This window comes from Macrobrachium rosenbergii, chromosome 47, assembly GCF_040412425.1.
Source record: "Macrobrachium rosenbergii isolate ZJJX-2024 chromosome 47, ASM4041242v1, whole genome shotgun sequence".
Classification (NCBI taxonomy): Eukaryota; Metazoa; Arthropoda; class Malacostraca; order Decapoda; family Palaemonidae; genus Macrobrachium; species Macrobrachium rosenbergii.
Genome location: NC_089787.1, coordinates 12779720 through 12851808, shown reverse-complemented (window position 1 = coordinate 12851808; position 72089 = coordinate 12779720). Strand labels below are relative to the sequence as shown.

General features: G+C 40.3%; 2 protein-coding genes and 2 long non-coding RNA genes across 4 annotated transcripts; 2 read left to right on the top strand and 2 right to left on the bottom strand.

Annotated features, from left to right (window-relative positions):
* The first annotated feature begins 11854 nt into the window (after positions 1 to 11854).
* LOC136830548 (uncharacterized) lies at positions 11855 to 24209 on the top strand. Its single transcript, XR_010850654.1, has 3 exons — positions 11855 to 11934; positions 18551 to 21098; positions 22657 to 24209. It is a non-coding gene; the product is annotated as an uncharacterized lncRNA (long non-coding RNA).
* Positions 24210 to 26313: 2104 nt separating this feature from the next.
* LOC136830934 (uncharacterized) lies at positions 26314 to 27833 on the bottom strand. Its single transcript, XR_010850765.1, has 3 exons — positions 27312 to 27833; positions 26918 to 27208; positions 26314 to 26782 (listed from the first exon to the last, which is right to left on the bottom strand). It is a non-coding gene; the product is annotated as an uncharacterized lncRNA (long non-coding RNA).
* An 89-nt stretch (positions 27834 to 27922) lies between these two features.
* Positions 27923 to 55945, bottom strand: LOC136830547 (uncharacterized). Its single transcript, XM_067090058.1, has 4 exons — positions 55662 to 55945; positions 28807 to 28932; positions 28466 to 28608; positions 27923 to 28303 (listed from the first exon to the last, which is right to left on the bottom strand). The coding sequence occupies exons 2-4, from the start codon at positions 28869 to 28871 to the stop codon at positions 28161 to 28163; spliced, it is 351 nt and encodes a 116-aa protein (XP_066946159.1). The 5' UTR covers positions 28872 to 28932; positions 55662 to 55945; the 3' UTR covers positions 27923 to 28160.
* On the top strand, positions 47793 to 48488 carry LOC136830855 (uncharacterized). The gene has a single exon (XM_067090832.1). It carries the CDS (start codon positions 47793 to 47795, stop codon positions 48486 to 48488), a length of 696 nt encoding a protein of 231 aa, XP_066946933.1.
* Positions 55946 to 72089: the final 16144 nt, after the last annotated feature.

Sequence of the window (72089 nt, the reverse complement as noted above, 5' to 3'; positions counted from 1 at the left end):
AAACTGCGGTTCATATGTTTTAATGTATGTTTTGAATGTTCTGACATTCATATCAGTAGAAAGTAAGTATGAGCAACCATAAAGGAGTACCCTAGATTTTGGGTGGGGAAAATACAAAATGAATAAAATTCAGGGGTGTATTTTAATTTAACCTAACATAATGCCCGGGACCTTCCCTTGCTGGGATCATCCATTACCCACCCACCCCCACCACCTAACCTCACCTATGGCACTGTAAATTAAACTGAATAATAGGGTTGCAGATTTGGTTCAGGTAGTATGTGGAGAAGGTGTAACAGTTGTATATGTTAATACAATCCCCAACTGACAAATGATATAGAATGGAAGTTGCTCAGTGTTTTGAAGCCTCTAAAAATAACAGTAATTGGCCAGTAATTTTTTTTTTTTTTTTGCTTGGCCAAAGATGTAGTCTTCAGTAGTAATTTACAGTTTGCCTGTAGTTACTGACAATTTTTATATTTTTTCTTTGAACATGTACAATGATTGGTGTAGTTTTATTCATTTTTAATACATTGATCCTCAGTTAAAAAGATATTTTTGAAATGAATCATACTTGTCAATTATGATAGCTGAAATTCCTGCACCAGGCATAAGGACAATAGTGTATTAAAATTAAAAATTTACTAAAATCGTTTAGTTTGAACCGTCTGTTGACCCATCCCTTTCAGGTGATTCAAGCGTATATTGTTTACCATTCAGTTTTATCTCTGTCGTCAGCCTGTGACAGCATATTGAGTATTATTTATTTTGATTGCTAATTGAATTATTTTCTGGATTTTGGGTTTGGCTTTTCATGGTGCTTGTCACTATTTAGGATGTCATCCAAAGAGAATAAAGACAACTTGTTTCGAGGCTGTAAGGAAAGGGGTGTAATACCCAGCTTTACTCCTCAGTTTACAATAGTCACAACAGATGTATTGAAAGTAGGATCAGGGATTATTCTTTTAGTAATCACTGTGATCAGTGTATTGATTGGCCAGATGAGAGTGTTTATTGAAAGTATAAACAGATAAGAGAAGCAGATAATAAAAAAGATGAACACAAAAATTCTTCAAACACTAGGACAGGAAGTGAAGGTAGGAGTAAGAGTTTCTCACCTTTTCACTGAATGTCAGACAATAATTCTTCCTGCTCTCCCTGTTTTCCTAGTAATGTTTTTCCTTCAAAATTAGTTCTCCTTTCAAAGCTCCCCGTATAGCCTAATTCTAGATATGAGGTTTGACAAAATTATAAGCTGTAGTAGCTAGTTTTAGAGTTACCTTTGAAAATTTATGGAGATAACCTCCTTAACAATTGCTGCATTACTGGCCTAGTTTAACTGTCCTTTTTCAGGTTACCCCTCTCCGGCAGTGAAAGTGCCAGTGCCCTCCCTCCCTGTTAGCCATACCTTAGCCACACCCGATGATGCTCCTCCTCCTGTTGGAGGTACAAGGAAGCAGGGTATGTCTGGGAGTGTAAGCTGTTTGTGCTTGTTATTGTCTTCCTGTGGCCGACCTGGTGCATGCTCAGTATCTAATTCTATTTCCCCTAGGCCTTCCTGGAGGCCGAGTACTTGTAGCGATCCTTTTCCAGGATTTCCCCATGGTCCTGCAAGAGGATTAGGCGTTCTCTCCAAGGTGCTTGCCTAACACCGGGAGCTCTCCTCGCACCAGGTGCTCACATGCAGCTGGCTGCTCACCTGAATCAGGGTCTCGCCTGACTTTGGGAGCTCACCTGGCACAGGATGCTCCTCATGACTTATGCATGGGAGCTTTGCCTTATCTCTGGATGTTTGCCAGGCGTTTGTAAGAGATCATATGTTCTCCTTGTTCTGGCTCAGAATGATAGCTGTTTTTTGATATGTAGGGCAAAGGAGCCACATTGTAATTTCCCTGTCTCATCGGGTGTCGTGTTTCCAGTGTCTTTCTTCTTCTTTGGCACCTCAGGTTCTCCTGAGCATTCTAGGCATTTTCTTGTACCAAATTTGACATCGTGACCACTGCGAACTGCTTCCCAATCACCGAGGTAGCTTTCGAGGTACAAATTCTCGGGCCTCTTTTAGTCAATTTTGGTTGCCTCTTCAGCGCTGATGATGGGAGTACAGTATTCGCCTGTTAGACAAGCAGAGTCTTTATCTTTGATTGCCACTGTCTCAGTAGTATAACAGACTGGATTATCTTGCCTTTTTCCAGGTTTTTTTTTTATGTTGGCTCATTTGTCAGTTTTAGTTTTACCTTCCACTGAACTCGGTGTCAGTGCAGGATAGTATTGAGTACAGGAAGCTTCTGTTTCCTGCACAGATGATTCTTTTTCTCCAAGGCACAAGACAGTGCCAGCTGTGGTATGGAGCAGTTTTGTTTCTAGTTAATTAATTTTTAGAGTTGAAATTCCCTTCATCTGTCGGAGCAGGGGTTCTGATGTTGCCATACCTTTCTTCCCAGGATATCCTTCTGATGAGTGTGAGGCTTCTGAATGGACTGTGATGCTGAAGAAGAGAAGGTAGAGTTATTAGCTTTTCAGAGATTGATTAAGGTCTGTGCTAGCAATTTCCAAGGTGCTTTGTTGGCTTCTCGGGAGAACTTTTCTGGGCCCAAACATTTGGGTCTGCCACTCTATTGCCATGTTAATAGTCCAATGTGCCGGAGGTTTATTCACACATCAGGGATCAAGAGTTTGTGCCTAATCTGTCTGCTCATTGTAGATTGCTCTCATTGTCCTTTGGTGCCACACAGTGCTGGGTGTCACATTTGAGTTCTCATTCTTTCTGGTGGCACCACTCCTTACTAGATCCCCCTATTTTGCACCTTGAACTCCTCACAGGTGTTGTAAGAGTTTCCGAGATGGCATTCTCCATAGACGCCATGGGTTCCTTCCCTGTCTCCTCATTTATTTGCTAGTTCTTTTCAGGTACCTAGGTCTCTATGGTATCATTGCTTGCTACCTTTCCTGAACAGACTTTGAACCTGCACATTTCGAGGTTTGGCTCCTTGTCAGCCATGTTCTTTCGTCATCGGTGCTTCAAGCAATTTCAGCATTAGTGCCAGCCACCACAGCAGGTGCTACCTCTTTGGGTGCCAGTGCCTCAGATTTTGCCAGGCTTTAACTGTCACATTGTTGGTGTTTCAGATGCTTTCATCGTTAGCGCCAAGTGCCACTCAGCCACCAACTTCTCCTAGATCATTACCAGCTACACCATTGGTGCTTCAGATGCTTTCGGTGTTAGCAGCAGCCACCACAATCTCAGTACTCCTGAAACTTTGGCATTGGTGCTGGTCACCTCATTGTGCACTGGCCGCCACATTGCCAGTGCTTAAGTCTCCCTCAGTATTGGCATCATCCTCCACGTCATCGATGTGGGAGACTGCTAACGTAGTTCTCTGCTTGAATAGGACATGTTCTGACTCCCTGGACAAGTCTTTGCACTTCCTTCCAGTGCTAAGGTTGAGCGGTGAGAACTTTGTTTTGTCTCTCTTCTTGAGTCTCTGTGCCTGAGACCATTGTAATTGTGTGACACCTGCTCATTCTTTGCTGACAGATTTGGTTTTATGCACTACATGAATTTACCCTTCCTACCTACACTATAAGGGGAAGCTCCACATCCTGAAGCGAGGTGTAGATTTTCTTTTGCAAGGAACAGTGGAAGTTGTTACAAAGTCACCTCATGGCTTCTACAGTTGCCTTGTTTCTAGTATCCATGTATATGAATTTACCCTTCCTACCAACATTATAAGGAGAAGCTCCATATCCTGAAGCGAGATGTAGATTTTCTTTTGCAAGGAACAGTGGAAGTTGTTACAAAGTCACCTTTTTTGTTTGCCTGACTCTGATTCCATTTACTCTGGAGGTGACAAGTTTGGTTTTAGCTGTGATCCAGAGGAAGATTGATTGCAGTCAGGAGACATGCTGGATTTCCACTTTTTGCTTTTCCCCAAGTTTTTACAGGAATCCTGTCCTAGTTGGGCAAGTGGACTCTCCTGTTGCTCCTCTTTCCAGACAACTTTCTGAATCTAGTGGACAACCAAGGAGAATCCTGAGGCAAGAGTTAATCCTCTAAATTAGCAGTTATGAGGAGAATACAGTCAAACCTCTTAAAACTGGCATTCTGTGGTCTGGGAACTCGACTTTGAATCAGCCGCCATTAGTTCGTTGAGTGGCCATGAGCATCTGCACCACATATTGTTTACAACTTCCTGACAACAAAAATTATGCCATATCTATTGTTTTTATGAAAATAATTGTTAGTAATGAAAAAGTGTGAACTCAAATATGTTTTCGGTATTAAATTTAAATGTATAAAAATATATTTTTTAAAGATTCCAGTTGAGAAGGCCCTGCTAAGTCAAAACTTATAATCAAAACAGCGAGAGATTTGGCAAAGTACGAATTCCTTACTCAGAGTGCTTGAAAGACCTCATTTCTTTTATGTAGCTATATATTTACCCATTTGATATGCCACCCAAGAGATCTGATGATGCTAGAAGTAAGAAGCACAAGCATAAATGTTTGTCTATGCTAAAAAATTTTTCTATCCTTCCCTTTTAGTTAGCGAATGTTTAGTGTTCATTTCCCTCAATAGATGGCGGTATGCTTTATTTACTTTCTGACGGCGAATGCACTGAGTGCTCGCCAAAATTCATTCTTTATTTTTTGTCATCTCATTACCTTCTACAGTCAAAATAAATGACAAAGAAACTAGAAGCAATAATTATGAAGACAGTAAACTTAGGAGATGAAAGTCACTTATGATAACCTGCAGATTTTGAGAAAAGTTAAGTAGCTGATTTACAGTTTTAGGCCAACTTGGGAATGTAAGCTGAGTGTGTTGAATAAAGTACACTATTTTAAAGAAAATGATACAGTATGAAGTTATAAAATGATAAAGTGAAAATATATGAGTAATAAAATGGCTAAGTTCTGATCAAGTAGTATGCTAAGTCAGCATCTAGGCTATTTGTATGTGGAATTAGCTGGCAAGACTGTTGACATTTTTTAGAGGTGTATTCTATATTTGGAATTTTTTGTGGTCGAGTAGCATTTTCCCGAGATGTAACAGAGCCCTGGGACCTTTCCCTGAAAAAAGCGGGATGCCATATCTTAAGAAGTAACCATGTCCAAATTCCTTTAGAGGTACTAATGTAACCTACCTAACCCAACCTAACCTAACCTAAACCTAACCTAGGGGCATGGCAAAAAAACTGGGGCTGGTGTTACTAGCACACATCTCAGGAATTTGTAGTCCTGTCGTGGCCTGATCCTTGTTCCCTGATTTAAGAGGTTGGACAGTATATAAATATTCCTATTTTGACAAATGGCTTCCAGTAGAGAAAGTGGAACCAGAATAAGGAGGAGGCCAATCAATTTTTTTGAAGAATCATTGGAATAAGAAATCAACCAGTTTTCAAGAACTTTAGTCTCCAGGGATTTAGAAGCCCTTGAGATGGTAGAGTCATTGACCTTCTTTTTATGAGGTGCCTCCTCCAGTTGAAGAGCTCAGACCTCATATGGTATTCAGGCATGTTGACTGAAAGTTGGAATATGGTTGCAGCCAGCAGACATATGTCAGGGGTTTGGTCTGCATGGGAGTGGAAGGTATGTATAAATTCACTGGAGATGTTTACAGTGTAAATCCTTTTTGCATTGGAAGAGCTAGTGCAGGGTAAGAACTGGCTTACCTAAGCAATTAGTATTGTGGCTGACGTCCTTTCAAACGAGTAATTTATAGTTATTCCAAATTCAGAGGAAAGTTGTATGAACACCTCTTGTTCAGAGCAGATCCTTCTGGCCAACAAAATCAGTCATAATAATTATAATTATTATTTATCACCTAATGATCTTGGCTCTCTGGTAGTGTTGTTGCCTTTATTCTCTTGACAGTTCTATCTTTATCCTTTGCTTCCTCCTTACTTTATTCTCCTTTTTTTATAGCTGTGTATGCATTCCATTCTTTTTGTTGTTATACATGCTTAGTGCGCTACTATCGTGCAGCACTTTACCATGGATTTGTCTGTGGTCTGTTTAGATATTACAATCAGAAGAATTGACGTTTTTGACAGTGGAGGATCAACATAATGCCCAGGAGCGCTCACCAGCTCCCGATTTTTAGCTTAACGAGCTATTTAGCTTGCCTGATGCCCAGTTGCCTGGCACCATCTACACCTGGGAGGTAAAGGTCACCAGCTCCTGATCGCCTGGCGCCCACTCTCCCACATAGAATCTATTCTTGCTACTCCATTAATTTTTCTTCTTGCTCTGGCGCCTGGCCCTCGCTTCCTTCCCATGCCATTGCCAGAAATTGTGTCTAGGTTAACAAAAGTTAACCTTGTAATAGTGAAGTGTTGTGCAGTGGAGGAGGTGTCTAGACAGAAAGTCCCTGTCAGACTCCTCTAAACCTGGGAGAAGGGTGCTGAAAGTCCAAGGGAGGTTGTGGATTTACACACGGGTAGTCACCCCTCAGTCGAGCCTGTTGCTGGTCTAAGGTATCAACAGACGGCCACTAGAAAGGTGTTTTACTGGATGTGTATTGAGGATGTGGGTATCCAGCCTTATTGATCTCCTAAACCCAGTCCCTGTCAGACTCCCCTAAACCTGGGAGTATGAAGGGTATTTTTGCCCACAGGTTAGTTGCTCCTCAGCCAAACCTGTCACTATTTCCCAGGTATCGATGGATAATCGCAAGGTGTACATTTGGACCCTACAACTTTTCTTCCGATGGATCAGACTCTGAGTCTAAAGGGCGCAGCTGGCATTTCCAGGATTCTTCCAGGCCATTAAAAAGGCTTGCAATGAAGGATCAGGCTCCATTGATCCCTCATAAACTCCATTGTGACCAGGAGCCCTCTTGTAGTTTTGGGACGATGCAGAGCTCCCAGTGGCTCCAGTGGTGGCACCCATTGGCCTCTAAATGCCAGGTGGATCCCAGACATCCAAAGGGGAGCAGATCGTCCCTTGGATTAAAGTGCCCAGTGGGATCCAAGCATCCAGAGGATCTGATGGATTCAAGCGTCCAGTGGGATCTGATGGATCCAAATGTCCTAGTGGGATCTGATGGATCCAAGTGTCCAGTGGGATATGGGGATCCAAGTGTACAGTGGGATCTGATGGATTCAAGCATGTAGTGGGATCCGAGGGATCCGAGCGCCAACCTTTGTGTCTGGCGCCAGTTTCTCTTTGGTTCGGCACCTGAATTTTAAGAGTGCACTGTTGTCCTGTCTCATGCGCCAGTTCCCATTGAACAGGGACCAAGTCTACCTGTGGACAAGACTTCTAGGTCAGAGTTGTTGAGTTGCTGAAGGAAGCTCCCTCCTTTGGGCTATTTCCCAGTCATCCAAGCATCTGTCAAGGTTGAAAACTTGGCTTTCATTTAAAAGGAGCAAGATAAGTGTCTTTTGTCTTCCTCACTTTTGTGCCTTGCCGGATCTAGACTTTCTTGTCAAGATTGTTGAAAGTCCAAATTTTCTGACTGACATAAGGAGAACTGGGCATGGTCATCCTGTCACCTTTCAGTTGCATCTCATGGATTTTCGAGTTTTTCCGTCTGCCAAGAATCTATGCTTTCAGACAATCCAAGAGTTTTGCCTTCTTTCCCCCTTCGTGGCTGGGACATTAGTAGTGAGCCTACTCTAGTGCCCACGAGTCGTTGGCCAGATTGGACAGACCTAATAGAACTTTTGCAATGTGTCCTCCAATTTTCCTTCAGTTCCAAGGTTTCAGGTGAAGACTGAATGCCGTAACCTTCTTGGCTCTTCACTCCTGCCAAAGATTTACATGTTGGCAGTTGCTGTTCTCTACTTCCTGTTAATGGTAAAGCTACCCTCTTCTCATGGTCTTCTTGCAGTTTCATTCTTTGTTGAATGACCTTTCCTGTAAGGTGCCAATACCTGTTCACCTGGACCCTTTCCTGAGCTCCTGGTGCCTGGTCACATTCATCCAAGCGCCTGGCACCTGCTCTAGAGCACTCATCATTATATGTCTAGTGCTCGGCAGCCACCTTTGTATGCATGGCACAAGTTCAGGGCCCAGGTTCTTATAGTTATGGAATTTTTAAGTCATTATAACTTTTAAAGAATTTTTCTGTTTACAGTTCTGCATGACTTTGTTCTGTACAGGGTATTGTCAAGTCCACGCTAAGCATTATCAAGTTCAGTTTTGTTGAATCAAGATTTCGATGTTTTTTGGCTGTCATAAAGTCTGCAGAGTTGGCAGCTAGTTCACATGGTTGTTTGTGATTCTGCATGTCCTTCTACTAGTTTGCTCTTTTGACTGCGAGTCTACATGATCATCAATGTGAGGCATCCCCACAGTGGATAGAGTACAAACCAGACAGCCTCTTCCTTCAATCTTCATGGTTATTGAATGGATTTTAGAGATATAGGAAGCACGTTTCCATTTTCTTGCCAGATGTTCGGACTCCTGACAGCACAAGTTTTCTCTGGAGTTCTTGTTCCTCTTGTATTAAAATACTTATAGTTGTCCAAACATAGTATTTTGGAAGGAAGTTCCTTCACTCTTGAACCTAGCCCTGGTTTTTTTTTCAGTGCTTCGGTTACAGGTTGGGTAGTCTTCTTAGGGAACTGGGGTTTTTCTGGGGCATGGTCCCCAGAAAGACGGGTCCTTCACTTCCTTCTCATAGAGCTGGAAGTTTCTTCACATAACTGCAATGCTTTTTGACCTTAGTGTACTCCTAGATTGTGGTAACCATTCAGACTAGACCATAGTTCTAATGTTTTATGTAAGCAAGGCTCTACCCCATGTCTCCCCACCTCTAAAGAAAGAGCCTTGTTTCTGTGGACAGATCAATCAGGTCTTCTAGTCACTTGATCGGTTCATAGAACTAAAGCCCTATCAGACGTACTGAGACGTCAGAAGGGGACTGTTGATCCCCCGGCTGCTGGGATCTGTGGAATCTGTGGGACAGATCTGTCTTGGAGCAGTTTGCCTCTTCAAGGAATCTTTGTTTTCCTCCTTTTATGGTCCATACCATCCCTATAGCATGTGGAACAGCCCCCATTCTATAGACGGATCTGTCAGACCACCTCTCTGTGCCCTTCATCATGGTCAAGGAGCAGTGACATTCAGGCTAACTCCAAGTTACATTGTCCGCTTAACCCATGGTCCTTGAACCTGCTCAGTTGTGAGCAGACTCTACAGGATCCTCCCCCACTGTCTCTTCTCAGACAACCTCACTTCAGGAGATCTACCAAGGTAGTCAGATCTTTTCCTGACAGACTCCAGACTGTCCAGAGGATTATCACTTGAAGATCTTTTTTAGATGTATTGCAGAGACCATTGCAAGATGTGGAAGTCAATCTTCTCTCCTCATCTTCCAGACCTGGGGATCGACTTCCAAAGCTAGTATCTCAGGCCCTATGTCTCCTCTGCAAGACGTCTGTGTTCTTTTTGCAATTACCCCGCTAAAGGATATCAAACTATGCATAACTCATGTGTAAGCATGGAGACCTAGTTTGTTGGCATCCCTGTCTTAGTTTCCTTTGAAATTCTTGACATGCCCAAGCAAGGAAGGAGGAGACATGGTTTGCTCGTTTCTCCTTGGATTTTAGTCTAAGGTCAGGACCCATCCAAGACCTTGTCTGTTTTCTTTCTTCCTTAGGAATTTTATGGACATCTGTGTCTTCCAGGAGTGCCAGACAACACCTGAGCTCACAGCTCATCTGGTGCCCTGCTCTCCTGGCATCAACAATAGCCCAGTACCAGCTTTGGCTATGACATCAGCTTTTGCTCTGAGCATCCAGTAGCGCTCACTAGCTCTGAGGAAGACTAAAGTTTTCTATCCAGTTTGAATGTTCAGGTTCGAAGGCCATCCAGAACCTATGGTGTAATGGCAAGAACTACTTTCCCCCTCTGTTTAGAATTCCTGGGGGCAACTGCAACCTGGCATCAGCACCTTGTCTGAGAGCCAGAAGCGCTCACTGTCTCTGAGGAGGAATAGAGAGCTCTCTTTTCCAGCTGGATGGTATGTGTATTGCTTAAAAAGCCTGAAGTCCCAGGCCATCCGTAACCCAGGGAGTTAGGGCAAGAGTTCGTCTCGTCCTCTGATTAGAACATCTTGCCCTTTATCCTAATGGACTTTATCTTATGAGACACTCAGATTTAGGATAAGAATGTTCCTCCTTATAGTGAAAGCTTAAACTGTCAGAACAGCCTCTACCTCGTCAGCTTTCAAACGCTATATGTCCCTTACGTCCATTCAACAATCAGCCTACTGGTAGTATGATCGTTCTCCGTTTCTCATAATTTTGAGGGAGTTTAAATAGTGTTTAAAATTTTCACAGTACCTTGCAATTTTTAGTTACTGGCATGGTGTCACGGAAGGAAGCATAGGATTTTCTCCTACTGCCTGTTCACCTTGTAGTGAACTGTCGAATTTTGGGGAACCGGGGCGGGGGTTATAATGTACCCAGAGCACCCAGCACGCTTAGTTGATGGGTTGTGGTTTTACTTAAGTGTAGGTGACAACATAATCTGGTTGTTTTTATAAAGGTACTGCGCCCAGGACAAGGGCACCTTTAAATTTCTGCTAGCCATTGGATAATTCCTTGACTGCATAACTTCCACTGATGCTTTGGTAGCAATCAGAGTACTCCTCCGCTACAAAGCTCCCTCTTTAGTAGAGGTGACCCTCAGCTTTACTGCTGCGCTACTACAGGTTAAGTTGAGCACCAACCAGAGGCAGTTTATACTGCAGGCTCTCTTAACTAAAAAGGAACGACAAGCATTGTTTTCAGTGCTAGCAACTTTTCTATTTCTAATTCATTACGTGACTTAATGTTTTAGAGTAGAATATGTCCATGTAACCCACCTCCCGTCAGTGTGGGATTCAGCTATGTGATTACTTGTTAATTATATAAAAATTACATATATATTTATAATAAAATAAAGTTTTATTTATACTTACCAAGTAATTACATGATCAGAGCCCTCCCTCCTCCCCTCTGATGGACATAAGTATATACAGACTGAGGATTATCTGCTAAGTTATTCCTGACTCTCATGTTAATGGGTGAGACTAGTCACCTATTCAGAACATCTGTATCGCTACCACAAAATTCAAATTTAAGCTGCAGCGAATAAATGAAACTAATAGCTATGTAATTACTTGCTAAGTATATATAAAACTTTATTTTATTATAAAAATGTCATATTTTTTGTATTGCACAATAGATCTGCAGAAATCTTTTCTGCCTGTGGGGCTTAAAGTACCATAATTATAATAATGGTTTTTATTTAGTTTTATCAGCATTGTTTTTAGGGTAGAAGAGAGACTAGCCTTGGCAGGCAACTCTTCTAGGAGAAGGACACTCCAAAATCAAACCAGTGGGTAGAAGGGACTCTTCAGCTTTGATAGGCAACCCCTCTAAGAGGTTACTCGGAATTCAAACCTTGTTCTCCAACCTTGGACTGTGCCATACCCATTGTACCTTGGCCTTCCATGGTCTTGGGTTTGAGTTCCCTTGCCTGAGGTTACAATCAGGCATTTATCATATTTTTCGTTCACTTTTTTTTTTTTTTTTCGAAAAGTGTAGGACAGGCTGATGAGAAAGCAAAAGTTGCTTGGTGGATTATCAGGGAAGTGCCATCATCTTTACCTGATCTTTTCCTATTGAGCATTTTATTTCTAAATCCATCCTGACTGTCCTCCCCCATTTGTTGTGGCAAACCTGGTGGATTTCATTTGCCCTTTTTTTTCGAGGACATAAGACACATTTATTTATACTTTCAACAGAATTTTTGGACATGGAAATTCTGTTGTTGTTGATGGTATTGTTTTTTGTTCTGTTGAATTTTACAATGTTACTGTTGTTATAAGTCTATTTATTAGTTTCAATACAGATTTTATGATGTTAATTTTAATTCTTTCAGGAGACGTTGATCTTTCGGGAGATGTGGAGCTGAACCCTGGGCCTATTACTCATTACAGTAAGATAAATTGCAAAGTATTTTACTCAAATATTTGAGGCTTAAGGTCAAATTTTCTTGATATCCAGAGTCATGCCCATAACTACATTTTGATGTTTTTATCTGAGACTCTTGTAAGTAGTAACAAGTCAAAGGTTGAGTTTTTAATCCCAGGGTTTTGATGGCCTTGGCTTTATTTATCATTGTAACATCCCACATGTGCAAGGTGTGGCTGAATACACCAAGTCTGGACAACCTATTTATTGTCAGAAAAATTTGGAGTGTAATTGCCATGAAGTTCTTTATTTATTTAGTTTAAAATTTTCAGTAAGTTCTACAATGTTTACGTAGTTCTGTTCTCTGCAATCCAGATATCATCAATTCATATATGACTGTCTATGGGAAAGGATCAGTTTGGCTCAGTCACAGGATTCAAAATTTTTATTTGTGGAGACTGTAATGCAAAGCACAGTGAGTTGCTAAATTCAAGTTCCACAGATCAACATGGCCAGTCTGCTCTTGAGTTCTGTGTATCCTCCAATTTTGTCCAGCTAATTGAGGAACCCATGCATGTTTCTGGTAATAGATTAGACCTCATATTCACAGATGTTCCAGCTATTGTGAAGTCCAAGGTCTGTGAATATACAGGCACTTCTGATCATTGCACCATTGAGATATATCTCAATCAGTATATTCCTAATGCCACTATTGGAAAAACTGTCTGGCTAAAATCCAGAGCCAATTGGGATTGCATTATTGAATCTTTTCAGGCACTTAATATTTCAGATGCTATATTAGATCCTGATCCCAAGAAGAAGTTAAATGAAATGCTGATGGCTATTTTAACAAGGTATATCCCTAGAAAGGTCATCAAATTTAGGACAGATGACCAGCCATGGTTTGATGATACATGTAGACAAGCCTACCATGACAAACGGACCAAATTCAATGCATGGAGACAAAATCGTACGAAAATTAACCATTTTTGTTGAGTCTCACCATGCTGCGAATAGAACCTACCATACAGCCGAGAGCAATTACAATAATTCCTTAAAAAGGAAACTTGAAGGAATTTACCATGACAAGATTCTATAAATTTTATGTCATGTAGTACAAAATGAGCCCAAAATTAACCAGTTTTTGTTCCAAAGAGCTGCCATATCTGCAGACTGCAGTAACCATACAGGACAAGAAATTCCTGTGCTCTCCAAAGTTGCTGAAAACTTATTTTTAAGCACTATATAAGTATGTGTAATCTAAAGGAATTAGCCAAGAGTCAATATGACAGTTAGGTATCTGACTTGACAGGCCATTTGCAAGGGAACCTTGATAAGGGTTTTGAGTGCAGAGTAATTCAGATAGACTTTAGTGCTGCTTTCGATTTAGTAAATCACAAGGCACTTATTTTTAAAGTAAAGAATCTTGGAGTGGGTGGATATGTTTTAGGTTGACTCAGGATTTCCTTACAGGTAGGCAGCAGCAAGTTGCTGTGGATGGGATCTTTAGTGAACCAAGACCTATTTTGTCTGGAGTTCCACAAGGTAATCTTCTTGGTTCATTGTTATTTTTAGTGTATACAAGTGATATGGTTGTTGGCCTGGAAAACAAGATTGTTCAGTATGCCAATGATGCACAGCCAGGTCTCCACTTATGAGAAATGAAGCTGCCCTCAGCTTCAACTGGGACTTGGACCGGATCAGGGAATGGAGTAATCAGTGGGGTATGAGGCTGAACTCCAGTAAAACAAAAACACTATTGATTAGCAGATCTTGTTCAGATTTCTCACCCCATCCTCCCCTTCAGGTGGATGGAACTTTGCTGAATGAGTCTGAAGCTTTTAACTATTCTAGGTGTATATTTGACTGACATCTAACTTTTGAGAAACATCTAATGAAAGTTTCAGCAAATGCTGCACTAAAGTTAGGTATTGTTCGTAAGGTCTCACATATTTATGACAGTGATAAAATCAGGGCAACCTGTTTTAAGCTCATTTGTGCTTTTTATTGTACACAATTGGGGCAGTATGATGGGAACAGATTTGGAGGTTATTAAATGAAACTCGACTTTCCTTAACCTAATTTATTACCGTAATACTACAGTGACCATCAAAAAGAATGTTAACCTAATTTATCAATCTTAAAACTACAATGACCATCAAAAAAACTTTAACCTAATTAATTACCTTAAATATAAGTTTAGTAAACATGACCAACATACAATCTCAAACACTTCTGGTTCAAAATAAAAGTCACATACTCTTATCCCCAATGTCTTTCACATAAATAAGTTCTGATAATCTCCAGTCGTGTTGAAAATTGGCCTGGAAAAAACAATTAATTGCCACGAGTTTAGCAGACTGCTTATGACCAAAGTCAACAGCAATGTTTGAGGGACCAATTAACTTATATCTGTCTAACTTTTCCACTGTTCAGAGTTCTCCCACACTGTAAACACTGGTCACCCCAGCACCTACTCCTTATGCTCACAGGGCCTCCGGCTCCCTAACAACTGAAATGACACTTTGCCCCTAGTTCACACAAGTAGTGCCTCCAGCCAATTAAAACGAAATTACTACCCTTACACTTGAAGGTTTCTGGATCTCAAAACTGAAGGATCATCTTATCCAGCACATCCTCCCAGTTCAGGTGGATGGAATCATGTTAGGAATCCAAGCTGGGTTAAGACTTCCTATTAAAGGTGAATTGCTCTCACAGTTCAGGTGAAGGGGAGCTGCTCCTATTTTTACACACTTGCACAAGCAAACTGCAAATAAAAAAGTAAAAATAACGATTAATTAAACAATCATACACCAATAACACATTCATAAACAACATATACACACAATAAACTTAATAGGGAAACAAAAAATTCAGTCAAATAAAAAAAACATCACAACAGCAAAAACATAACAATTAATTCATACAAACCCAAACTTAGCCTACCACAACTAGAATACTGTTCTCTGGTGTGGATATCTGCTTCTGCCAGAGATTTATCTCTTAGAATGGTTTGTGGTGGTAGGTTTCTGTTTCCTATAGTAGCAGTCATGACTTGGACCATCAACGGATGGTCTCTTGTTTGTTACTTCTCCATAAGCTGTATTTCAACAGAGATCTTCCACCCACATTTGATCCCTGTTCCCCTTTACTTGCCAAGAGCAACCTGATTTGCTGATCAGCACCACTAATATGCAGTAAATGTGCCTCGCTGTCGAACTTCTCAGTTCCAGAGGTCCTTTATTCCTCACACCATTGGACTGTGGAACAACCTCCCAGAGGATGCCGTGTAATTGGAACTTAAGAAGTTTAAGCAAAGATGCCATACATTACTACCCTAATATATTCTCCTTGCATTTTAATAGATTTTTTCTCTTTAAGTAAGTAGGATCTCTTCTTTCTGTATTTCCCTCTACCTTGTCTTACTTCTTCCTAATGAACACCATATTCTTTGGAAGCTTGAATTTCAAGCCTATTGCCCCTGTGGGTTTGTTCCATAGGAATAAGTTTCATCTTCTGAATAATAATAATTAAGAGGCACAAATTCAGTTTTGTTCCTGATCAAGTTGCATTTTCACCTGGGTGGAAGGAAGGAATATTTCTGTTTTCCTCACTTGTGCCACGAAATGTAGCAGATCAGCTGAAGCGGGAGGATCAAGTTATGTCTTTGGAATGGATTTTGCATCCACAAGTCGGCAAGGGTCGATGGGAGTTCTAGATCTCTTTGCCACAAGATTCTACTTTTGTCTGCCAGTTCAGGCTCCAAAAGCTCGGGCAGTAGATACATGCTGTTGGACTGGTTTTATCTGGACCTCTAAACTTTCCCCTTTGGCTATGATTCAAAGGTTTCATACAAATTCTGGCTAACAGCGAATTCGCACATAACCTTGGTGACTCATGCATAGGTGCCATGCAGGAAATGGTTCCAAATTTTCTGTCTCAGCTGATAGAATTCCTGTGACCATAACCACTAAGGATAGATCTTCTCATGCTCCCTGGATGCATGAGGTTTCACCAGAACCTTCCTTGCTTCAGCTGACCATGTGGATACTCGTGATTGTCTACAGTATTGTGAATAAGAGGTTTTCCCAAGGAGTGGAGAAGAGCAATCATTAATTTTAGAAGCAATCAACTAATGCACTGTATGAGAGACTGTGGTCAGTCTTTAGAGCTTGGTGCTTTTCCAAGAGGATGTCTGGGACAGATACCTCTATAATAACCGAATGAAGTTCTTTACTAATTTGCACTACATTAAAGGTTTGTCTGTTCATGCTATTAAAGGGTGTTGCTTCACATTAGCATCCGTATTAAGACATTCTGGTTTGGATCTCTCTGTTAACCTGGACATTAAGGAAGCCTTTATTTTCTTAAATCTAGATTTCTTAATGTCCGATTAAACATAATGTAATGCTAATGTATTTAAGTATGCCTCTATTTAAACCCTTAAACTCAGCTTTCGTTAAAAAACTTAATGATTAAGACTGGTTTTTACTGTCAGTGAACTCCAGGATTTCTCCTTCAGTGTGGCCTTTACTTCCTAAGGGACAGTCCTTCCTTCTTGCCCTACTTCAAGGCAAAGAATGAATATTAGGTCTTGGGCTCTTTCTCGTTTTCTAAAGGCAAAGGACTAGGGACCTCAGACAGCTTTCTAAATTGGATTGACCTATGGCAAAAATTGCCATGACCTCTCTGTTTGAGAACCTGGCCAAGGAGGCACACACTAATCTAGACCCCTCTTTCTTACCACTCCTGAAGGTAAGCTTCGCTAGGTGAGAGCAGTGACAGCTATCTTCAATTTCGAACCGTGAGTGTTGTCAGTGTAGCCCAGTGAAGATGTAACTCCATATTTGCCTCTCACTATTTTCAAGATGTTGAGATTCAGTACAAATCATGCAGAGCACTTTTGCCCCTTGTATGATGGGAGTTCGACTCCTGAATGATTATGGTAGATATACTCTAGCCTTTCCTATTTACACAGGAAATTTTTTTCGGCAGTAAGGTGCCATTTTGAGATAGGTAAGAGTCTTCATTCATTTACTGTCTTTGCTCTGCTGGCCTAGGCACAAGGCCTTTTGTTCCACTTTGAGAGTGGTATCCCTTGCAAGGAGCCTCCAGCATCTTTCAGAGGTCCTTGCAGCCTAATGAATTATTCCTCTCTTGGCAACATTATTAGCGGATGGATCCTAATCATTAGGTAAGAAGTGCCTTATTCCTGGTGGAATTTTGTTGTATCCTCGGGGGTTTTAATTATTAGTCCTCACACCTTTTTCCCTCCTCCTCTTCAGTGTGCAAACCAGCTATCATAATACAGAGGTGAGATTCATTTCAGAAACAAATTTTTATAATAAAATTTATTTTTTAAATACCTGTGTTATGTATCATCCCCAACCTCCCCACTCGTGGATGGAGAAGAAACAATGATAAAAAAAGAGGCTTGAATCACCCAAAGGGATGGGTTACAAGACAGTTCAAACTAAATGATCCTATCAATTTTTTTAGTTTTCACACTCCATCATCCTCCCGCTTGATGCGGAAATTACAACTATCATAACAGAGAGGTATGTATTTGAAAAATTAATTTTATTATAAAGATTTCTGTATCTGATTATCATAATAATAGCTTTACCTAAGTTTTTAATTGGGGAGACTGATTTGCAAATGTTAAATTGAATCAAATGTATAAAAAGTAACAGAAATTTTGTTTAAATGTACTATTCGAAGCCAGGTTATTTGATGACTAGATAGGGAAGCCATGGTTCTAAGGCAGACAACCTTTATTCATTCAAAAGTGTTGGCTATGTGGTCGCCAAGTGGCAAAATTATAGCCATCTTGAGGTAACCCAGGATATACAGTCATTTAATTAACCTTTGTGCATTGATTTAATCAAAATGTCTTCAGTACATTCTTATTTGAATTTGCTGTTAAACATCAAGCTCCACTAATGTACATAAAAAGCAATTGGCTCATTGCATAATTAAACATTTCCATGCCTCTAATTAACCACTGGTGCAGATTGCTGTTATTTTCAGTTTCCTATTCTGTTTGTTGCTTTTTTACAGAATTATGGCCAATAAGAAATTACTCTATTTTCCCATGACAAATTCTTGTTGGTATTTTGAGAGGAACAACCTCAGGTGTTGAAAACTGTTGAGGTACTACAAACACTGGAATGAGTGAATTGTTTTGGAATAGTTTAATAACTGGATTTCTGCTTCTGCCTTCCAATTTGTTTATTTACTTGCTTTGCCAAGCAAGAGTGTCTTATTCCTTGTGAGGTGTTGATATGATGCACTGGCCAACACTGTGTTTCTCTTATTCAGGTTTCCGAAAAGGGCTGAATGGTCTTGATGCTGTTTATGTTAAAAGTTGTGGGCACAGTACCCATCATTTTATGTATTTATCATTGCCCATTGTGTATATAATCATCTGTTCTTTGATTTGGCTTTAATCAAAATTGTTCTCTTGCTTTATGTCTAGACAAGGACATTTATTCTTTGCAAATTTATGATAAATTTAATGGCCTTGTCTTTTTTTTTTTCATGTGAATGGTTTCCTGTTGTGAATACAGTAATGATATTAAAATGTTCACTTGAATGCACAAATTATGTGACAGTTTTTAAATCCTTTTTTTTTATTACAGTTTGTTTGAGGAAGGCAGTCACCATCTGTGAAGATCCACGAGGACAAACATGTTCAAGATGAAGGTTTTTCTTTTTAGAGAGAGATATCCAGTCAGAAATTAACGGAAACTTAGTTCATTTTTGCACTCTTGAAAAAGTTTCAAATCTGCAAGTTGTGTTTTGTCCCTCATTCAAGCTTGGAATCTGATGTATCTTTACTGATTCTTCAACTCCCAACCAACATTTGTGAAAGAAATTGGGCCAAATCTTTATTTTCCGTTAATCCTGTAATTAAATTTTGAATGAGTTGCAACATGTTAAGTGAGATCTTGTATGAAAATGAAAACCAACATTTTGTGTGAGCTGTATGAGTTAATGTCACCTCAGTGGGTTGGTTAAACTGTTGATTAATAATGCTAAACATTGAAGCCATTGGTTTAGTTCTGTTGGTGTAGAAGTTGAAGATAGTCTGCATAAGTTTTATATTGAATTTTGCTGAAATTAGTTCAATTAATATGTCAGTTTTTTTTTATTGATTTACATACTAATAATATTGAATGAATCTATATGCTGTATATGCTAGGCATTGACATATATGCTGAACTTTTATTCAGTAATTGTGTGTATTTTATCAGGTGCAAAAGTGTCATTATGTTGATATTTTGATCATTTTTTTTAACAAATTATATTTGTGGTTTCTTCAACCTCACTGTTTGTAAAAAGGTAGTGTGCATCTTGGCTAAATGTTCAAGTGATTAGTTCAGTCCTTTATAAGAAATTTGATGGTTTTAAACATTTAAATTTTTTTATAAGTTTTGGTTTACCATCATATCTGTATTTTACTAACATTCTGGCCTTCTTCATTTCCTTTTGGCAGACCACCAAGTAGTCATTTGCTAAGTATAAACTTAGTATTTACCTAGTATATACTTGTCTTTCCACTGTTACCAAGCTGTCTTGAGGATAACTGACTTTAAGTTGTGGGTTTTCTTTGTTCCACAGAGTTGTGTTTTGAAGTAGAATAATTGTTGTTCTTATGCAATTACTTGAGTAAGGAAGTTTGTTCATGTGGATGATAAATTAAGAGCCTTCAACTTTACCATGCTTTTGTGTGTGTTGGTTGGTAAGTTTCTTTTCCACTAATTTCACTCTGGGTTACCAGTAGGAGGCTGATACTGTAATTGCAATTGCTTGATCCTGTTTTTTCAAGTTGGAGATCTGGTCAGAGTTATCAGGGTTTCGTTTTTGAGGCTCAATTCAGGCCATCCAACAGGCCTCTTATTTGATGGTTAAGTTTTTTTTTTTTCAAGTAGCTCTGTTATGTCATCACTTGCTCTGATGCCTTTAGTTTCTTGAGTGTTGGTGCTTTTGCATCTTTAATCTCTGAAACAACTCGATAGCTTGAATGCTGTGTCTTCAAAAGTTTTGGCCTACTAGCCAAATACAATTTTCTCTCTTGCTTGCAGAGATGTTGCATATGTAGGCCTAGTTCACATCAATACCAAGGCTGTGGGTGGTAGGTTAGGTCTGGCCTAGTTTACTGGGTCCTGCAGATTGCTTGTTGAAACCAGTGTTCGAGGGAAAGCCTGAACTATTATATTAACTTTGATGGCCGATTCCACACTGTAAATTCCAAGGCGGCCTAGGATGCATTTGAGGTGATACCTGCATGCAAGTTAATCTTCTGGATTCCATTGAGTGTGTGATGACTAAAACTAGTCCTGAACATCCACAACAAAGCCCAAGGCAGACTTTTCAGTGGGTATTATCCTTCAGTCAAGTTAACAAATATTTAGTACATCAGGCAGTGACTGGTTGTACCTGGCTAAAGTAAGGGAACCTACTTATACGCAGTCCCATTTGGAAAAATGTGATTCCTGTAGCAATAGATGAAGACCCTTTTTACCATTTTTACTACTTGTTGTCATGCAAGTAAACTACCACAAGACATTTGCCCTCTTGTGCAGTTTCATATGGAATGTAAGCCCCCTTTTGCTCACTATCTTATTCGTGTGAACAGCCCTTGTATGTGCCTTTTAATGTTTTGTAATTTCATTGTTATTCTAAACTTGCTTCTCTTTCACTACTTTGTCAAAAGATTTGTGCCTTTAGGTTATATATGTGATTTCAGTTTCCTTGGCTAATTTTAATTCTGCTCGTTTTTCTCATTTGCTTCAATGGTCTGGTTAAACTCTGTTTATATTGAAAATAACAATTCACAAAGTTCCTTTAGTTGTGGTTTTCAAATCCCTTTTTTGAGGGTTGTTCATTCTTTAGTTACTTTGTTTTCTGCAATGGTAACTTTTTTTAGCATTCATTTTCATTTAGACATCACATCCAATGAATGCTTTATAGCATTCATTTGTCCGTGTTTGTCTGTCCACAAATGACTATTGTTTCCTGGGATTTTACTCATGGTATTGTGTTTGCTGTTTGTTGCTTTGCTTGTAAGATGGATGCATTTTGACGTTGGCACTAGGTCATTATGCCAGTTTTTAGGTATCGTGTTTTTAGATTTTTGTTCTTCATACATATATTTTTTTTAGATGCCATATATATATATATAAGGTAATATAAAACTGTATTTTACCTCTTGACATTTCATCACAGTTGGAACTTAAAGCTGCAGTAAAAATACAGCACTTGCCATGTCACCAGTTTTTTTCAGAGAAATTTTGGTTTGTTGAAACTTACTTTCCCCTATTGTCAGGTTTATTATTTCTTGTCCTGTTACGTAGTTTTACTTTGGCGTTGAATGTCCTTCAAAAACTTTTTACTGTTAAGTGGATACCGTATGCAGTATGCCTTATGCAGTCTATAAAAGTTAGGGCTAAAGGCTCTTTGAGGCAGTTCCTTTGGTCCTTAGCTGTGTTGCTTTCTGCTTTTTTGCTCTACATCCAAGTCATTTGGTCTCTTCCTAACTAGCCATCTTAGTTTCTTCAACTGTTTTAACTCGCTTAAGAACAAAACTAGAGTTCTTACCTCATTGAAGAAGTAAAATCTACGGATATATGCTCCATTAAAGAAGAAAATGTGGGAGTTTTTGCTGAGAAGCAAAAATTTAAGTTTTGTTATTTAATGAGGTACAGTAACACTTCAACATAATGGTCCCTAACTTACCGGTCTCCTGTACGTATCAGCTACATTGTTATGATTATTTTTTGCTATGCTCCCATTTTAGGTACAATACATTTTGAGATCAGTCTCTTGAATTGAATGTTCAGTGTGAAGTACAGGTTAGTTTAGGTTAGGAAAGATATGGGATTGCTGTTAACTGTAAGATACCTAGAAAGTGTTCAAGTGTGGGCTATATAATATAGGATCTTTTAGCAGACGTTATTACTTATTAGAAAGACCCCAAAATCTGGAATGTTTGTAGATTTTACTCCTGCAATTAAACAGAATTCAAGTTTTGTTCTTCAGTAATGTAAAAACAGGGGGAGGGGATTTTTATGCTACAGTGAAGTAAATATCAAGTTTTGTTTTTCCAGTGAGGTAAAATAAGTGAAGAAACTAAGACAGCTTCTCAAGAAATATTCGGTTGGTAGGAGTTTTCAGAAGTGCAACACATCCGGTTCTCATGTGATGTTCTGTTCCACCTTTTGTTTCTGAGTTCCCCTTCAGTTTGGCTAGGTCAGGCCCATGGGTGTCATATCCCAGTACCCTTTTAAAATCTGCAAACCTTTAGGACTTCACACTGAACTTGTGGTAGAAAAAAGCAAAAATCATGCTATGTGTATGCAATCCTTCTAATACTGATGAAAGTCACACATGATTTATGTGGTTTCAAAAGTTTGATAATTGGTAAACTCTTAAGTGAAATTTCCTTGTTTTGAGAAGAATCCATTCAAAAGCTAAAACATGCACAAATACCCTTTACGTTCATTATAAATGATGAGAAGAAATTGCTCAAAAGGCACCCGTATTATATGAAGTCTCACTTAACTGCAATAACACATTCTTTCTCTTTCTCTCTCCATTGAAATCAGCTTGATTGGCATAAATATTAAACATCCTTGAACCTAATGTAATATGATATAGTACCATAATTTGTTGTTACACCCCATCTGTGCAAAACATAACTTTTCTTCAATTCAGTTGCCATGTAGCTGATGGTGCTATTAAGTAATACACTCAATTTTCTCGAGGTCATAGTTAACTGCAAAAAATTAATTGCACTTTGTCTAAGAAAATTTTATAGCCACCCACTTGAATGTTCTTTGTTAGAATTACAGTACAGTACTTTAATTGCCATAACTACTTTCAGTGCATTGCTGTCAGTTATTTAATGTGAAAAGTCAACATTATCTTCGCAGTAATTTGCTTCCTTTAAGTTTTACTTTGTACAACAATTTGTATTTGTTCTAAGTCTCATGATTTTTCTAATCTGAAAACGTTTAAACAAGACTCCAAAGGCATTGTGGTTCACAAAATGTTCAGTGTTTTATCTTGAAGTTTGTGGCATTCTGAATCTGCAAGAAATTGCCTTAGTCATAAGAATAGCATATGAAAAATATACCAGACCAACAACATTCTTGCACACTTTGAAAGATTTTTAGTTGAGCTCTTAACTGCATAGCATTTTGGCACAAAGATTAACAGATGCTTAAGTGGGAAGTTGTGTATTATATGTAGAAGTAGACTAGAGAATTGAGGCATTGAAGTACCACAGAGAACAATTTCCCGGTCAGATCTCATGGAGAAGCTGGTGGAGACAATGCTTGCTTAAAACTAACTACTTTAAATTAGCACCATATTGTAAAAACGAAATAGCATTTTCCTCTCGAAACATTAGCAATTTCAGTAAAGCCTCAGCCAGTGAGGAATACACATACAGTACTGTTACTGTAGAGGCGGACAAAAAAGCCTCGTTTTAACCAACACTTTGACTAGAATGGTATATTTATCTAGACAAGAGTAATTTTGCTGGAATTTTTATTTTATTTAGACAAGCAGTTTTGCTAAGATACTTGAGAGTTTGAATTTTTATTTTAAGAAAGTTTTAGAGTTGGTTGGTTGTTGTTCTCTCAGAGAGAGAGCAGTTGTGACAAGTTTTCTGAACAAAATTTTCTTGTATGCCTTGTTGGATTAAAGTTATGTAAAATTTGTTCAATTTCAGGTAATTTTGAAATTTTGCCATATGGATAAAAGAACTGGTTGTTGCTGTTTGAGTTATTATATAGATATTTTAAATGCCCAGGTTCGGAAGACGCTAGTATTTCTGTAATTCAGCTTTTGGTGTTGTCACAAGGTTGTCCTTTGTAACTGAAAAAAGTCAATTTGGGGATTATAGCTTAAATCACACTTTCAGAGACATGAAGTACTATTTACTCTGAAGGGAAAAATGTTTTGGAACTGTCATTGTTACAATCCCCAAATTTGGTTTTAATGTCCAAATTATACAGCAGTTTTATACATTACAGCATCATATTTTACAATGTACACATGCAGGATGTGCATATTATGTAGACTATATACCAGAGAGAACCATAGAGAGGTCCGACTTCCTATGTGCAGCGTAATTTGGCCGCCATTTTGATTGTGTGTAACTGGAGCTGCAGTGACAGCAATGTTTTGTAAACACATGCTCTGAGTGCACTGCAACCCACTGTAGGGCCAGCAGTTTGTCTTTATACTGGAACACAACAAACTGCCAATGTTTATTTATTTGACAGCTTTTATGATTGTTCATTTTATGGACGTATATCAGAAAATAAGGGGGTACAAATAGGCCTATATAAGTATGTAACAGTAAGAGGACCACTCAGATACATCACAGCTAAATGTGACTAGATCAGCAGAACAGACTTTGCTCCAAATAATACCTATTTAGTTAATTACTTAGTGGGATAAAAATTTTATTATTCTCAGATATTCTTACAGACATGTATGTGGTATATTTAGTGTATAAACAAAAATAACCCATAAATGTTTAAACAATTTTATTAAAAGTTCTGTAAAATAAAATGCATATTTTCAAACATTTAGGCTATGTAAAATTACCTGTGAAAGGACTGCATCTGGAAAAGTAATTATTGTACTTCAGTGTCATTAAATGATGGCAGATATAATAGGCCCCAGGAGAAGAACATGCTAGCAAAATGTCAAGCCTTCACAAATACCATGCCTTAGCAAGATATGTACAAAATGCTATGTCTCTGCACACAACCTATTGGAAATAGGTAGTATTTAATTACTAATCACGTACCACTACCAAAGGCATCAACACATACACATAGCACACACTGTTTAGCATTAAAATCACCACCAGTCCACCACCAAAAAGCATTAACACACACCAAGCTTAATCGAGTTAAACAGGGCTATACTTATCTGTCAGTGTGAAGACCTGTTAAAATACTTCATTTATGGGAAATTTTCAATAGTTTTCTGTTTTTACGTAATTTCTTTTCTTTGGATGCTTTATCTTGATTTTCAGTTGATATTTTAGTCTCATTGTAACATACAATTGCTTCATAAACTCTACACTTTGAGAACATGAAGGTGTACCTGTACACAAAAGATCACAGTTGACATTGGAAGCTGCTGCGGTTAGCTTTTGCAAAACATTGGGATACATTTCTCTGAATACACACTCCATCGACTCTGTGAAGATAAGCAGCTTGGTGGAAACAGTAGGTCTCTATCAATGGTGTAATTCTTGCACCTGAAGAATGTGTACTTCTCTGCCAGTTGAATTCTCTCTTCGTCGGTGGCTGCCCACATAGCACAGCAAGTATCACATGGGTATTTCTTGACAGCTCTGCAACAGAGGTAGCCTGCTAGGTATACTGCTATATTTTGCCTCTGTAACATCCAACTGTGGCTCATGCAACATCGCTGCACGTTTCTTTTGGGGTTGGTAAGCACTGGCTTGATGGGCCTAGGCTTTCATCTGCCTGAAAGTCCAGAAATTTACAAAATCAGACTACTATAATATTGAAAAGTTTGTCACTTAATACTGGCTTAGGTATTACAGTACGTAATATCTGACTTGTGCATACCTGAACTGCAGAGGTGTCCATGGGAGTTTCTGATTCTCCTGGGCTCTGATCACTACTACTAAATGAGCTAGCTGTTGAAGACTTCTGCAAAATAGAGTAAAGCATACAGGTCTATATGGTACCATTTAACTAAACCTTCGCAAAATTTAGTCTGTGGCTAATGTCCTCTAGATTTTCAAGGCAGTCTGTTTTAAAAAAAAAAAAAAAAATAACAGTACTTATACTGCTAGAAATTTTACCTTCTTCCGTCTGGATTTGAATGCTGGCTTAGCAGTGTATTCGCAGCTAACAGGCTGGGCTATGTAATGATGATCACACAAACCAGCAATGACTGGCACCTGGCTGGCTCCACCTATGACAGGCACCTGGCTGACTTGCGGAGCTGACACCTGGCTGGCTCCACCTATGACAGGCACCTGGCTGACTTGCAGAGCTGACACCTGGCTGGCTCCACCTGGCTGATGACAGGCACCTGGCTGGCTCCACTGACAGGCACCTGGCTGGCAGAGTTGACACCTGGCTGGCTATGACAGGCACCTGGCTGACTTGCAGAGCTGACACCTGGCTGGCTCCACCTATGACAGGCACCTGGCTGACTTGCGGAGCTGACACCTGGCTGGCTCCACCTATGACAGGCACCTGGCTGACTTGCAGAGCTGACACCTGGCTGGACCTGACTGGAGCTGACACCTGGCTGGCTCCACTGGCTATGACTTGCAGAGGCACCTGGCTGACAGGCACTTGGCAGAGCTGACACCTGGTTGGCAGGACAGGCACCTGGTTGACTTGCAGAGCTGACACCTGGCTGGCTCCACCTAGGACTGGCACCTGGTTGACTTGCAGAGCTGACACCTGGCTGGCTCCACCTATGACAGGCACCTGGTTGACTTGCAGAGCTGACAGCTGGCTGGCTCCACCTAGGACTGGCACCTGGCTGATTTGTGGAGCTGACACCTGGCTGACCTGTGGATCTGACACCTGGCTGGCTTCATCTATGGCTGGGCACCTGGCAGTAGTCTGGGGCTCCTGACTGGAAGAGATTGCCCAACTGAAGCAGGATGTGGGTTTCTGTTCGTTTGGTGTTAGTGTTGGCCCCTGCTGCCATAACACAATCAAGCACTCCCTGCCTGTAATCACAGCGAAAGTTACAGGCATTTGGGTTGTCATGATGCCCCCTTTACTATGGATCACAGCGAAGAAATGCTCTAAGATAACGTGTAGACAGGCTTTCTGCTCCCATGCCTAGAACTTACAATTAAAGTTCTTAATACAACAGAATTGCAAAGGTAACACTGGGTCACTATTAATTATTTACCTGTTAATATTCAGGGATGTACAGATTAATTATGATATACAATATTGTGCAAATAAAGAGTAACCTACTCTTCAGATCTTCCCAAAGTGGCTGGATGGCTGTCAGATTGTGTTTCCAACCACTAAGACTGGGGAGACCTCCACTTTTGTTGGCACAAACTATGGTGCCAAGCCATTCTCGACACTCCTGTAGCAACGGCATGTGGGAATCTTGTAGAGGTCTGTATTAACCACTGTTAAAGCAGTCAAACATCATGTTGAAAGTTTCAACATGATGTTTATGTTGAAAGTTTCAACAAACTGTGAAGTGACTCGGGCTCCCTCACCGAGTCTGCTGAGGTCCACCAGGGTCATCAAAACCTGCAAAGATCAAACATAATATACATTCATGGTAAAGCGTGAGGATATGTAATGTTATAAAGTGATTTTGTAATTATAACCTTATGTAATTTTTAATAATTACCTGTGTTGCAAGCGATACTTTCATGGTGGAGAAAGGCGTGAGAAATATGTGGTCTCTAGTGAGCCGTGGGCACATCCTTATTGGCCTACTGGAGTCGTGCTTGTACAGCTCAGCTATATGTGACCAGTCAGCCAGTTTGTCTCCAATAAGAAACCCATGGTTCCGTAAATTGTTTCTCACACTTTTGATCAGGTGAGGTGTGTCATACAGATAGTACACTTTGTTGTTGTTTACTTCAAAGTATGGGTGTGTGGGAGTAACACCAAGTTGTTTCACTGCTGCGGAATTGTTTGTGCCTTGGTCTGTGACAAAAAGCAAACTGGGATCAGTCCTGTGTTCATGACATGTTTCACACACAGCTTCAAGTACTCTTGTCTTCAGTACTTAAGGTTTCACAGATCCTGCACTAAGGAAATATCCAATGGGTTGCTTCCATTTGCCAGTTATGCTCCTCAGCATGAAGACCCCTGCATGATTGGCTGTCAAACCATCACAGTCTAGGCCTTCTACTGAATCTGATGACACATTTTCTTGAAGAGCCATTTCATCAAAGGATAGACACAGTTTGTCAGTAGGATTTTTCAATCCTCCATTTGTGCTGCAACATGTACAGAACAGAATCATGCCAGCCTTCTTCAATGCTGATCTTATTAAGTAAATCAACCAGCGTGCTTTTGGATGGTAGCGTGAACACTTTACTAAGGATTCTGTAAGCCTTTGGGCTGGCATTCTTCAATTGCAGGGCAACACTCTTTCGCGCAGTCACTCCATCGGATGCCATTCTTGTGTCTTCCACTGACCTGCAGTTGTTCAATGACAAATTTGGCAGCCAGTGGTGGCAGACATTGTCTAATTATGGCATACACTTGTGTCATGGCTGTCTTTGGGACCACCTTCTTTTTGCAGTCTTGACAACCTTGTTCTCAGTGCCTGCACTTTCCTCTTTAAACCACACTGCTGTGTCGACACCTCTGCTTCAGCTTGAGCAGTTTCTGTAATTAAATTAGAAAAATTTGAGTTTATGCTTCATAGCACACATCTCAACACACACCATGAGCACTATCTTTGATCCTTAATCATCACACTGAGGCTATACTGATTTTAGGTGCAAGGATTCCATATGCTAGATAACTATCACAGTTAAAATTTATTACCATTCATGGAACTGCTGTCATGGTCTTCTACTGCAGCAGACCATCCCCGATCGTGTGGCTGCTTTCTCCTCACATCACCACTCTTTTGGGGGTTAGGGCAGTCAATCAACCACAGTATGCTATTTGGCAGCAACCCAGATTTCCTGTAATTTAAAATATATCGTCTTCTATACATTCTTCCAGGTTCCACTCTGCAGAAAAGACTAGAATAACACAGTGTGACAAAAGTGATCATGTACAATCCATGGTTTGTTATTAATAAGTTGGTGAGCCATGGTGGCAAAATACAGTATTGGCCTGTAGTCAACAACAATAAAATGTGGGTATTCCCCTGTAATTACCTGTCATTGGGGTTTTTGAATTGGGATGTGGCAAAATGATCACTGCAAACTCTGCGCCACTTCATCTGATCTGGACTTTTGCCTAGCAGGTCCTCTCTCCGAAGGTTTCTAATCCATTCTGCACACCTGAAATAAATTCAGTAGTTCCAGGTTATGGTAGATCTAAGCCGGCTGTCTGCGGTGAGCTAGGCTATGGCAGTTGACGTTTTTCTATAGAGCTTTATCTGCTGAACAAGAATTTAAAGTAATATTTTGTTGCTTGGCTGTAATTAAGCAGTAAATTATCTTAGAACTGGTGTGGTAAAACCCTGAGAATAGCTAACAGTAAGGGGGACCCACTGGGAATTCAGAGTTTTTGGTGGGGTAAATAACTTGGGAAAAGGTTTGGGTATCTTATTGTTGTATTTCCTGTTATATATGTCATTTGGAACACGAAAAACAAGCATAAAAAGAAGGGTGAATAAATGGATAGTGGGAGCCGTTCCAAAGGCACTTTTCATTCATTACTAGTACTACTGATTCTAAGCCTTAACACGCATGCGCTAGCTTTCGGTTCACCAATCAGCAGCTGCCGGTTTTCTGCGCTTAACGAGAGCTGCGAGAGACTGGCAATTGACGTTTTCCTGTGTTATTTTACTTGAACAAGAATTTAAAGTAATTACCTCTTGCCAGAACATACGAGCTTGCAGGAATCTTTAAAAATGCAGATAAGGCGCGCAGCGCCGTTCTTCCATGGCGACCTATAGAGGCCACCAAAGTTGAAAGTAGAAATGGTAATGTTTTGTTTCCCGTTTACGAAAGCTTCGAATAGTGTGCAGTGGAGCTAGACTATTGCAATTGACGTTTTTCTGTTATTTTACTTGCTTTACAAGAGTTTAAGGTAATATTTTGCCGGTCAGCTACTGCTAAACTGTAATTTACCCTTGAGCTGTGTGCGACCCACTGGTACAGACGTGCAGTTTTCAAGGGTCAATTACATTCTAGTTACAGCCTACTGGCAAAATATTATTTGAAATTCTTGTTCAGCAGGTAAAATAACATAAGAAAACGTCAGTTGCCATAGGCTAGCTCTCCGCGGACAGCCGGTTTAGAATTACCCAGGTTATTTTTCATACATGATGATATAAAGAGACTGATCTATGATATTACATTGTATATACTGTAGGTACAGCAGCAAGCTTACAAACAACTACAGTGTATAGGAGCTGCATGATGGGACTGACTGTGATTTTAGAATTTTGCATCAGCTTTTATAATTGCTTTGGGGTAGTTTTATGAATAAACATTCTATCCCACACATCCTACATGGCCTATCTGTCTGTTTACAAGAGTAATCATTATGAAAGTGAGGTGTAATGAACAATAATGAATAGTATATAGCAGTAAACAAGCTGCTTACAAGCAGATGGGCTGACAAACTAATGTGCTCACCTCGTGTTGTCCTTTGGAAAAGAGTAGAAGGCCACTTTGTTTGTTTTTGTATACTTTGTACAGTTAATGGCAGAACACACTCTTCCTTTTGATCCAGAAGTTTTCTTGGTGTGGCCTGTGTAGTAGTGTAAATGATCCATGGAGAGATAATTTGGTGTAGACTCAGCTGCAGTGACAGAATGATGTGTCTTTAGCAACCTCCAGTTACACACAATCAAAATGGTGATGCTCAGCCAATTACAATGCAGCACATAGGAAGTCGGCCCTCTCTATGGTTCTCTCTGCTATATACTATGCTATCCAGCTTGTATTATGCTAAAGATAAAAAGGCCCATAAAAACACACTATAGTCACGTTGCAACCAAGTATTTCGGACACCAGTACTTCTGTAATCCTGATCACGGGTGAAATTCACCAGTTATCAGGAATACAAAAGTATTGGTATTTGAAATGGTGTTTTTATGAGTTTTTAGCTTCATAGTGCACGTTAGATTACAGTAAGACATTCATGTATCATGATATATATGTACTGTAATTATGCATTTTGACATGTGATGTAATCATGAATTGTGACGTGTTGTATAGTCAATTCAGTGAATTGTGCTGTAATCATGAATTTGACATATGCTGCTATCATGTATTTCGACAGATGAAATTTACAAAATAGTACTCAGCAAGGAAATAAATTCTAATTACAGTACTTAAACAACATGCTTTCATTTTCCTGAAAACCAAAGTATATGAAAATATTATTACAAAGTAATTTTTTTTCTACCAATACTTGAGTGTCCCCCCGAAATAGGGCTGACCTCATAAAACTTTTTTTTTTTTTTTTTTTTTGTGGTACAAAAGAGCTTTTTAAACAAGGGCCTTACAAACCAGAAGACTTGTATAGAAGTCAAACAGTCCCAGGGTAAGTCATGATGAGTGTGTTTTGTGTCGTTTCTCTAAATGGGAACTGAATAAAGTACTTGGCAACACAGTAACCCAGTCACCAAAACTTCTTCCAGCTGGTTAGCATTCACTTAGTCTGAAAAGGTTCCTAACAATCTAGAGAAACGAAACTTGAGACAGGAACATTGACATTTTTCCTAAATGAAATTCAGAGAGGTTTTAAATTACAGAACCAGAAATAGTCTTGGATATGGGATACAGGAGGACTTGAGAAAATTCCGCTGTCACTCTTGTTCCTTTTGTTTTTTTTTCAAGTTCCACTTAACTAACTTGACAGCATATTTGCCTCGTAAAAGACTACCTGAAGTAATAAATGGAATAAAGACTTGAAATTCATTCAGTGAGCTAAGACCATTTTTGGTAATGCAGTTTCATAATGTCTTCAAAGAACAGACAGTCAAAATGCCTCCCACTTATCATTATGACGTAGAGAATGCTATGCATGATAAGTATATTAAACACAAGACCAGTTCTTGGGTATCAATACCATGAAGCTGAATGGTGTCCTCTTTATAAAATGATCTACAGAAGGCCAATTTAGTTTTGTTACATAACCTGACTTCCATAATGCAATGCATAGCTTCAAAATCTAAGCAAAGTTCATGAAGATGGAAATATTCAGAAGCCGGGAACATAGCCATAGCTCCTTCACACTTCTTTGAGAGTGACGACACTTGGATAAGTAGAAGAACGTTCGAACTCCACAAATGCCAAATCCACCAAAGAAAGAATGAATCTCAAAAACGACTTCAATAGTCAGGTAAACGTTTCCCTGAGGTTATGATCAAACATTTGATTATAAGGAAAGTATTTCATTACTTTTGAAGAAGATATATATGTCTAATTTGCCCTTAATACGAACTGCTTTTACGTGTTCACTCAATAAAACATAAGAATTAGGTTAAACTGTATTAATTTGTGTGGTTCACGCAGTAATAAACTGATAGTCTATTTATATCACTGCATCAGTAGAAACACTGTAAAGCCACTTGAAGCCAACACAGTAAGTACAATACCATATCCAGGTAACGTTACTATTGTGAATATTGTAACTTGTTTAATGCAAGGTATTAAAATGAGTATATCTTACATAACCTTAGCTGTTATATTATCTTACATAACCTTAGTTAAAGAAAAAGACATCAAAAGCAGTAACTTGTGAATGTAGCAATTTATTCAGTACAAATTAAAAACCACTTAAATGAATGTGAATGAAATATCATTAATGTTCAGACATTTTTGGTTTACTTAAACATCAACCAAGTCACCACTGTAGGCAGGAGTCCTTATTTTAATCATATTTTATTATATCAGGAGAGCAGAAGCTCCCCAGAAAGCAGTAAGACCAAACACACGTCCAAGAGTTTCGATTCACGCGATGCTTCTCGTATGAGCAACAGAGTTCGGAAAAGGGGATGCCATCAATGAAGGGTACTACCCTGACACCCCTGTAGCTTCACCCCAGCCAATAAGGTGTCAGATCGGACTGTTGTCACATTCCCCTTACATTGACGAGTTAGCACAGGCAGTGCCCGCACCAAGGGAAGGCTCTGAAGGACGTACCATTGGTATGAAGGTAACCCTAGACATCAAAAAGTAGCATTCAGATACCCTCCTTGAAGGACAACTACCTGACCTTTACATTAAATGAAAATGGCTGTGTATACTAAACCTGTTTCCTGCATGTTCTGTAGGTTAAAAGACATAAAAATATTGGTCCCGTAATGGTCTCTCTGTGCAAACAATACAGTGTCCAGCCTAAAATATCTCTCGAATGGAATTACTTGAAAGCAACACCTGCATGAAGTATGAAAGAGTTCCAACCATTAAATGAAAAGTTAAAAACTAAAAGAAAAGCAAAGTAGATCAAAAGCTCTTCTTCAAGGCTTCACTTCATTCAACAAGGAAGACTACTGCTATGTACAACGGACCTATTTTGTACAAGAGGGCCCCAAGCAACAAGCATGGAAGCAGCCTCATAGGCTGTGAAGACAACCTTAAGTAAATCACTGGAAAAGGGCAAGAGAGAGCTTACCAACCACGGCCTGTATCGACTAATTCGAAAAATAAAACCCCCAACAAAACAGACAGATAACCTTCTTGACTGTAGAACATTACAGTTATTCTTCTAAAATCCTCATCCACATACAAAGACCTCCATGACTGTTAACACAACTGCTTCCCGAAGTAATCAATTATTCTGTCCTCCCAGAAACAAAACGAGACGTTTCTTCTAGAAGTATAGAGCAACACAAGAAGTAGTTATCAACAGCACATTAATAACCAATACCTAATAAAAATGACGGATCAGAACATTACTGCAGGAGTCTCAGTTCAAGATTTATTTTTATTTTGCAAGAAACTGAGTGATTCTGGACAGTTCTTGCAACCTAAAATGGTCCTAATATAGATCACCAGAGCAATATAGGAACCAGGGAGGTACAACTGTCTCAGAAACCATATGAAAAGACGGGTTGAAATGAATAGCATATTCGGGGCACAGACAATAAACACCAAAACAATGAGTGTCAACATAACTAGATTCGAAGGTAGGCCTATGTAGGAATTCAGAGGAGGGAAGGACCTGACCTCAATTAGCATAAAAATCAATCCTCTGCTTCGTCACTTACAAGGAAGCAGAGAGCACAATGTGGTAGTGGCTACCACAATTTTTAAGACTTTCCAATCAGTATATAAGCCCCAAATCTTTAGCTACACCCTACTGATAACAACATTCTCTGTAAGCTTGTAGACTTATCAATGGGCTCCACAAAATTTGGAACTACAAAGCCATCAAGGAGCCCCCATTTGCAAGAGCAAAATCGTAGAAGCATACCATCCTATTTCAGTTACTAAATGGTGACCCAAATATACTATATTACCAAAATCAAGAACAATAACAACAACAACAAAAGACATCCATTCACCGATGGCATCTTCTGCAAACAAGTTTTTAATAACTTAGGTATCGAACTTGATTAGGCAATGGACAAGCAACAAGGATTTAAGGAAAGATGCAAAACCTTGTGATATGTATAGAATGCAACATAAAACTAATGCTGGGTAAGATGGACACTGCGGAAATTATACAAAATAAGGAGAGGCATAGACTATAAAGGGAAGATTACAGAGTATCTGTTGTTTAAATTAAAATTTAATGAGAGCATATTAAAAGCAAGATCTGTCTAGAAAAAATGCAATTTTGGGCTTTGAGAAATATGCAAAAATATGCCAAACTGAAACAAAAAAAGAGAGAGAGAGAGAGAATTCAAGTCTTTAGCAAAGCAGATGAAGACTTCTTTTAAGAGATTAAAGATAAAGATAAAAATATAAAAGAAAAACTGACAAAACTGATCCATTACTTGTTTAAAGCAGAATGAAACCAATACTGGGCAACTGTCTTTACTTGTAAACAAGATTGACACCTTAACAGCATTACAAGCAAGTATACTCTTATTTATAAAGAGATTGTGACAAAATAACCCTCTTGAACATGGAAAAGTTACATCTCAAAAAAACAAGCAGGAAAGCAAATTTCTGCATAAAAAAGGCTACAAAAACAGACTGATCATATCAGCTGATGCCTGAATCACAACATATGTTCAGCATCTCTTGTACCTACAAGCAACGTCAAAGAAACACTTTCAGAAAGGGAAACACTTCAGAAGGTTCCTAAGAACTGGGAAAATTAACAGACTGTTGGTAAAAATGTGAGCTTTTTAGAACTTTTGGATTTAACTACGCTGGGACTTTCAGGTTGTTTACAAAACACAGGATGAAATCCATAGTGGATTTAGATAAGAGCAAGTACTTAATGAATCCTTTAGAACGGAGAAAGCAATATAAATCTTTCATGCCAGGGAAGGTAAATCTAGACAGGATTTAGAATCATAAACACAAAATAAATCCTTTAGACGAGCCCTGTTAAATCCCTCAGAGCGAAGTAAATCTAGGAAACATATGTGCACAATACTGAATAAATCCCTCATAATGGAGGGAGAGAAATTCAAAATGGATTTAAGGTATGCGAACACAAAACATCTCCTGACCACAGTGATATAGAGTATGAAATTCATAATAAATCCTACATAATGGAAATCAGTTTTAAAACAGACTGAGGAAGATCATCTCAGAGAATTAAATCTCGAGTGAATAGTAGGTGGATTTAGGAATGGATCATACGAAAGCAAGAAATCTTTACACCCATTGTTGGAGAAGTGTGAACTCTGCTATAATAGTGTTGTAAATTGTGAAACTGATGTTCCTGTAGATATGAAGGGGATATATTGCTTCATAATCTTTGGATTCTAGGAGGCAGCAGAGCTACTGACAGAAGAAGTGAACAGCAAAATTGCTGAACAAGAAATTCAAGAAAAATTTAGTGTCAGAAGATGAAGAGGAAATATTTTGTCACTATAATCTTTAAGAAATTTATTGTGACCTCTTTTCTGATCATTAAGACCGACCAAAATCACCAGCACAACACAAAAAAGACTCCATATAAGAGAAGCAAATTGAGCATGATCATTCAAAACTTTCCAACTAATATAACATGCAGGAAATGACATAATTATTGCTTTAGTGTTGCAATAGTCCTGTGTGCTCTCAATATGTCCCTGATTTCAACCAAAATAACGACTATACAATGACATTAGTCATGGACGAAAGTGTGACAGTTCTTTTTTGGTTCCTTCACTATACAGTGTTTCTGAATACTTTAGCATTTGGTTAGAAGCAATAAGTCATAATACTTCAGTCATGGATGATAGTATGGTAATTCCTTTCACTCCATAGCGAAAAATCTCTAAAGACCTGACAGGTTCTTAAAGGGTACAGCTGAATGAATGAGTACAGCAACATACCATCTCAAAGATATCCACTTAAATGTGAAGAGCGTAATACTAATGCCTTCTTCAAAATGGTTGGTATACTTACCCTCTTGAAATTCACTGACAAAGACTTGAGGTCAGCTCTTTAAATCCTAATAAATTCCAAACATGATAAAAACCATCCTTATCCATTTCTATGTCAGTTTTATCCTCTTTGGGACCAGATATAGAATGAATTCTTTCAATCTCTTCTGTGCTGTATACTTTTAGGCTAAAGTCTAATTTTACTCCATGCCTTTCTAGACCTACTAGCAAATCTAAGATTTTTCTGGCTCTGGTCCCATGTCACCTAGTAGTCCAAGATCTCTAATAACATGAACGTCTGTAGTCTTATCTAGTTGACAGTCTTACTGCAAACTGACTAATTATTATCATATAAAAAAGTATTCATCTTTACAACCTATCAATCCCATTCAACTGGAGCTTTAAGAACCTGAAGGTCATGTCTGATATAATATTCATGAAATGCTTTTCATTATCAACGTCTTATGATTTAAAACCAGACCAGATTCATTTAAAAACTTCAAAGGCCTCCACTATAACAGTAATAGGTGCAACAGGATTATTCAACTCCTCTTACAAAGACATACCGAACATTTGTCATTCTGTAATCTAGTTTAAAACACAGCCTTGCTTACAGCATTCCACAGCACACTTTATCTTTTGATAGAACCAAGCAAACAACGCAGTTTTAACTCAGGTTATAAGAGTATCAGGCCTTCACCTAAACATCTCCATCTGTCAATCTCAAACTGGGAGTAGCAAACTCTGCACGAAAGGCAAGCCTTACAAGTCCAAACTCCAAAGAGAGTTTCACTTAATGCAAATGCTGCGGTTCACCAAAGTTAACTGTCAATATGATGAGGAAATGGAATACTGAAGACAAACAATGAAGACAGAGAAATTTGAGGCCACAACACTTGGCTACAATTAGAACTTCCAAGAGACAGACATTCCAACACATTTTCATGAAGAACGACTCAGCTTTTGAAAAGTTCACCTGTACACATCACTGCCGGACAAAATCTATTCCCTATCTTTAGAAATAGCTCAATACACATAAGAGACAACAGTAGATAAAACCTTGGTAACATTTATGAATTCATGACTCTAATTTCTATTTAGAACAAACTTACTCCAGTCAAAACAGTGAATGGTACCTTTAGTAGTGGAACCACACAAATCTACTCTCAGAATTATTGTAGCCATTTTACTCAACCCTTTTGATACAGATTAGCAGGAAGCAACAATACATGCACAGACAAGTTTAACAAAATGAAAGGTTGCTGCACCAGTTCTGAGTGAAATGATGCAACCATTTGCATGTTGCACTTTTCTTTAGTCAATTGCACAATAAGACACAGCATGCAAAAAGCTTGGACGTGTATAAGGTGATTCTGGTCCCCTTTCTAGAAAGTTTTTGATAACCTAAATATAAGAAATTATTCCCGAAACTCTCCCTGACCCTTCACGGGACGATGGTACAGTCATAAACTGAAAAGGCCCTAGAATTAATGACACTTACATTCACGTTCTTTGTGCTTTTTTGTTTCCACAGATGCAGTACTATAAAAGATATCAAATTCGTTTAGTTGTAAAATATAGGGAAGATTTTTAGGCAAGGTCGTATTTGAAATACATTCACATTTTGGCAAGTTCAGCATCTTAACAGCAGAACGTATTCAGTTTATCGAAATATTTTTCTCAAAGCTGTGTGGAAGACCCACGCCTGATTCTTTTGCTATCTGAAAATTCCATCTTCATAAGAACTATACTCACCATCTTGTTTATGCATTCATCATAGAAATCAGGCTACACAACAAAAACTATACCTCTGGAAAATGTCTTATAAAAAGGAAACTTTCCACTTGCATGGTAAAGTTCCTTAACAATTAAGAGTACTCATGTTTTAAACAATACTTTTCAGGTATAGGACTCTTATATCTGTCATAATTTAAGTATGGAACCAACACGAGCAGCAGAAGTTCTTCAAAGGGACTACGGAGAGCATTGCCAAAGATGGTCTTAGATTACTGAAAGTCTTAAAAATCTTAATCTACATGTTTTCTAATCAGCCATCATTTAGAAAGGTAAATTTGCTCCAAGTTAGCTGAGCAAAACTTGAAAATTACAAGTGGGCAAATTACAAGTTAGACTCGAATTTTTCTTAAGTCTTCCTGTGACCAAGAATAATCTTTGGTTCTGTGACAAAACACCTCTAAAAATTCCAAGTTTACGTAAAAAAATAAACTCTATCAGTAAGTAAAAATGTCAACATCACAGTCTTAGGCTACAGCTATCTCTTTTATGAAGCTGATTTCAGACACCTATTCCAATAAATATTGAACAACTGGAGGATGTCCAAGTGACAAAATGCTTCCAGTTACCACACACCTGTCAAACAAAACATTTCCATTTAGAGAAGACTGACACAAACCAAAATTGTCATGAGAGTTGTTCTGTGCTGTTTGACTTCTAAAAGGCCTCTGGTAGCAGGACACCTGCCAGGAAGACTAATTTGCACCAGCACAGTCCTACAAGGTCAGCCCCTTGGGGTGTGGGCACAAGCCTTTATTTATTTAACATTTCCAGTTCATCTAAACTACATCTGGAAGAGAACTGCAACTTCACATTACAATTAAAACTTCCTTTTGATATAAGCATGGGACCACATTTAACCTTGGAGCAAGTTTCTGTTGAATAATATTCATTAAGAGCCTGGTAAAACAAATTACAAAATACAGTACTCTGAAATGATTTTATGCTTTCATCTTTCTAACCCTGTGATGTATGTCATCAAATATATAAACCTTCCTTTACCTTAAAATTGCCTAACAGAAACCTATATCTCAATGCCCTTGATAAACTGCTTTAAGCTCCAGTACATTACTTATTCAAGTAAATGGTGTCATTTTTCCAGACTCCAAGATTTGACATTACAAATCAAACAGCTTTCTACCTATCTTGTCCTAAACTTTTCTTACAGTTCCTCTCTACTCCCACTAATAAACGTTAATCATTATTAGTATCATTACTGGCCATCATTATCATTTTCACAGACCTTCCTATGCCAGAAATTTCAGCCTCCCAATGTAGTATAGGCCTAATCTATCATCGTTTTCCAAGATGCCCTGGGCTTTGCTACAGGTCTTTTAGATCATAGTATTTTTATATTTCGTTCTTATCACATGTCCAAACTATTTCAGTCTGTTCACAGCCGCTGGACACAAAGTATTTCCAACATTTCCTCGTCTGTTTCCAACGCACACTGGCTATAAATCTCAATATCCCATAGTCACCCCTCAACAAAATCTCAGTTTTCTTCAATTCAAAATTTCTTTCAATTCCTTTGTTATTACGAGTTGACAAAACTATAAATTACATTGATAAACTCATAATACACAGTGTCAGGGCTTGTTACTCAGCTATAATATTGTAAAGCACACCTCATGGCACCTAAAATGACTATAATTCAAAACCTTATGTCCAACTTGTCCCATTAATTTCAAGTTCATTTATCTCTAATTACTGTACCTACAGCACCCATGAAAGTTGTCTATTTAAAATACTTTTGCAAATACTTTGAAACTGAAATATGGATACTGTATTGTAAAACTACCTTCATAATCTGTGCCTAATACATCATTACCGGCTCATTTTGTGTCCGCAAGTTCTAGTAAAACTAAATAAAATATCTGCATATTACAATCCATAACTAACAGTACTACTGCAAAGCTTTATGGTAAGCCTTCCTTGCTAATTTGTAAAATACTCAACCATAAGTCTTGCTCTAAAGCTAAATATGGAAGTTCTATTCTTATATCAAAAGAAATTTCTGATGACAGAGCACAGCTAACATAAGACTCTTAAGACATATGAAAAGTTCTCTTTAACAATAACCAAATTACAGCCAGGAAACCTTTTGTAATGTACAGTACTCTATATGAATTACCTGACATGTACCATAGTGCAGCATTGGTCAAATTCTTTTACTGAAAAAGCTTTTAAACTCTTTGTCCTTTCAGAAAACAAAACCCTTAGAAACTGAAGTGCTCACAATGTAAAATAGTGCACTAGTAAGTAATAAAGATTAAAATTGCAAGAATTACAGGCAAGGAGCTTTGTAAACTAAATTCATAAGCTAAAAATGTATCGTTAATACTGGCAAACTTTAAACTGGTATTATAAATTAAGGCAAAATCCACATTACGTTTTACTATGAGAAACACACCACCATTAAGTTTAATAAAAGCAAAATTAATAAAAAGGCCACAGACATTAACAGACCCTACCAGAAAGTCCTGCTCTGTAAAAAATAGAAACTGAAATGAACCTTTTTAAAACTATAAGGAGAAACATCACTTTAAACATTAAAAATTCCTTATACGAACGTCTAGGCCCGAAGAAAACTAAGGAGCAAGTTAACAGGCGTAAAATTATCAAATCTAAGTAGTACCTTGATTTGGGGAAGCCCATTGTCTTTTTCTTTTTTTTTCTATTACTGTATTTCATTTAACCTTCTGTTACTTCTTTAAAATGATACAACATTCTTTGGAAGTTTGAATTTCAAGTCAGTGGCCCCTGTGGGCTTGTTCCATATGAATAGAGGTTTATCTTCTGAATAATAATAATAATAATAATAATAATAATAATAATAATAATAATAATAATAATAATAATAATAATAATAATAATAATAATAATAATAGATTTGATCATTAGTACAGAAAGACAAGAACAAGGGAAATATAGCAAGTAACTACAGGCCTATCACCTGCCTACCAGTAATATGGAAGTTCCTAACAGGTATCATCAGTGAAAGGCTATACAACTACACAACTACCTAGGGGACACAAACACCATCCCCCACCAACAGAAAGGCTGCAGAAGGAGGTGTAGGGGCACAAAAGGCCAGCTCCTAATAGACAAAATGGTAATGATGAATAGTAAAAGAAGGAGAACCAACCTAAGCATGGCATGGATTGACTACAAGAAAGCCTTCAATATGATACTGCACACATGGCTAATAGAATGCCTCAAAATATATGGGGCAGAGGAAAACACCATCAGCTTCCTTAAAAATACAATGCACAACTGGAATACAGTACTTACAAGCTCTGGGATAAGACTAGCAGGGGTTAACATCAGGAGAGGGATCTTTCAAGGCAACTCACTGTCCCCACTACTCTTCGTAGTAGCCATGTTTCCCATGACAACAGTACCGCAGAAGAAAGGATGCAACAGAATTAACCATCTGATGTTCATGGATGACATCAGGCTGTGTGGTATGAGCATCAAGGAAATAGATACCCTAAACCAGACAGTAAGGATTGTATCAGGATGGAGTTTGGAATAGAAAAGTCCACCTTGGTCAACATACAAAAAGGCAAAGTAACAAGGACTGAAGGGATAAAGCTACCAGACAGGAATAGCATCAAACGCATAGACGAGAAAGGATACAAATACCTGGGAATAATGGAAGGAGAGGATATAAAACACCAAGACATGAAGGACACGATCAGGAAAGAATATATGCAGAGACTTAAGGCGATACTGAAGTCAAAACTCAATGCTGGAAACATGACGAAAGCCATAAACACACAGGCAGTACCAGTAATCAGGTACAGTGCAGGAGTGGTGGAGTGGATGAAGGCTGAACTCTGCAGCATAGACCAGAAAACTAGGAAACACATGACAATACACAAAGCACTACACCCAAGAGCAAATACAGACAGACCATACATAACAACCAAGAGCAAATACAGACAGACCATACATAACAACCAAGAGCAAATACAGACAGACCATACATAACACGAAAGGAAGGGGGGAGAGTGCTACTAAGCATAGAGGACTGCATTAACATCGAGAGCAGAGCACTGGGACAATATCTGAAAACCAGTGAAGACGAGTGGCTAAGGAGCACATGGGAAGAAGGAGTGATAAAAGTAGACGAAGACCCAGAAATATACAGAGACAGGAGAATAAAGAAAAGAACAGAGGAATGGCACAACAAACCAATGCATGGACAGTACATGAGACAGAAAAAACAACTGGCCAGCAATGAAACATGGCAATGGCTACAGAGGGGAGAACTCAAGAAAGAAACAAAAGGAATGCTAACAGCAGCACAAGATCAAGCCCTAAGAACCAGATATGTATAAAGAACAATTGATGGAAATAACATCTCACCCATATGCAGGAAGTGCAATATGAAATGTCCGGCGCTTGCACAGAACCAGTACAAAAAGAGGCATGATCCAGTAGGAAAAGCCTCCCATTGGAGCCGTGCAAGAAACACCAGCTAGCTTGCAGTAATAAGTGGTACAAACACCAACCTGAGGGATAAAAATGCAGCAAAACAGATAGGGTGATATGGTGATATGTGCAAACAGACCAGACGTGACGCTGATTGACAAAATCAAGACGAAAGTATCACTCATTGATGTGGCAATACCATGGGACACCAGAGTAGATGAGAAATATAGAGAAAACATTGATAAGTATCAAGACCTGAAAATTGAAATAAGAAGGATATGGAATATGCCAGTGGAAACTGTACCCATAATCATAGGAACACTAGGCACGATCCCAAGATCCCTGAAAAGGAATCTAGAAAAACTAGATGCCGCAGTAGCTCTGGGACTCATGCAGAAAAGTGTGCAACTAGAAACAGCACACAGTGAGAAAAGTGATGGACTCCTAAGGAGGCAGGATGCAACCTGGAACTCCACACTACAAAAACCACCCAGTCAAACACGATGACCATGATAGACCAAAAAAAAAAAAAAAAAAAAAATAATAATAATAATAATAATAATAATACAGTATTAATCGTCTGGGGTCAGCAGGTGGTAGGCCTCTTCCTGAATTTTGATTGGCCAGGGTTGGGTGCTGGTCTTCCATTGGCTGGTGAAAGTTTTCTTCAAGCCAGCTACTACAAAGCAAGAATGTACAATATCGAGAAGATGAGGATATCATGAGGAAAATCATTGCAGACAACGTATTCCATACCCGAGTTGACACCAAGCTGGACCTTGTCGTCTACTATCAAAATTGGCGCACAAGAGATTTAATCATGAAAAATAACCTAACCCCACTGACAAGAGATCCTCTGAAACAAACTAATGTGGTCTACCAGTTCAAATGCCCTGTCCGTGGATGTTCCGGCTCATACATTGGTATGACCACTATGAAACTGTTGAAGAGGATTTCATGTCCCGCACAAGGAGCGATAAAAATACATAACAAAAACTCACACCAGGATGTCATCTCCCATGACAGAATGATCAAAAACACCACAATAATTGGGAGAACCCCAGACTCGCGACGTCTACGACTACTAGAGGAGCTCCTCATCCAGCAAGAGAAGCCCTCTCTGAATATGACTCAGGAAGTGCTCCTCCTTCCCACAAATATAAGAAGGACAATAATACCAAGACCTGCGACAGACACCAGAACAAGCAACACCCCTGGCCTAGAAACACCAGATAAAGACGAACAATTCTGCCACCAATGGGAAAAAACGTGGGAGAACACCAGGCCGTGAAGTTATGCAATGCCACGCACAGTCCAGTGATGCCACGCCCCTATCCCATCGGTCAGCGAGACTACAGCAGTGTGACCATGCTTGAAGAAAACTTTCACCCGCCAATGGGAGACCAGCACCCTACCCTGGTCAATCAAAATTCAGCAAGAGGCCTACCCCTGCTGACTCCCGACTATATATTGAGCAAACCCATCCAGCAATACACAGTCTCAGCTGAGTGTTTTTGCCAATGACATGTCCTCCAAGCCAGAGAGAGCATTCCAGAGAAGGTCCTTTTGGGCACCAATAGAAGACTCCGATGACAGAGCCACCACCTTCATCCTTAGAAGCCCTTACTCGCCACCCCCTCTCCTTGTGAGAAACCCAGTGCTGTCAAGCTCTCCTGTTGCCGAGTCCGAGGTTGACACCGAAGAACTGACAACAGTGACAGAGACATCCTCTATCCCAGGATCACCAGTAGAAGACCCTGTGCCGTCATGCCCTCCTGCTGCCAAGTCAGAGACCAATGAAGAAGAGTGGAAGACAGTGGGCAAACAGAAGAAAGCCAAGAGGAGGATGCAGAACCGTAAGGAAGAAGCCCCCATCCCAAGCCCTTCTCATTCAGCCAATCTCTTGCTACCCTTCCTGAAATAACGAGCAACTGCTCAAGGAGAAATGACTGCTTATGCAGTAGTAGCAGAGCTGGAGAAAAAGCACCCACAGCTGAACATCTCAGTAAAACCTAACGTGGCCGCTGACATGATCATCACACCAAAAACAAAAGAAACAGCCGATTTTCTACAAGTCAACACTGACTTCCAGCTGCTGGATCAGTCCGAGAGAGTTAGGAAGGCGGTCACCTGCAAGTACCCAACTGCCCTGCCTTTGGATCCCATTCTACAGCTGCAGAATGTTCTAGGAGCCCAGAGGTGCATCGGGAAATTGGGGAATCCCACAAGAAAAGTTGCCGCCACCTTCAAAGGAGATATTCCAACACAAGTTTCCCTTGGAGCATAGGGATCCTTCCCCACAGAGACCTTTACACCCGAGCCACTACGATGCTTCAAGTGCCAGAGATTTGGACACCATAACAGCCACTGTACAGCAAAGGAAAGGTGTGGAATATGCAGCAACCCACACCCCATGAAGCAGTGCCTTGATGCCTACAAGAGGGGAGAAGCAGTAGCAAGCAAGTGCCCTAACTGTTCCCTGCAACACCTTGCATTGAACAAGCACTGTAGTGCCAGGCTTGAAGGAGTTGCAAGAATGAAGGGCACTCCTCCACCTTCGAAACTGTCAGAGCCAACTCCTACAGCGAAGCAGTGAGAGGAAACTCGGCAGTCACCTTCAGAATCATCACAGCAGATCCCACCTAGACCACTAAAGCACCGTTGAACTCCAAAAAGAAAAGTCAACTACACTCCGAAGCCACGTCAAACAGTGTCTGCACCTTCCCTTCCCTCTGATCCAAACCCCTTTCCACCTTCCAAACCTGAAACTCTCCCTTCCCTCACCTTTTCCTCACACCCATCTCCCTCCTCCTCTGATGTTCCAGCCAGTGCCAGCCGAGAGAGTGCCACAACAGGCAATGACAGTTGCATAACTGTCAAATTGAAGAAATCCTCATTCTCTTTGAGAAACTGACAGGAAAGCCTGTCGACAGAGGAACACTGCTGGAATGTATACAGCCTCACCTCACCCAAAACCCTCGGCCCAAAGCAGCTGCTGTTTTTGAACCTCACATCAAAAATTTTCGTTTTTCCTGGGTAAATGAAATATTCGGAGTATCCTCCTCAGATTTTCATACTTTCTCTCGATCTGCAATTTTTCCATTTTCCTTCCTGGTCTTCTACAACCCAACCAGGACTTTTCTGCCACTGATGGGTACCGGAAGGTTTAAAAGGGTTTGTAACCCTGCCAGTCCTCAGTTGTCGCCTGACACTCGGGTTGACAACTTCACTGCCTCTGCTGCCGCTGTCTCCGCCTACCAGATCGCCGCCAACCAATGGGAAGACTGTCTGCTAGATTGTAAGCCTTCTCTGAGAGTTTCAAGCTTGTTGCTCTCTGCTACCCGCCAATCAGAGAGCGGCTGCCACTGTCAACGCCCACCAGATCGCTGCCAACCAATGAGAAGTCCGTCTGCCAGACTGTAAACCTTCTCGATGGGTTTCAAGCTTGTGGCTGTCTGTTGCCCACCAATCAGAGAGCTGCTGCCGCTGTCCCTGCCCACCTGATTGCCGCCGGCCAATGGGAAGACCGACTGCCCATCTGTAAACTTTGACGAAGGTATTCAAGCTTCAGAACATCTACTGCCGACCAATCAGAGTGCAGATCCTCTCACTTGGTTTCTCAGCCCTGTTGACTAAATTAGACAACGCGCTGAAAGTCGGAATACGATCCTGAGAGAGCTTCTCTCGCAAATATAAGCATAATTATCACTGACTCCTCTTTTCCCATCCCCTAACCTCTTCAATTTACTAACAGGCCCTCTTGTGGAAAATCTGGTAGCCCTTGTGGTCTTAAAACTCCAGGAGAAGCAAGACTCAGAGCCAAAAAATTCCCACTCTCGCAATTCTTCATTGCAAGTGGCATAGGGTCCTTTAGGCTGGCATCTTAGATAAGACAGAAAATAGGAAAAGCCCATCAGGCAATCAGTTTAACAAGAGAGAGAATTACACACAAGCCCTTCAGGCAAGACCAAAATACACACTTCCCTGACTACAACAGTAGACTGTTGAGTCTTTTTATTTGTGGGATAAATAAGAAGGTTTCTCAGCTGCTACTGTTGTAGAGCAGTAAATAGCTATCAACAGGACAGGCAGGGCACCCCAGAATCATTCACACACCAACATCACTCACTCCCACCAATCTCCCTTCTCTGTAATTGCACTCAACCACCACATCAAGCATAGCTTCCACTCACAGACCTCTTCCTTCTCCTCCACTCTCCTTCTAGCAACCAGACATGGCATCCTCATACAGTAACACACCCCTGCACACATCCTCACAGCACAGCACCACAACCAACCTCATCATCCTCTCCATCTTGCAACCCAGACTTGGCATCCACAATCAATGACACAACCTCACCCACATCTTCACCTCACAGCAGCACAACATCCTCACCATCCTCTCCTCCCTGCAACCTAGACATGGCAGCCACACTCACAGATACACCCTCACCCACAGACACACCTCACAATGGCACGACACCCTCATCATCCGCTACCCCCATCATGACTGCCCCAAGACGACGAGCCAGAACCCTTTCCATCTCCCCACTGCTCACACACAGGACACACAAAGACCGAGAATGGACGACAGCCCTGACACTGACACCGACACTGAAAGACGAACACAAACAAACAACGGAGCTTTTAGAAATTGTTTACTTAAAAGTACATGTATTGATTGAAAGCAAATATTTTTCAGGGAAAAACACGGCTTTTGATGACAAACAGGAAGGCCCTCAGAAAAGCACGAAGACAGACTCACACAGCAAAAACAACCACAAACACAACAAACATAAATGCACAATCACTACACGAATACCCCCCGCTCCCTTTCCCCAAATTCAAACCGATCCCTTAAGAGAACCAGTGTCATATGCCGTAGTAGTGGCTTTGGAGAAAAAACACCTGGGAATAAAAATACAGGCGAGACCGAACAACACAGGACTTTTTAAAATTACACCTCAGATGACAGAAGCAGTTGAAATTCTGAAGCAGGAAGCTCAGATACTCGATCCAGCAGAAAGGACACAGAAGGGCATCATTTGTAGATACCCAATAACCCTCCCCATAGACCCCATAAAGGAACTCCCCTACATTCAGGAAGCAGTATGATGTAGAAACAAGGCAGGAGACCCAACACGAAAAGTGCTAGCAGTCTTCAAAGGGAACAGACCAGATGAAATGGTTATCCCAATATGGGGAAAATTCCCAAAAGAGGCCTACACACCTGAACCCTTGAGATGCTTCAGATGCCAGCGATTCGGACACCACCAGAAACAATGCTTAGCACAATATGTAGTTTGTGGTGTCTGCAGTTCAAGACACGACACCACCAGCTGCATACAGAGACACAACAACAAGGAGAAAACAAAAGCCAAATGCCCCAAATGCGGACAAGGACACCACGCATGGTACAAAGGATGCACGACACGGCTTCAGATAATCTGGAAAATGAAGGGAGTGCTCCCTCAGGCTCAACAACACCAGCAACTAACTGACAGCCACCTACAACAACTACCCTTGACAACAACACCAGCAACAACTACCTCTCAGACAACCACACCAGCAACAACTACCCCTACGACAACCTCACCAACAACAACTACCTCACCAACAACAACAGCAAGCCCCTCCCACAAGACCTCCACAGCAGCACACACAAAACAACCCCAAACTGCACCCACACACCAGCCTAAGCAACAAAGACAACAACACAAAACTCTACCACTGCCACCCCCCATAAACAAACGAGACCCCAAACTCCAAGAACACAGAAACCAAGACACACGCGTTGACACACAGACTCCATCCGCAAATCCCACTCCTTTCTCTGCCTACAACACCCCAGTCACAAAAACACCCCTACTTCCAAATCCTACTCCTTTCTCCACCATCAACACCCCAGCCAGAAAAACACCCCTACTTACCCTCCCACCTGCCCCTACCACCACACCTTCATCCTCACATCCTACCCACAGCATTTGCACCAGCACCCCAGAGTCCCCCTCCAAAAGAAATGCAGTCTCCTTCACCTGTGAGGAATTTAGACAAGAGGTAGCCAGAGTTGTGGAAGCAGTTATAGCACAACTCTTCCCAGGAGTGGACTACACAGTAGCACTGAGGAACACAGTTGCAGCCCTGTTATAAACCAAAATGGCTGAACACAATTCAAACCATACAGACAACCAAAACTGCAGAAATGCAGCACATACCAACCTCAGAATCCTTCAATGGAACATAAACAGTGCCAACACAAAATATGCCCTCCTGCAATCACAAGTGCTATCAGAAGGGCATGATATCATCCTCCTACAAGAAACTGTAGTAAGAGAAACTGCCAAATTCACATTCCAGGGATATACAGTGTACAAAACCCCACACACAAATGAAAACAGAGGGTTAATCACGCTGATTAAAGCAACAATTCCCTCCGAACAAACAAGAAATATAGACTGTGGTCAAGGAACAGAAATGCTAAGTGTCCTTATAAGACTAGCAAATGCTTCCTTAATTGTACACAACATATACAAAGGCCATAACAAAACCTTTGAGGGAGAAAACCATTTCAGTGCAGCCACCAGAGAAAACACCTTCTTCGCAGGAGATTTCAATGCCCATCACCCGTGCCTATGCTCACAGCAACATACAAATGTAGCAGGCAGACACATAAATCTGCTAATGAAAGAATTTCCTGAAGTCAAGCTGCTAAACGATATCAACGAAGTAACACACCTCCAAGGCGGAAGGCTAGACCTAAGCTTCATATCCAAAAATCTACAGGAAAACTGCACATGGAAATTGCACCCAATATTGGCCAGTGATCACTTTGCAACAGAAACTAACATAAGGATAACAAAAATACCTCCACCAACACCTCCTCCAGCAGGCTGGAGACCAGATCTGGCCAACTGGTCAGTGTTTGAAAACCATATGACCAGTTGGGCGACACAATACATACGAGACCTGGCCCAAAACATGAACCAACTGCAAGAGGACTTAGAAAAGAGCCAACACAGTGCAGCAAATGCTTCCATGCCAAAGAGAACCTTTGGTACAAACAAAACCCCCCACAAAGACAGCTGGTACTACAACTCAAGAATCAAAGAAATGAATTTGAGAGTTAGCAGAACAAGGAAGTTCTTCATGAAACAACCCACAGATGAACTACATGCTGTCTTAAGGGATGTAATGAACCATGCAACACAAACAGCCAGAGAAGTAAAGCAGGAAACCTGGCTGATGTGGTGCTCTCAGACAACCCGTCTAACCCCAATTGCGAATACATGGTGGTGGTTCAACAAGGTATCAGGAAAGATCAGACCACCACAAGCACATCATCCCAACCCACAGGAAGAAGCAAACAGACTTGCGCAACATTTTGCTGACAGGACCAAAACGGCTCATCTGCCACCAGCCACAAGAGAAAGGCAGGTGACACTAGATCCAGGGAGATGGCTAGTTATCAACACAGCATGCAATGAGCCTGATGACACTGACACCCCATTCACAATGAATGAGCTGAACAAAGCCCTCCAAAAAGGAAAGAACACAGCTCCAGGATCAGACATGGGCACAGCAGCCAAGGAAGTACATCTCCACATAATCAACAGAACATACACTGAACAAGTCAGACCCACACAATGGAATCAACAAAACACACAGCCAATTCCCAAACCCAAGGAACCAAACTCCTACAGGCCCATCTCTCTCATCAGTTGCACAGAAAAGACTGCAGAGAGAATGGTACTAAACAGACTCCTATGGAAAACAGGACCACTACATCATCGACTATATGGTTACAAAGAAGGAATAGGCACACAAGAATGCCTAGCAGATGTAATGGCAACAATAAACAACAGAAAATCAATTGTAGTTTTTCTCGATCTAGAAAAAGCTTACGAACTAGCCAGCGCAGCCGTCATCCTTGCAACCTTGGTGGACAAAAGAGTTAAGGGTAACCTGTTAGCATGGGCCAAAGGATACATGCAAAAACAAGCCAGAGTCACCTTCCAAGGAGCAAGCTCAGATTTTCTCAACTTAGAAAATGGAACACCACAGGGAGGAACACTTAGCCCCTTCCTCTTCAATGTAATGATGGAAAATGTAGCCACAATCACCCTCCCAGATGGAGTTGAAATTTTCATATATGCAGATGATGTGTGTTTAGTGAGCACACACAGGTACAGATCCTACCAAAATATGCAAAATGCAGTAACACAAATTGAAAATAGCTGTACAGATCTTGGTCTAAAAATCAATACAGCAAAAACCAAAGCAATGGCAATTAAACATGATCTAAACCCAAACGAAATACAACTCATGGGTGAACCCATTGAATGGGTAGAACACATTGTGTACCTAGGAGTAAATATCAACAAACAACTCTCTCCACATAAAGAAATAGAAGTACTCAAGCAAAAAATCAAATGCAGGCACAATGCCATGAGAAGAATCACCTCTCTAAAACAAGGAGCAGTATACCATGCCCTCAGAACCTTCTACATACAGACAATATGGTCAACTGTTGAGTACGCAGCACCTGTCCTTACTTGCCTCACAAACACAGAGCAAAAAAAGCTTTGAGGTAATCCAGAACAATGCCTTAAGACTCATCACAGGTGCACCCATGTGGACTAACTTGTGTGTCTTGAGAAACGAGACAAATTTACAATCTCTAACTCACAGAATAGATCAGAGAAACATATCCATACTGCTAAAAACCTTGAAAGGTAGCAGGAACTGCCCACTCAAGAGAGAAATCAAGAAAAACATTGAGCTTCACGAGGAACTAGACCCCCCAAGACATATGCTGGCGACCTCCTAGCAGTTTTAAGGAGAGTAGAAATGCAAAATCAAGCTGCCGCAATCAAGGAAGACACGCCAATCACAGAGTACAAAGAACAAGCACCCTGGGAGCCTGAACTATTAAAAATAAAATTTACGATCCTCCCTGCAAGCAAAGAAGCATGCACTGCTCAACAGCTAAGGCTAGCAGCCCAAGAGGCAATCAGGAAAACTGAGGCCACAAATGAATATTTTATGGATGGATCGGTAGATCTCAACAACCCTCAAAGGATGCTGGAGGCTCTCTGACAATGCCTCCACTCTACAAACTGAACTAATTGCCATTGCAAAAGCTCTGGAAGACTCTCAGCATAGGCAGGGAAACACAACAATTCATACTGACTCAAAAGGAGCAATTCAGGCTATACAGTAACAAAAGGAAAAGCAAAAGAAAACATCAGACTTCTATCAAGCATATGGGCAATCGCAAGCCTCCATCAAAACAGGAACAGGCAAACAACACTAAACTGGATTCTGAGCCATGTGGGAATCCAAGGAAACGAAGAAGCAGATTCTTTAGCAAAAAGTGGGTTGCTACACAGCAACATTAGTATCAAAATCACCCCCTCGCTCACACAACTGAAAAACAAGGCAGCAGCACACTGCCAACTGCAGGAAGAAAGCAAAGTCAGAAGAGCTGTTTTCGGTGGCTCAAAAACCGCCAAATGGCACATGGACACCGTAAACCTAAAACCACACAATATAACGAAAGACATGTCACGGGCCCTAGCAGTCATAATCCATCAGCTAAGGCTAGGATACCAATGCACATGGCAAAGAATAGTAGACAACCCCCAACCATGCAAGTACTGTGAAACAATCCCAGAAGAACCCCTGGAACACTACCTTCTTGACTGTACAGAAACAGAACAGTTAAGAACAAGATATGAAGGAAATGAAAGAACAGCTACCCAAATAACAAAGCACATACTGGCAAACATTCATGAATTTGCAGGCTTCCTATGCTCCTACCCACCACCACGGTAACTCTAAAGAATCCTTACCTTTAACCACCCGCTCTCCTTCCCAATTCTTAAATCAGACACAACAGACCCGACCCCTACTTTAAACCAGACAACAAATCAAAAGCCACTCCATCTCATCTCTAACTGCTGACTCTTTAGCAATCACTCTCTCCCCTATCAAAATCACCTTTCATCCACTACAATCAACACCCAACAAATGCACAAAACACATACACACACAAGAATTAGGACCGGACAAGGAATATGGCTTTAGGTCATCACGAGCTAGCATACTAGCTACCTGTGCCTACTACTCAAGTTCTTCTTTTTCTCCATTTGTTGGCCTCTCCCACTAGCCAACACTCACTGCTATCATACTTTTATCCTCATCTGATGGGTACCTTAGGGTTCAAAGAGGTTGCAACCCTGCCTGTTAAATCTTTTCACTTCAAAATCACCCCCACCAAAATCACTTTCATGCATCATAATAAAGTTTTCATTAACCTACCCATCTCACAGACTCATCATCAACATAGTGTTACGGGCTGCTCTCAGAGCAAGAGCCCGTGCTGGCACAAGGCCAGCTAAATGTGAAACAACAATCCCTGTCCTTTTCTTCCTTCCTTTTATAACCACCATCTTTTATCTCTTTTGAGAGCAAGAGGCCGTGCTGGCATTGTGCTGGCTTAATCTTTAACAACAAACAATAATAATAATAATATAATAATAATAATAATAATAATAATAATAATAATAATAATAATAATATAATAATAATAATGACTGATGACTAAGTACCTTATCCAGCCAAGCTCTAACTTATGGTGATAAAGTGTTACAGGAGTAACTGATTGATTTAAGTAAAACTATTCTCCCAACTGATCTACATAGGGAAAAACTCTTATAGAATCACAATTATATTTTGCTGATGATGTCCTAAAAAATAAAAATCAGTGTTACAGGGATTTCGAGCAATTGCTTAATAAACTCTGACCAACGTTGGTACAACGCCAAAATCGGGGTGTGAATTAAATGTCGTTTGATTTATAAAGGTTCAGCCATAAAGCCAAGCACTGAAGGGGCACCTTCAGCCATTAGATGTTTAAGACAGTGAAAAAAGAAGGAATTGGAGTGGTTGGACAGCAAGATGGAAGAAAGGAAATGGGAATGAAGGCAAATGAAAAGGCTAAAATGTGGGTACAGCAGCCAGGGGCCGAAAGGACGCTGCAAACACCCTTTAGTAGTGCCTACAGTGCACCAAGTGAGTAATTGAAAGGCGAACCACATACATACGCCCACGGAAAATACCTGTAGTTGCAGACGCATAAAATTATGCAAAAATGAATATGCCCCTTGCAATCCATTAAGTGATTAAGCTCTCTGGCATCTGTACAAATTAAAATTATTACAATTGCTTAAAAAGTCAATCGTCATAAACTCCTAATGCAATTATATTGCTTCTTCTATTCAAATATTCCAGACATTTTACAAGCATACAATATCTCGAGCACCATCTATATTGCACGAACATCATAGTACAGTACTGTATTACTTTTTCACACTTTCTAGTTGGTTTTATCAAATTACCTGATAGTACCAACTTCCAGTTTCTGACTGTTTCTATTCCCTCCGAAGAGTGTGCACTTTCATTCAGTCACCAGTTCATTCTTTTTCTTCAGCCAAAGCCCCTAAACATTCACTGCTATGAAAAGAGGTGTTCTAGGGTCATTCACCTAATCTGATTATAAACTGATGACTTTTACAATATAAGATCACACAAAGTATCATTTTAAGGGTTCTGTCTGAAAACGACATTACCAAAACAATTACTGTACAAAACTCAGAAAATTTTAAACTGTTAGAGAAACAGACTAACAAACCCTTCATAGTCCAGGGGACTAAGCCTTGGACGCAAGTGCTCAAAAATTGCCAGAAAAGGTGAGGTTTCAAGACTCTGATATTGACAAAAGAAGAATAAATTAATAATGAATAAATGAATGAACCTATCAGTCAATATGCAGCACAGCTAAAGGTCAGGCAATATACCCATTCAGTCATCAAGCAGTATCAAGAAATTTTTTCCATATCCCCAGGCACCTTGCAAGTCATCATCATTACGTAGGTACACAGGTACCTTTGAAAAATCATAAAAACTAACAAATATTCAGGCCTCCAAACATATCACCCATACACATAACTAAATCCCACAGTTTGATGTAAAGACATTAAAGTCATTATAAAAATGCTGAAAGCAGCAACAAGAAATTATAGTTCCTTAAAATATTCTCATTTGAGAAAAAAAAACTTTTCCATGAATGTAAGGTCGGTAACAGATCGGACCAAACTTGATTGTCTGCTTGTTAGATGAAGCTGGCCTTATGCCAGAATGGGCTCTTCTTCGTTAAACAGGGCAAAAATTATGTGAAGTTCTCTGTCCGACAATTCTTCATTGTTATGAGGAAATCTTTAACTTTGTAAAATAACCTGAAAAGAAAAAACAAGGTTTTAGTGAAGCCAGTAAGAACATTGAATGATAATTCTGACATGGAAAGACTCTGATGCATTTACTATCCATTTCCTCTAATTCTATACAAAAGTTGCTCCAATGCAAAAATGCTCAAGCTATATATTTTAGAAATATGTTTTCAATAAGATCCAAATCACCTTTAAGTATCTGTATAACTAACTGTATAACACTTAACTTTTGCATAAAGTAATCTTCAAAAACGTCTCCCACCTAGCCATCTGATATCTTTAAACAGTACTTGGCTTCAAATTTCACCTCTTGTTGAAGAAGGAATTCTTCAAGAGATCCCTATGAGGGAGCGTCCTAATATCTGATGTCAGCTTATTCATTGCCACAAGTCTTACATAACCTACATTACAAAATTGTGGATCAGCCTCTCTGGGTGTTTGATGGATGCTAATTCTTTTAATAAGTTTAAGAGACACTTTAATGTTGCTTTGAAATGGACTGCACCATTATCTTCATATTTTTTGTTCACTTTATCACATTTTTATGTGCGTAGGTTATCTCATGTTCGTCTCCTAATCTTAATCTCTTGAGGTTTTATCTGCATTACTCTTTAGTGGGTTTATCATTCACTGATGTCTGTTTAGTCCTTGTAAGTCTGGTTGGAAAGTTAAATGCCATTTTGTTAGGTACTGTCACATATTAAAGATAACAGCAAAAAACCTACATTAGAGCTGTCAGGGCAAAGAGAAATGAAATGAAAACAATACAGTTCTGTAACTAAACCTACTTAATAAATCAAATTATATATGAATTAAAAATGAAATCATGGACAGAAAAATCTGTGCTTGAAATGCAGTCCACTAACAAGAAACACTAGACTGAACATGTTTGAGAAATGATAACAGCACAAACAAACAAACAAAATGATTATGAGAAGAAATGAGGATAGGTTTTAGAAACACTTAACAGAAGAAAGAGAAGAGACAGCCACTGCTTGTGTTTATAGCAAAACTAAGTCAGGAGTACATTACTCACCATAAGATACCGTCTTTCAGAGGATTGTAGGCTGCTTGAGAAATGTCTGGTAGTGCATCTAAGGGAGTATATAAACTTGGCTGCTCCTGGGAGTGAGCTACAGACCTGCAAATGGAAATGAACACATGAATGTTTTTAAATGCAGTATATGATCTGGCATACCCCAAACAACAGAAATATTAAAGTAATAGAAAAATCACTACAAAAGCTAAGAAATTTTACAGCGCGTCCGCCAGCTTAAGGTGATTATGAAAACAAATAAAAATAAAATAGTTATATGAAACAAAAACAAATTATCAGAAGAGGTTTCTATAGACACAAAAATGGGCGTAGCTCTACTTATAGCATGGCCTAGCGAACTGCACACTCCTCACTTTTAGAATGTCACCAGCGCCTCAGAATCGATACTCAAAAGTGACAGCTTCCTTTTTCAAAAACATACCCTGTTTGCCATCTACTTTGAGTTTCATTTCAAATGGGAACTTCAACCATTTCTCCCAGAGCCTGTCCTAAGCCTCCATACTATCTGTAGCTTTATTTTGTTAAGGTGTCGCGTCAGTGTTGTTGTAGATTCAGGTGCTTGTCATTTCCAGCTGCTTCAGTTGCATTGAGGCCTGTCTTCCCAGATGTTTCTTCACATACAGATTTGTTTATTTATCTTGAATTTTATTTCAACTGTATTTTATATACATATTCCTCTTTCCTGGTCACTGTTTTTCTCTCCTTTATTTTGCAGTTCTAGTCTATGGTAACATTCTCAGCTAGAACACTAATGGCCTTTTTATCTTGTTCCAAACAAATGTATCTTCTTTGGTGTTTTATCTTGGAAGCATCTTGTTCGTTATATTTTCTCTATATGAGCACAAGTTGAAACCATAAGATGCCTTAGCAGTATCTACTAATATATATAGGGCAATACTGTATTAATCCCCTACACGACTGACCAGAAACAGACTGCATGCAAAGTACTTTGTGTGGCAAACTGAAGACGACACTAAGAGCCCTTTGCTGTGAACCTTTGACTCAAACTACAATGCTTTCAGTTTTTTAAGTTTCTTACTTTACTCTTTTGTCTCGTCCCATCAAGTTCTCAAATTTTTTAAACTTTACTTTTCACCGATGTTTGTCTCCTTTTCAAGGGAAAACACTTCAGGCCAGCCTTATGAGAGTTAGTTATGTGACCCTACTGTCTTGGCAAACTACTCTAATGATAACACCAACAGACAGATCAGTAGAGTACACAGTATAAACTGGATTTAGTACACTCAGAACACATACATGACTGGGATAAGAACTCATGCTGCTAAGCATTCAACAGAGCAACGGGGGCCACATGTGGATTATTTCACAAGACTAAATCCAGCAGGAGTAGCATGTACCGTTATACTATTAAAATCACTCGATTATTCATCATATTTTAAATGATGACTTGATCTCAGTGTAACAGGAACAGAAAATAGGTGGAGATCATGTTATTCACAACTTGCTGTTTTACTGCTGGCATACCCTTATAAATATTGTACTTGTTTGTTCGAGTCCAAATACCTTTAGTTACTCAAACATATTCAGTCCTCCCAAAGTTATCCATAGCTAGCTCAGAGGGTGTCAATCAGGTACTTGTTGTATTTCTATTGCATCATAGTAAATTCTTTTTTGTATTTGCTCCCATCATAAATAGCGATTTGCCAAGAAATAAGTAAAAGGCCAGCACCAGGATAGGTAAATACACAGGTCTTTTTTATCAAGAGTCTAACAACTCACAGTTCCTTGATAAAATTTTCACTGACTCATCCCTCTAACCACTCTTTGTCATTCTACAGGAGTGTTTGGAGCTGTTCCATCAAACATAACAATTTCTGATTAAATTTAAACACACGAGCACCATAACCACTCGACAGTCCCTCTTCTAGGAACACAAAAATTTGAGATGAGCTACCTGGGGTAGGTGACAGATGGTCAAACCTCCATTTGAGTATCTTTCTAGACAAGTAACCACCAAATAAATAATCCACTGTTAACTTTAAATAAGAGCCAATCCCCAGTTTCTTGTAGATGCTCACTTTTTGCAAGATTGGCATGCCTATCAGTCATATATGAACCCATAAAGCTCCAGTAACAACATAGCAAAAGATGCTTCAGTTAATACCTCCAGCAACGTACAACTTTGAAGAAACCTACAATAGTGTCATGTTTCTCTCTACTTGGTCTTATTCCTAGAGGTCTGCAACAAAACAGAAAATAAAATACTGATGTGCAGAGCTCCAAGAATTGTTCCATGAATACTAGTGCTCCTAATATACAAGTGAGACTTATAGCTGAAATAAACATGTGGTCAGGTTAAAAAAAAAAAAAAAAAAAAAAAAATCAGTCAGGGCAACAACTAACTCTGGACTTTCTCGATAACCAAATGCCTGTACCCATTATAAGAGCAGAGTAACGAGTTTCTTCTCTGGAAAACAGGTATCACTCACAGTATTAGGTAGCAAACGTTGTCTTTTACCCAATTCTCAGCCATTACTAATTAATCCAAGAAAATCCAATGAACTTGAACATAAAATTTTGAACACAAAATAAAAATATTATTTAAATGAAAGACTGGAAATATTCCACAGATAAAACAACTGTTAATTTTAAATTCCTAAAACTACATCTGAATTCTGAACTTTCTCAGTAATTAGAAAATGGTACCCTCAGTAAGAACAAAACAATGAATTTCTTAAATAGAAGCCAATGTTACTCACAGAAGGCTAAAGTGGTGACCGAAATATCTCAAATATACACATTAGCATTCATACCTCACGCAACAGAACATAACAAAAAAGAAGTTTGTTCATGAAACTTACCTGTCAGATATATATATAGCTGTATTTCTCTGAATCCGACAGAATTTCAAAACTCGTGAGCAGCACATCGTGTCCCTTGAAGTGTGGCCAGATAGTTAGTACTCATTCCGCCGCTGGCAGTGGGAATCGGAACCATTCCCATTTTCTATTCAGATTTTTAAGAGCCGGTACTGTTAACATCTGTTTACAGTACCTCCGCCTCAAAGATTTCGTTAACTTGCATAGTTTTCCACTTGAGTATTCTCTTGACTTTTGGTTTTTGACTTTGGCTTGTGGATTGGCATACGCTTTTTGTGGACTGTTTCTGATTTTGCTTTTGACTGCTCTTGAATGATGTCTGGAACTAGTTCTGCTAGCTTTTCCGAGTATGTTGTGTGAGTGAGTGCAAGGTGAGGCTACTTAAAAAAGGAGAGGCTTCAGTAGACCCTCACTCAGTTTGCATGAGGTGTAGGGGCATGTATGTTTGATCAATGATCGCTGCAAGGAGTGTGAGCCTTTGTCTGATGCGTATAGCTGAAATTGTATGATTTCTATGTTCGTAAGTTAGAGCGTGACAGGATCAGGAGGTCTTCCTCCAGGAGCGTGTGTAAGAGTCAGGTCTAATTCTTCACCTGATAACCCTAATGTAGACATTGTTTTACCTGTCCCTGTGGTTTTGAGCGGCCCTGAGGTTGTGTCTGCGGAGGGTTTGGCCCTGACGGAGATCATGAACACCATCCGTGCTCTAGAAAACAAAGTGTCATCGCTCAAAGTGCTGTGCAGTGTAGTGTTCCCCCAGTGTCGTGGAGGGCGTCAGATCGGCCCCATAATGCTTCTAGAATTTTACCTGGACCTCTGTCAGACTCTCCCAGGACTCAGGGAGAAGGCATGTCGAAAGCCGTAAGAGGGTTACAGGGGGCTTCCCACCGATCTGACGTGTTCCGGCAGGTCCTGTTGTCACTTCCCAGGCTGCCAGGATCGTGCTTGGCAAATCCTGATGAAGGACTGTTTTCGTCCTCCGAGGCATCCTCCTCGTGAGGGTGGAATTTATGAAGGACTCTCGTCCCCTGAAGAGGAGCTTTAGAGAAGAAGACGCTTCACGTCAGTTTTCTCCGTCTTTGCGGATTTTGAAGCTTTCCAAGCCACAGAAGAGGACCAGAACGTCGTCAGATGAGGACGTTTCTTGAGCGCCCCAGTCGCTCTAAGGAGAGAGCTGTTCTTGCTCCTGTAAGGAAGAAGAAGAGCGTCCCCTCGCCCCTCGTCCTCCCGCAGGATCTCCTCTCCTCCTGGATATGAGATCTCTCCATCCAAGAGTATCCAGGATATGCAGCGTCAGTTGGCTTCTCTTCTTGCAGAGAAGGAAACAGAACCTCCAACCGTCATCGGAAAAGGACTTGAGGCTTCCCATCAAGAAGTCCAGGAAGTCCCTTCTCCCCTGCTCCGCTTTTCTTCGCCACCACTTCTCCTGCTTCTTTCAAGCTGAAGAATCCCCCTCACAGCTCTCAAGTTCCCTTGTTTTTTTCGTCATCATCACACTGCTTCGATGACGCAAGCAGCTATCCAGGACTCTTCGAGAAGCTGCTCGTCAGCAGCTTCTCCGCTGCCGCAACGCAGCATGTGTCGCTCGCAAGAAGGCTCTCGGACGCTCCAGCAGGACATGACAAAGGCAACATTCTCTCGATCGGACGCTCTTCTGGACGCCAGAAGGACGCCTCTTTAGTTGCTCAAGGCCTTCGGGGAAAGCTTTATGTGATTCTCGTTGCTTCTCCATTCATGAAGGAGAAGTCTCTGGCGATTCAGAGCCTGTGGAATTGATCAACCTTCTGCTTCTCGTCTTCCGACTACCAGGTGTTAACCGGTCTTCTTAAAGACTTATTCGGTGATAAGTTCAAACCCTCGGCAACTCTCTCTCTCCTCCTTCTCAGCTTGCTTCTTCCAAAGCGAGAGAGAGCCCTTTCGTGAAGATGACTTCTTCACTGGCTACCAAGAAGGCCTTCAAGAAGGTTAACGCCTGGATGGAGGAACGAAAGACGCAAGGCAAGACTTCTTTTGCCCTTCCTCCATCTAAGCTGAGCGGGCGGAAGGCGGGTATGTGGTATGAGACAGGTGAGGACGTCGGTTCAGGGCAAGAGTTCCTTCTTCGTCTCAAGGAGATTTCGCCAGCCTTGTCGAATGTTTCCAGAAGGTCCCTACTGTCGACTGCTAAAGGTTTCTTGGACGATGTCAAGACCGACCATCATTTGAAGGGACTCTTCCGATCCATGGAGGTTTTCAATTTTTTAGACTGGTGCTTGGGTGCTTTGGATCTCAAGCTTAGAGCTCTGGGGGACTCGATCAGCCTGGGGAGCTATCCAGTGTTTTGAATTGCATGGACAAGGCCGTCAGGGATGGCTCAGAGGAACTGGCTTCCCATTTTTGTAACTCCCTCTTGAAGAAGAGGCCTTGTTTACTGCAATTTCACCTCCAAGTCAGTTTCTCCATCACAAAGGGCTGAATTATTGTTTGCCCCTTTGTCGAGCCATCTCTTCCCCCAGCCTTTAATCAAGGATCTGCTTCTAGTCTTAAGGAGAAGGCCCCTGCAAGATCTTCTGGCCCATTCTTCTAGACGTCCTTCAGTCCCTTCTACATCGTCGCTTCAGTTCTGTCCTCCAAGAAGAAACAACAGCCCTTGAGTGGAGGAGCTTCTTCCTCGAGATCGTCTCCAAGGTCGAGGGAGAGGTTTTTCCAGAGGAGCAGCCCCATCGAAACCCAGGGGCAGAAAGTGATCTTCAGCACCTCCAGACACCTGTGGGAGCCAGGCTTCTTTCATTTGGCGGGAGCCTGGAGAGCGAAAGGGGCGGACTCCTGGTCCATCGAAGTTCTAGAGAAAGGCTACAAGATCCCTTTCTCGATTCGCCACCCCTTTGTACGTCACCCAAGGATCTGTCGCCCTCCTACCATCAAGAAAAACAACAGATCCTTTTAGATCCTTTTGGAGCAGATGCTCGAAAAAGAGCTGTGGAGCAAGTTCAGAGCTGGACTCTCCGGGGTTCAACAACCGACTGTTCTTAGTCCCGAAACAGTCGGAGGATGGAGACCAGTACTGGACATAAGCAGACTGAACCGCTTCATTTGTCAAAGAAAAGTTCAAGATGGAAACGTCCCAGTCTGTTCTCGGAGCTCTAAGACCAGGATCCAATCCTTGGATGGTCTCTCTGGACTTACAAGATGCTGATACTTCCATGTTCCCATACATCCTCAGTCAAGACAGTACCTGAGGTTTGTACTAGGGGGAAGAGTCTTCCAATTCCGAGCTCTTTGCTTTGGACTAAGCACAGCTCCCATGATATTCACCGTGATCATGAGAAATGTGGCGAGGTGGCTTCACTTGGCGGGGATCGCGTTCTTCTTACCTCAGCGATTGGCTCATTCGAGCTTCTTCCCAAGCTCAGTGTCTGGAGGACCTGAATTCGACATTGGAGTTGATGAAGTCCCTGGGACTTCTAGTCAACAAAGAAAAGTCCCATCTGATCTGACTCAGTCCATCGTCTATCTGGGGATTCAGATGGATTCAGTGGCTTTTTCGTGGAGGCGTATCCATCCCAAGAACGTCAACAACATTGCTTGGAAAAGTTTCGTCTCTTCCTAGGAAAGAAACATGCTCGGTGAGGGAATGGATGAGTTTGCTGGGGACCATTTCCTCGCTGGAGAAGTTTGTTTCCTGGGAAGACTTCATCTCAGGCCGCTCCAGTTTTTTCCTAGGTGCGGAGAACTGGATGAACAAGGAGGACCTGGAAGAGACCTTGAAGATCTCTCCTTTCTGTCAAGACTCACCTGAGGTGGTGGCTCGACCCCTTGTTACTGGCAGAAGGGGTTTCTCTACGTCTTCAGAGCCCCCGACCTAGTGTTGTTTTCAAACGCGTCCAGGGAGGGATGGGGGAGCAACACTAGGGGGAAGAAGTGTCAGGCACCTGGAGAGGGGAACAGGTGTCCTGGCACATCAATCTCAAAGAATTAGGGGCTATCCATCTAGCCCTTCAATTCTTCGAGGATCAGTATCAGGCCGGGTTGTTCAAGTGAATTCCGACAACACCACAGCCCTAGCTTACCTCAAAAAACAGGGGGAACTCGCTCTCTGTTCCTGTTCAACCTGGCAAAGGAGATCCTGCTTTGGACTCATGCACTGGGATCACAATTCTCACGAGGTTCATCATTTCAGGCGTGGAGAATATCCTAGCGGACCTTCTCAGTCGGCAGCATCAATCAGGACCGAAATGAATGGACCCTTCACGAGGAGGTGTGTCTAGATCTGTGGAGGTTATGGGGACATCCCCTAGTGGACCTCTTTGCAGACGTCCAGAACAAAGAGGCTTCCTCTTTACTGCTCTCCTGTCCTAGATCCAGGAGCATTAGCAGTTAGATGCCCTCCTCTGGGACTGGAAAGGCCTAGATCTTTACGCTTTTCCTCCCTTCAAGATCCTGGGAGAAGTGATCAGAAAATTCTCAGCGGCCGGAAGGAACAAGGATGACTTTAATAGCTCCTTTTGGCCAGCAGCGGATTGGTTCACAGAGGTCATGACCTTCCTAGTGGACTTCCCAGGACACTCCCCTGAGAGAAGATCTTCTCAGGCAGCCCCATTTCAGAATTCCACAAAAACCTCCCCGCTCTGAGTCTAACTGCATTCAGACTATCTCAAAGTTGGCAAGAGCGAGGGGTTTTTGAGAGCTGTGGCAAGGCTATCGCCAGTGCCAGGAAGACCCTCTTCTAATTCAGTCTATCAATTACAAGTGGGCCAATTTTAGGAAATGGTGCAAGAGCAGCGGGATTTCTCGACCACGACCTCTGTGCCCAAATAGAAGACTTCCCTGCATCTCCAAGGGAGAAAGAAAAAACTGGCAGTCTCAACTATTAAGGGCTATAAAAAGTATGCTGTCGGCAGTCTTCCGACACAGGGCCTAGACTTAGCCGACAACAAGGATCTTCACGATCTCTTGAGATCCTTTGAAACTGTCAAGGTTCCTCGGCCCAGGACACCTCCTTGGAACCTAGATGTGGTCCTGAAGTTTCTTATGTCAAGTCCTTTTGAACCTATGTCTTCTGCTTCTCTCAAGAACGTGACTAGAAAGCGGTTTTCCTAACTTCTCTGGTGACGGCGAAGAGTAGTAAGTGAAGTTCAAGCCATTAGCAACACACTGGCTTTAGAGGTCCTAATGCCGTTTGCTCCTAAGTCCTTTATTTCTTGCCAAAATGAAAATCCTTCAAACCCTTGGCCCAAGACATTTGAAATCAAAGGTTTGACAGAGATTCTTGGACAAGAATCAGAGAGAGTCCTGTGCCCTGTCAGGGCTCTCAAATTCTAGAGATTAGCCAGGACGAAAGAAAGTCGAGGCCAGTCGGACAATCTGTGGTGTTCGCAAAGATTGTTCAGTTAGAGACTAACAACTTGCCAATGTCCAAGAATGCTCTGTCATTCTTTTTAAGAAGTACTATCAGAGAGGCTCATTCTTCCTGCCAAGACGGTGACATGAGACTTCTTAAGGTCAAAGCTCATTTTTGAGAGCCAACGACTTCGGTGGCTTTCCAGAAGAACATGTCTCTTAACGATCTTCTGGGTACCACCTTCTAGAAGTAATTCAGTGTTAAACACGCATTATTTGAGATGTGAAGTCAACTTTTGAAGACTGTTCTTCGCTGGGACCATACGTTTGCAGACACAATGTTGGGAGAAGAGGGCAATACTCATCCTATCATTTAGGGGTTAGGTGGTATTTTTAATCTTGTTTTTGTATTCTTGGTTGTTGGGTGGCCACCAATGTGGACGTCCCAATCTTTAGCCTTATGTTAGGTTCAATGGCTTAGATAGGCTCCAGGTCAGGTGGTTGGTTGTTGCTCCTTTTCCCTCTCAGTATGGTCATATGATCTAGTCCCATTGTGGTCATACTTGGTCCCCCCGTGGACAGGTCATCTAGATCTCACCAGCTTTATAAGTCCCTACCTTGCTGGAGACTCTAGAATTGCAGAAGCAGGCTTGGGTGACAGTAACCTGAAGTCAGCTATGCTAACAGGTAAGGAACCAAGGCGTCAATTGCCTACATTTATTTGTTTCCTAAATCCTATTCTGTCTCTACCCACCTCCAATGGTGGGATTTCTTCTCTATATATATATCTGACAGGTAAGTTTCATGAACAAAATGATATTTTAATCCAATAAAATAAAGTTTGTTAATATTTGAACCAAAATAAAGATATTATATAAATGATAGACCCACCCACCTCCCCTGATAAGACAGTGGCACTAGAAAATCTGAATAGAAAATGGGAATGATTTCTGATTCCCTTTCCCAGCGGCGGGAATGAATACTAACCACCAAAACACTGGAATTTCTTAAATATGAGTTTTGAAATTCTGTAAGGTTAGAGAAATACAGCTATATATATATCTGCCAGGTAAGTATGAACAAACTTTTATTTTATCATTAAAATATCATTTTTAGAATCTGAAAATAATTTTGATCAATAGCACACTGAGAAACTACAAATAAACTGGTCACATTACAAAATTGCACTACAGAACTCCCAGTATACTGTTTAAGATGGTTCAACATACCAAACAACAAAAGGAACTAAAAAATACACTTACCTTTACTTGTGTGTAGGAGCTTTTCCTTGGAATGAGACCAGGACCCAATGGACCTCTTGTTGGGCAAGCAGCTCTTGATTATTGTAGTCTGTGTAATTGTTGAACAGACTGACCTGAAATATAAGTAAAGATTTATGAAGGCAAAATGCAGTTATATACATTTCCAGAGACACATTATACCAAGAATATAATGTGCTTTATCATAAACAAGTAAAAACTATTCTCTCAAAGCAGTCTCCCTGATGTAGGTCTGATGGAAATCTATAGCAAATAGAACTAACAACCTGCATAGGTTATTTTCTGATTTCATAGTTGCAAACCAATGCTTTCTGACATTCGTTTGTGAAGGTCACATGTAAACCTTAACTTTCTATGTTGTTACCTTATCTTCTACAGAGGACCCAAATGAAACTTGTTTGCTGTAATACCAATTCTTTTTTATAAATCAAAAGGCAAAACTCAGGGGAGTACTGGACAGAGGTTGTCCAACATTCACAAGAAAACATGAACTTTCATAAACGAAGCAATATCATCTGACCAGCCCAGTGTATCCACACTGTCCACAGAGTCCCTCAAGAACCTCTTCTTTAAGCACAGAGCTCATGAGACTGTTGACACTGTCTCTACTCCTGCATCTGTGTCAACTCAGGTTCTGCTATTTTATTTCTTGTCCCTCAAAGAGTGTTTGACCAGAAACTCAAAATTTAGTTAGAATGAGCATCATTTCCCCCCTTTCAACTTGTCCTCTTACTCACCACTGTGATGTGGGATGAAAAATGCTTTCTGCATTTAATAGTCAGGGTCTTTCAGAAGTGTGACAACCTAGGGACTTTAATGTGACCTGAAAGCAGGTTGTCTTGCCCAACTGGGAATTCCATACCATGCCTTGTGTTATCTTTCCACTCGAAGTATTTTGGAATGCCAGCTCTTCTTATTAGAACCTTGTAGGCCAAGAACTCCCATCATCAATTAAGTCAATTTCCATGCCAGTTGTTTTGCCAAGCTTACTGGAATTAACAGGCAGCTTGGGTTTTACTGTGTGCTGTATTCTGTACACCTAGAGACCATCAACTGGGAATAAACTAGTCAGCCTAAAATGGGTCTCCTGATTATCTCCTTGGCTCTTATTGTGACTATAACAGGCATCCCCATGAGTTCCATCACCTACTGGATGTGCTTAATTACCTGCTCGCCATTTTGCTTGTAACTCTTGCCTCATTCTTTTATATTCCCATAGAAACATGTTGTTGCCATCTTTTTTCCACGATCCCCAGATTTTGTAGGATGGGTTTCAAGATTTTTGTAACCCAATCAAATCACAGTGAAATATTACACAGCTCATTTAGCACACAAAGAAAAAATTGCAGGGCATTACTTCTAAACACTACACTTTATCTGTAGCCAATTGGGCTGAAAGTTCATTATCACTCTCTGGCAACCTAATGTAATGGATTCAGGTTTTACTGGTGAATTATTTGTTGCCAGGATATGATAAACTTTTTGACTTCCTGACTGTAGCCTAAGTAGTCAACTATTCTCTAAGCTTGGGAGACCAAAGAAATAAACTTGTCTCAAATAACCTCAGTACCTATAAGACAACTGTCTATATACTCATGGCTGAACATTGATTTAATTATGGTAGTGATTATCTTTGTAGGAACACAACACCTCTCCTATTCTTGGCTCTCAAAATAGAATTGAGACTGAGAATTACCAAATCACTGTCTATTTACTCTGACATTACAGAACAGACTTTACAATGTATGTTGACTTTATTCAGAGTTGACATTACCATACCCTCAGTACAGTAATGAAGATATGAAAGACATGACTGCTAGTAAAACATTGAAATACGTATAGTATAAAAGTGAACAGGATTAATCAGTTACAGTTTGTGTTTTCCTAACGGAAAGAAATTTGACATTTTAATACAGTACAAATAAACTAAATATGTGGTCTATAGAATAGCTCACACTGCAGGACTGGCACACCCTCTTGTCAATGGCATCTGAGTCATACTAAATTCATCCTAAATTTGGTTCCAAGACCTCCCATTATCAAACCAAAAAATTTCCATGTCTACTAATTTGTCAAGTTTACTAGGATCCCAGGCAGCTGAGATTTTACTATCAGTGTTGTATTCTGGAGTCCACCAACTGGAACTAAGCTAGTCAGGAATTCATCAGCTTGAAATGGGTCTGCTGCTGATTGTCTCTTTGACTCCTATTATGATTAGAACTGGCATCCATGTTACATTCATCATCTGCATTAACCTGCTTATAATTCTTGCCTCTGTTTTTGTGTGTGTTCCAGATTTTGTCAGATGGCTTTAAAGACTTTTGTGATCCAATCCCCTCCAAAAATTAGTGTTCTAGCAAAAGCATCTAGAGTGCAAAGACAAAATTGCTGGGCATGACACCTAAACACTATGCTCTATCTGCAGCCAACTGGTCTGGGAGTTTTATTTTCATGCCCTGGCAACCAACTAACCTTCAAAATTCAGGTGCACTATCGACCAGTAATGAAACTATCAAACCCCATAGTTATAATTATAGTTAGCTACTGCCTACATCTGGGAGACCCACTCATCAAAATAAACTTTTCTGAAATAACCTCAAAACCAACAAAACAATTGTCTACATAGGCATAACCAAACATTTAAATATGGCAGTGATTATCTTGATAGGAACACAATACCTTCCCCACTCTTTATTCTCCACTTCAAAATGTATGAGACTGATGACTACCAAATCACATATCGTGACACTATAACAATGCATAAATTAGAACATATGCTGACTTTATTCAGTCTATAGTGAAGATAGGAGAACTGAAAAATATTCAGTTAACATTCATGACCCAGTCAGAACTTAAAAATTTTAGTATGCTGTTTGTGGTGTGGTACATAATGGTGTTCCATTTTGTGGTGGGATGTATACCTAAGAGATTGGCTTTCATTTCTTTGGTCAAATGAAATGACCTAAATATGGCTAACACAGTCAACTTCAACACTACAGAATTAACAGAATATGAGATGTATATTGCATGGATGCAACTAAGTAGACAGTATGGGGACTGAAGCATTTAATTTAGTCCTGAGTCTTAGGTTCCTCACATCAAGCAATACTTTCTGCTGGTCACACCTTTCCAGGGTGGCTGAATTGTGGTCTACTGTAACAAGAAATTCTTGGACTGATGGATGTACAGAACAACTCCTTGCATAAAACATCAAGAAGGGAACTCAGTTTCATATACTCAGATAACAAAGAAAATAACCCACTACCACACTTTCTGTAGGGTTCTCAAAGACTGATGGTTGAAGTGTATCATAAGAAGGGTTGTAAAACAGTTAGTCAGTAAAAGAAGAGAAATGGAAACAGCAAGACAAAAACCTGTAGGAAGGCCCAGCAAATCTGGTTAAATATGACAAGGTAGACTAGGTAGGAATTCAGACAAACTGCACAGGACACAAGTCAAGAGAATAATAATTTCAATCCTAACCCTATTAAAGATGGAACCTGATGCAAATATGTTTTGAGCTCCCTGCACTCTTCCAATATGACCTGCATTCATATATTTCCAGGCAGTGATAAGACGATCATCATTACTATCTCCTAATTGTGAAGACACACAAAATACCTTTCAGCTGTCACCCGACTGACTTTAGCTGTCATGTCACCCATAACTAGAACATAAAGTAACCCTAAAATAAGTAAGTGATGCGCCCATGTTTGACAAGCAAAACTTCAGCAGACTAAAATGTCCATCCATTCCAAATGAAAACAAAACCATAAATAAAGCAATATCAAGTACAAAACAAAACAAAAGATAAAATAAGAGAAATGTCACAATAATTCCAAAAAAGGAGCCTGGCACTTTACAGTATTACAGAGTCTCTAACTTAGAAGAATCAAGCTCAGTGGCACTGGAAGAAGCAAAAAACATATAAAATCTACCCAATAGAGAATAACTAATTGGTACATGGGCAATCAAGGTAAAATATAAATTAATCAAAATGCATTAGTTTGTTTCATATACATTCCTAATATTCCTTTCATTCTTGAGGAAGTTCAGTGCCCGTTACCACGTACAGCGATACCATGCCTAAGTTGGATATGGGATGGCAAACAAACAAATACTGTGCATTACGCAACATAGACAAACATCCGTGATACCCTGCAAGCATGTCTTTGTTAGCAAAAGACAATCATTGTTGGCTAAATTGCACAGAGGAGCCAAATGATTTATTCGAATGTGACTGTATGCATTATCTGGTTGTCACTGAAGCATACTAAAACTGGACTATAGTTTAGTGACTGTCTGATGGAGAGACTGAGCTTATTACTTGGCCCTGGCAAACTAATGTTCAGCTAATTGAGGAACTCATGCATATTTCTGGTAATAGATTAGACCTCATATTCACAGATGCTCCAGCTACTGTAAAGTTCAAGGTCTGTGAGTATGTAGGCACTTCTGATCAATGTGTCATTGAGATGAACATATCTGTAGGTCAGTATATTTCTAATTCCACCATTGGAAAAACATTCTGGCTAAAATCTAGAGCCAATTGCAATTGCATTATTGAAGTATGTCAGGCACTTGATATTTCAGATTCTATATCAGATCCAGATCCCAAGAAGAAGCTAAATGAAATGCTGAAGGCTATTTAATAAAGTATGTCCCTAGAAAGGTCATTAACTTCAGGACAAATGACCAGCTATGGTTTGATAATATATGTAGACTATCATGCTTACCATGACAACACATGGAGACGAAATCATTCAAATGAAAATTATACCATTTTTGTTGAGTCTTGCTGTGCTGCAAATAGAATTTATCAAATCACTGAGAGAAATGACAATCATTCCTTAAAGAGGAAACTTGAAGGAATTACTTAGCCTTGTCTGTGTTGGACCAAACTGGCACCATCTATCTTTGGGTCAGGCTAATCGTCATTCCTCTACTACTAAAAGCTGATGGTAGATTGGTTACTGACCCTAAGAAAAAGCAGAACTGCTTCATTATTTTTGAAGCTAAGCAATCAGCAGAGGATATCCCTCTCCCTGATACTTGTCATCCCGAATTTATTCTTGCAAGAATTGCATTTTGCTCTAGGGATGTTAAGAAAATCCTGGATAATCTTGATAGCTGAGGGAAGATCCTGATGGTTTCTTCCCTTTATTTTCAAGGCTTAGCAATATTGTACCTGTTCCAAAGAGGGGCATATCTGCAGACTTCAGTAACTACAGGCCAATTTCTATTCTCCTTGTGCTCTCCAAAGTTGTAGAAAAAACTTATTTTTAAGCTACTATATAAGTACTGTATGTAGAATCTAAAGGATTGTTTGCTAACAGTTAATGTGTATACCTGCAATGCTCTCTTAGATTTGACATGCCATTTGCAAGAGAACCTTGATATGGGTTTGAGTGTACAGCAATCCCAATAGATTTTAGTGTTGCTTTCAGTTTAGTAAAATGACATTTTTATAATAAAAATGATATTTTAATGATAAAATAAAGTTTGTTCATACTTACCTGGCAGATATATATACAGCTGTATTTCTCCGAAATCCGACAGAATTTCAAAACTTGCGGCACACGCAGTGTGGCCAGGTGGTTAGTACTCATTCCCGCCGCTGGGTGGCGGGAATCAGGAACCATTCCCATTTTCTATTCAGATTTTCTAGTGCCACTGTCTCCTGAGGAGGTGGGTGGGCACTATAATTATATATATCTGCCAGGTAAGTATGAACAAACTTTATTTTATCATTAAAATATCATTTTGTTCATGAAACTTACCTGTCAGATATATATACAGCTGAATCCCACCATTGGAGGTGGGTAGAGACAGAATAGGATTTAGGAAACAAAAGATGTAGGCGATTGGCCTTGGTTTCTTACCTGTTAGCATAGCTGACTTCGAGGTTACTGTCACCCAAGCCTGCTTCTGCTTTACTAGATTCTCCAGCAAGGTAGGGACCTATAAAGCTGGTGAGATCTAGATGACCTGTCCACGGGGGCGAGACCACAATGGGACTAGATCATATGACCATACTGAGAGGGAAAAAGAGCAACAACCAACCACCTGACCGAGCCTAACTAAGCCATTGAACCTAATATAGGCTAAAAGATTGGGACGTCCACATCGGTGGCCACCCAACAACCGAGAATACAAAAACCAAGATTAAAAAATACCACCTAACCCCTAAAGGATAGGATGAGTATTGCCCTCTTCTCCCAACATTGTGTCTGCGGAAACGTATGGTCCCAGCGAAGAACAGTCCTCAAAAGTTGACTTCACATCTCGTAAGTAATGCGAAGCGAAAACTGAATTACTCCGCCAGAAGGTGGTACCCAGAAGATCGTTAAGAGACATGTTCTTCTGGAAAGCCACCGAAGTCGCGATGGCTCTCACTTCGTGAGCTTTCACTTTAAGAAGCCTCATGTCCTCTTCTTGGCAGGAAGAATGAGCCTCTTTGATGGTACTTCTTAAAAAGAATGACAGAGCATTCTTGGACATAGGCAAGTCAGGTCTTCTAACCGAACACCACAGATTGTCCGACGGGCCTCGGCTTTCTTTCGTCCTGGCTAAGTAGAATTTGAGAGCCTGACAGGGCACAAGACTCTCTCTGATTCTTGTCCAAGAATCTCCGTCAAACCTTTGATTTCAAACGTCTTGGGCCAAGGGTTTGAAGGATTTTCATTTTTGGCAAGAAAAAATGGACTAAAGGAGCAAACGGCATTAGGACCCTAAAGCCAACGTGTTTGCTAATAGCCTGAACTTCACTAACCCTCTTAGCGTCGCCAGAGAAGTTAGGAAAATTGCCTTTCTAGTCACGTTCTTGAGAGAAGCAGAAGACATAGGTTCAAAAAGACCTGACATAAGAAATTTTAGGACCACATCTAGGTTCCAAGGAGGAGTCATGGGCCTAGGAACCTTAACAGTTTCAAAGGATCTCAAGAGATCGTGGAGATCCTTGTTGTCGG

Excerpts from the sequence above, each read along its gene's own strand:
- LOC136830547 (XM_067090058.1), bottom strand. The coding sequence starts at position 28,871 with ATGAAGTGGCGCAGAGTTTGCAGTGATCATTTTGCCACATCCCAATTC. Across the intron at positions 28,609-28,806 it reads TTCAAAAACCCCAATGACAG|GAAATCTGGGTTGCTGCCAA; the intron begins GTAATTACAGGG and ends TTTAAATTACAG. Across the intron at positions 28,304-28,465 it reads TGACAGCAGTTCCATGAATG|AAACTGCTCAAGCTGAAGCA; the intron begins GTAATAAATTTT and ends ATTTAATTACAG.
- LOC136830855 (XM_067090832.1), top strand. The coding sequence starts at position 47,793 with ATGAAGGGAGTGCTCCCTCAGGCTCAACAACACCAGCAACTAACTGAC.